General features: G+C 43.0%; 1 long non-coding RNA gene across 1 annotated transcript; it reads right to left on the bottom strand.

Moving 5' to 3' along the window:
* Window positions 1-18311: 18311 nt before the first annotated feature.
* On the bottom strand, window positions 18312-51677 carry LOC116660767. Its single transcript, XR_004316382.1, has 6 exons — window positions 51281-51677; window positions 42330-42527; window positions 41518-41663; window positions 39544-39660; window positions 27658-27735; window positions 18312-20646 (listed from the first exon to the last, which is right to left on the bottom strand). It is a non-coding gene; the product is annotated as an uncharacterized LOC116660767 (long non-coding RNA).
* Window positions 51678-72089: the final 20412 nt, after the last annotated feature.

Below are 72089 nucleotides of genomic sequence, written 5' to 3'. Positions count from 1 at the left end.
CAGATGTGGTAACTCCTAAGGTTACTGTAATTTAAATAGAAACTGAGTTGGTACTTCACTGTAAAACACTGGCTTAAAGAAAATCACATTGTTTCTCCTGTAAAAGTAAAAGTCTTTTGAAGTCAAAACACTTTCAATTATTTTTCCTCATTTATTCTATGTGTCATTCTATCAGGAAATCACATTAGGTTAATTAGACTTTACTGAGTCTTCACAAAATCGTCCTGGTCACTACCTTGGCTATTTGTGAGATTTTTCTATTTGTAAGAATTTTCTATAGGCAGTTAATGATTTGTTTCAATCACCACCAAAGGAAGTCCAATTGTCACTCCTGTTGTTCCCAAGGGAGGTCAGCACTGCTATGACCCAGTGTGAAATGCACTCAAGGTCACAAGTTCGCTTGTACCTACAAGTCTGAGGGTAATTTATGCCTTTTTTATCTGCTCTCATTTTAGCTGTACAGTCACCCAGCCCATGTTCCCCTGGTCTTCAGTAACAGTTGAATCTGCTTCTATAGACTGAAGTTCAAAGAAATGGAAATAATTAACTAAATCACTTTAGACCTATTAATTCTGCTTCGGCAAATTCAGCTTCCCACCCCTAGCTAATGAGTGGATACACTGTGTCATAACAGTGTTTTATTCATAACACATTTAAATACACACATTTTAATTGCCTTTTATTGCACTTACTGGATACATTTACTTTTAGGGATAGTCAAAGTAAGCTTATACCCAAAACAAATCGACAATATAACCATAGTTTAAATAAAAGGAAAAATACCAAGCTATAAAAAAATGCAAAGCTGGGGAAATTTTCTAATAACCATACCCAACTCCCACATGGCATTTCATTGCCAAACATCGCACTTAACTAGAACACTTAAAATTTAGTAGTCGGATTATTGCTTGATTCAGTTTACTTTTTATTCATAATTAGTATCTTAATATTAAGAATAATACAGACAAAAATTATAATGAAAGTATACAAAGCCGTGTTAGTTTTACTTTTATCTTCCAGCCTGTGGTGGCATCACAGACAAAAAAAGAATTAGGGTCCTTGTGTTTAGTGACTCAAATAACTGGACAAACGCACTGCCTTTGGAAACGTCTGAACTGTCTTTTCTGCCTCTTCGCTGTTAAGTCTTTAAACCCACAGGCATCTCAGGGTAAACTTCATAAGCATGCTTCTGGCTTATTGCAACTTAAGTCACTGGAAAGTTCTCTCTAGAATGTTCGTTCATGACAAATGAGCCTTTTGAATCATTTTAAGACATTTTCAGGACCTTGTACTTAGCGACAAAGAGAAGTCATGCTTCTCTGGATGTCACTGGACTGAAGTCCCAGTGAGCAGAGGTCTGACTTCAGAATTCTAAAAGTCAGAATAGATTTTCAACTTGAAAAAGCACATCTTCCTCTGCTATTCTCCAATGCTATCCAGTCTCCTCTCCCTTTCCATGGATTTGATATTTAAGAAATGGAACTCTGACTTCCATTTAAAGGCTGTCCAAGTGTGTCTCTTTGATCATCTCACTTTTTCACCATTTACCTAAGACGACACCTAAGGAGAGTAATATTTTCAGTTCTTTGATTGGACTCTGCTTTATGCTTGTCCATTTCATATTTGCAGCTGTGTTTATAGTAATGGTAATAAACACACACTAGTTACTTGAAATTAAGTATGTTCAACCATTCTCACATCCATGGTAATAAAATTATGATAATAACAAAAATAATCCTTTAGCAAGTCCTTACAGTATGTGTTAAGGGCATTATATATGTTATCTAATTTAACATTCTCCTCGGTCCTTTGAATTAGACATTATTGGTCCTACTTTAAAGATAGAGAAGATAAAATCTGAGAAAATAAAGTTCTGAGAATTAAGATGTGTGAACAGTTTTGCAGTTAGAAGTTTTCAGATTGTGATCCCAGGTCTATCTCAATCCAAAGCTCGTGCCTGTATGTACACACACACACACACACACACACACACACACACTCTCTCTCTCTCTCTCTCTCTCTCTCTCTCTCTCTCACACACACACACACACACACTTCCCCCCACACACTCTTAACCTGCAGGCTTTTAGCTTTGTTCCTTTGGTCTCTTTCTCATAATATACACTTAAGCATTTAAAGATTATTTATTAAACATTTGGTTTTATGCTTTTATTTTCAAATCACTAGAGCATTTAACATTATTCACTTTCTTCTCTTAAGACAACTGTTTTTTAAACTGGAAGCTGCCTGTTTCTTTCCCAGGTCTTTTTCCTGGTGTCTCTGCAGGGCGGGTCCCCACATTCATGCTCCTGGGGGTCTCACGTGGGAAAGGGCCTGAGAAGTACAGAAAGCTGAGCAACTGGTTTAGGAGAGCCTGCAACACCTCCTGGACCTCAATGTTGTCTATCAAAACTGCTGCAGCTCCAAGATCTAAGATTTATGATGATGATAATCGGTTAAATTTAATTTTTTTAAAAAATCAGGTGTATGTGCTGACATGATGCCAAAACTGGTATTTAAGTTTCAATGTGGAATTGAAGCAAACAGGACTTTAACAATCTTACCACTAACGATGCCTTAGGTTAAGAACCCCGGACGCAGACCCAAGTGAGCCCCTCTGAGGATGCGTCCTCAGGAGAGAGAGAGGAGAGAATTCATGGGAGAAAAAAATAAAAAACAAAAAGACACTAACACGTCAACAGTTCATGCTTTTATCCAGGTACCTAAGGCAAGACCTGAACACAGCATCAGCCTGTTCAGCACGGGAAGCAGACTTTGTTCTGTGACAAATTGTCTGCAGGACTCTAACGTCACAGCTGGGATGCTCTAAATCTCCAGTGGGGGCGGGGTATAGCTCAGAGGTAGAGCGCATGCTTGTCTCCTTAGTTCAACCCCCAGTGCCTCCATTAAGGGGAAGACAGTAATAGTAGTCATAGGTTCCCACTAAGCTCACAACATGCCAAAGAGAATAGACACTTCTCCATGAAGCCGTTGGAGCACAGAAGCTAACGCTGCTTCCGAGGGTGATGGGAGGACTGAGTGCTGCTGGTGCACCGCCCTGGGAGCGGAGCATCGTCCGCTCGGCACGTGTCCCCTGACCACCTGCTACATGTCAGGGGACGTGGTCGGCGCTACAGGCGGCCCCCAGCAGCGTGCAAGAATTTGGGAGCTCATGGTTAAACAAGGACAGTATTAAAAATTAAACTATATAAACTGACAATTGAGGACATTTTATTTTTTTTAAAGCTAGTAAGCATTCAAGGCTCCTAATTCCCTGATCATTTGACTCACTTTAGTGATGGGAAGCCCACACTCATCTCTTTCCGACTCCGATCTTGGCGACATCACAGCAGCTGACTTGGGATAAGTCAGGGTGGGAGTACCGACACCGCAGAAATCAGCAAATGCTGTAAATCAGAGTTTCACGTCTTTGTTGTGTTGACCATAGCGACCTAAGGAAGTAACGGACGACGTGAATAACGCCAATTTAACTTACAAGTGTGTTGTAAAATCATAATACCAAAAAAATAAATAAATAAAAAGGTGAACTTTATAAAAAGAACCAAAAAATAATAATAATAAAAAGCAGGCTTTCAAGTTATGGGCCATTTCCCAGTGTGACTTAGGAGGCGAACTCCCAGAGCTGTGGGCCCTGCAGAGCTGGGGTAATGATAGCGTTATTCTATTCACGGTGTTCTGAATTACAAACATCCATCACACGTTCTCAGTAGAACAGAAAAAAAAAAAATCATGTTTTCACATTTATAAATCACTGTTTTTCAGGTGAAGATGCTGAATGGCTTAATAAAATACCAACTTAAAGAGTTTACTGAATAGGAAATTTCAATCTTTTTGTATTTTCTCACGCCAGACAGTAGAATTACACTCACCTGAAGGTCTAATCAACTAATTTCTCTTTTCAAAGAACTGCAGATTCAAAAAAGGAGTAAAATGCTGTCAAAGGTTTTCTTTTTCCCACAAGAGTCATTATGAGCTTATTTTCAACCTCAAGTTCTAAAAATGCATGAAACCAATGAAAACCCTCTGGAACAGCATGGGAAAATGCGTTTCAGAATCTTTGCCAGCAATGACAGAGCACTCAGTGGGGAAGGGGCTGTGGGAGCTTGTCAGGGGATCCGGGTGTGAATTCCCCAACAGGAGGGGTGAACCGGCGGCAATCAGTTCACCCTCGCTGATGTTTCAAAGGCCTCCTGGAAGCCAGTGCAGTCACTCAGATTCCTTCTCAACAATACGCCAGTCCTAATGAAAAAAACAAGCACAATGGCCAGACTGAAGATACAGACGGGCTCAGAACGGGCTTGAAAGGGAAGACAAAGCAGAACAACAGTGTTCACCCGATTAAAATGCTTCTCTAGGATTTGCACAATACAATCCACGTTTTAGAAAGGACTGGAATTCAAGACCCAGGCCACAGGGTAGCCAGCCGTTCACATGGTGTTCACACCCACTGTGCTGTGTGTTGTACACATTGTTTAACAGATTAGTGTCTGTTTGCTCTCCGTCCGATAAGTGGTCTCAGAGTCCAGGTAACTTCTCAGTCAGGAAGTCTCTGGACATGAATAAAGCGGAGTATCTGAGACAGAACTGCTCAGCAGACGTCTCACTCTGGCCTGGGCAGACTAATTGGGTGAACACACCCCAGAGCTTTGGGTGAGGTCTTTCCTGTTTGGACATGCCACTGTTATGTTTTTAACATTCATTATTTCCTTTAAAGTTTTTACTTATATGTATTACACACATTTCATGGTTCTATCCTTGAAATATCCTTTAATTATCCATTACAGGAAACTAATTACACTTGTATGCTTATTAGAAAAATCACAGAACTTTCAAGAAGGTGCAACTTTTCCGATTTATGACTTCATTGAGTTTTGTGGGGGATTTTTAACTTTCTTTCACTTTTAATATTAATATCAATAAAGGGTGAACTCAGGCCTTCAGAGTCTGTTATCAGAGTCAGGTTTGTAGGGTCAACTCTTAAAATATATTGCCTATATTGAAACATCCCAAGTAATGCACAGATCAAGGATTTAAAATTAGTCACCGAAGAGTTTCATTTCTAGCAATAGAAGATTCAATTTCATTTAAGTAACAAAATGTATGGGATCAAATTATAAAGAGCATGACTATTTGCATGAGATGGCAACTCGGGGAGGAAGTCAGAACTGGGGACGAGTAAGGACAGAGATTCAGAGCATTTTCCAAAACCCAGGGAACTTGAGCATCAATTTTCTGACCTCCCAGGGCTCAGGGACAGAAAAGTAAACACAACTTCCTGAACCCCGTCCAAGAGTCCAGTGAAAGGGCAACTGTCTCGGTGAGATGGTGAACCATCATGAAATCCACACCCCCAAAATCTACGGTAAACCATCTTTAAGCTTCATACTCAACAGAGGGGTAATAATGTTCCTCAAGAATGCAAACATGCGGGTCTTCAGCCTGATTCACATTGTCTGGGTTGCCTAGAAACAGTTTAACTGAAGAATGATGTTCCAAGTGTCTCTGGATTGATAATGTAAATCTCTCTAGATGAATCCACCTTCATCCCAGTTTTCAAAGCATTTCTGCAGATCAAGTTCCAAGGAAACTATGTACCTTATTTCCAAAAATGATTAACTATAAAGGTGTGACGGCAGATTTTATGTGCCAACTTGACTGGCCCCCAGGGCCCCAGACAGTCGGTCACACTGTATTCTGGTGTGTCTGTGAGGGCGCTTTTTGGATGAGACTGGCATTTGAACTGGTGGACTGAATAAAGCAGGCTGCCCTCCCCAATGTGGGTTGGGCATTTTGTCCAATGAGCTGAAGACCTGAATAGAACAAAAAGGCTGACCCTCCCACAAGGAAGGGGCAATTCCTCCTCCTGGAGCACTTGATCTGAGACACTGGTCTTCTCCTTCGTCCAGACTAGAGCTGAAGCTGGTCTCCTTAGGGCCCAGCCTGCTTCTCTATCCAATATGCTAGCCCCTTCTTGTCCAACACCTGTTCTTCTCAAGATTGGGGAGCTATCAGAGAAAAGAGGGGAGTTGTAACTGAGCCGGATGCTCTGGGGCCTTCCCGGGACAGAGCCCTCCCAGCCCTCTGCTGCAGCTCCTCTCTGAAGGACCCAGGTAGTAGTACCTCATGTGTATTTCCTGAGTTTTTCAGATGCTACAAACCACCACCGAATGGAAGACATCACCTACTTGATGATCATAAGCACGTGGCCCCCAGACCTTCTGGGCCTAAGGATTAATCACCATCAACCCATCAGAGAATCGTGCACAGCTGACCATAGACCCGGGCTGCCCCTTTCAATTTAGAACTTACACCATCGGCTCTGACTGACCCACACCGTCAGCTCTCTGAGCCTCCAGCTTGCCAAATGAAGATTGTTAAAATCAATCTAACACCAGTGGAGACCAGAGTTGAAATTCCCTGAGCAGACAGACCCATTGAGTCACACTAGTAAAACTTAACTTAGCTTCTTCTGCTAACAAATGCAACTTAACTTGGACCACGTCTTGCTGATAACTGAAAATCATGAGCAAAACTTTAGCTGTTCTTCAAAATTAACATGAGATTCCCACTTCTACCTAATTCCTTATCCCAGGAGACCACTCACGTTACACCAGCCATTGTGAAGGGCAAACAGCCACTGCGTTTCCACCACGTGAGCTGCTTCGTAACAATGGACCTCCAAGCCTCACTGCACGTTCAGTTTGAGTGCTCCCAGTTCATGAATGTTTTTTTGTGCACGATAAACTTTTACTAGTTACAATTTCAGTGATCCACTGGTTTTATTTCTGCTATTTCTAAAATTTGGACAAGATCTTGGAACTTCTCACTCTCCACACTCACATGAGCCAGTTCCTTAAACATCTCTCTCACTCAATACATGGACACACATACACACACACGCTATTGGTTCTGTGTCTAACACAAGAGGGAAGTGTCCCCACATCAGTGCAGGCCACCTGAAACCACAAAGAGAAAACTCAGACCCACAAAACATTCAGACGTCAGCATCATTCGACACAAGTTTTTATCATATTTCAAAACGTGGTTTTGAAAATGAGTAAATAGCAAAAAAAAAAAAATCTGAAAAAATATAACAAAACCATACTTCTAGATAAGAAAATGTATAATTAGAAATAAATATGTGTGTTAAAAAGCAGCCTAAACATGGTGAAGCAAAAATATACTTTGAAACGTAAAACCGAAGGAATTCTCACGACTGCAGCAGAGCGAGCAAAGAAGGAACACGTGAAACCTCAGCCAGGAGTCACGAGAGGTGGAATGAAACGTTCAACGTATGTTCATTCAAATCCCACATGTGAGGATGGAGAAGACACGGAAGAGGCAACACTTTAAAAACCAACAGCTGAGAACACTTGGGAACTGGCAAAGGCCTCCAACGAACGTTTAATGAGCCCAACAAATCTGAACCAGAGGGAATAACAGCTTCATGCAGACACATGGTGGTGGAATCACAGAGCGGCTGTGCCCCCAGAAGCTCTCACATGTGGCCCCAGAGAAAACACCACTCTGGGAGCAGTGACAGATAACTTATACCTGACTTCTCTGAGAGAGGTCGCTCCCGGCCGTGCTGGGGAGGAATGATAATGACCATCCATCAAGAACTCGCAGCCAGAAGAAATGTGTTTACACCATGCAGACAATGTACCCAAAAAAAAAAAAATTCAAACTAGAATGAGAAAAAATAATCCATCAGTTCCACAGAAGGAAGGAAATAAATGAAAAAGAAACAAGGAATGAGAACAAAGTATGGACCAGGGAAACAGGAAGCAGTCGAAATACATTATAGAGATTGAAACACAAGTGAATGAGCTGACTTCAGTGTCTACTTGCACATGCAAGGAGCGTGGAAGCCGTCACTCTGTCCCCAAAACCAGGAGAAAAGCTGAAAAGACAGGAAACCCAACACGTCTTCTTGAATCCGTGAGAAGAGGACGCTGCAGAGCAAACCGCTGCCCCGAGGCAGGAGAGCGGCGGACGGGCGGGGAGCCGGGGCTCACCCGGGAAGCCAGGCCCCGGCAGGGGAGCCCCAAGTGCCGGTGATGAAGTGCTGGGGGCTCGGCGCGGACGAGCCGTGGGGTAAAAGCCCGGGGCACCCAGTCATGGGGGTGGGGGGGACCCCACAGCGCTATCGGCCTCGGGGAGCTCCACCAGGTCCCACAGGAGGCCTCTGGCGGGGAGAGGAGCCAGGAGACCGTCTGAAAAGACACCAGGGCTCGCCTCCGCCCAGCAAGGCCGCCCTCAGGGGGCGCCAGTCAGCCAGAGCCTGACCGGCTGAAGCTGCTGTCCTGCCTAACCGACCTGAGAAAGGGGAAAGCCAGCCCCAGCCCCCTCTGCCATCCTGCCCCAGAGAAGGGCGAGGAGAGAAAAGAGAAACCCTTGTGAAGTTCGCAGTCAGAGGCGCAGACTCACGGACAGGCTGAGGCCCAAACGCGGGACCAGGGAACACTCCCGTCCCCACACCTCGCCACCACGTCCCCAAAGGGCTGCTTCTAACAGCTCCTTTTACCCCGTGTGTTATGTCAGTCTGGAAGAAATCAGAAGGCATGCCACAGTGCAAGCAAGCGAACAAGCAGGAAAAACAATCTGCAAAGAAAGGGGGCCAGCATCAGAAGCAGACTTGGCAGGGAAGCCGGAATCACCAGCCCGGGGATTTAAAGCCACGGTCGCTGCACTACGGGCCCTGATGGGCACCGCGGACAGCAGGCCAGCACAGAGGAGCCAGGCGAGCAGGAAGACCGAAGTCTTGAAAAGCAAACAGAAATGCCAGAGGTTAAAAACACTGCAACAGAAATGAAGAAAGCCTTCGATCAGCTTATTAGCAGATGGGACACCGCTGAAGGAAGACTCTGAGCTATAGCGTACGGCACTAAAACTTCAAGAAACAAAAAGCCAAGAGAACAAAGACTTTTAAAAACGAGAACAGATATCAAGGGCTGTGAGCTAACTACAAAGGCTGTAACGCGTGAACGATGAGGGTCCAGAAGGAGAAGGTGGGGGCTGAAGAAACACTCAGCACGGTCACAACGGAGACCCTCCCCGAATTAGTGTCAACGCCAAACCACAACTCAGGAAGCTCAGAGAACACCAAGCAGGATAAATGAAAACAAACAAACCAAAACCTAACCTCAGCATATCGTGCTCAAACTATAGACAATTAAAGAGAAAGAAGAAATCCTGACAGAAGCCGGAAGAAAACAAACGTCTTACCTTTAAACAACAAAAAAACGAATGACACCCAGCTTCTAAGAAACCATGCAGGTGAGAAGAGAATGGAGTGAAATGTTCAAACTGCTGAGGAAAAAACAAAACAAAACAACTAACTCAGAATGCTGTATTCTGCAAAATAAACCTTCAAACGTTAAAAAGAAATAAAGTCTTTCTAGACAAGGATAAATGAGGGACGCTGTGGCGGCACACCTACCCTGCAAGAAGTGTTAGACGTTCTTCAGAGAGAAGGAAAACAACATGTATATAGTCAGAATAATGTGCCAATACATACAATCAACAGAACCAAGACTGGTGCTTTCAAAAGATTAGTACAATTGATAAGCCAGGCTAGCTGAAAAGAGAGAGAGAGAGAGAGAAAGCATATTACTAATATCAGAAAAGAAAGAGGAGTTACCACTGCAGAGCCTACGGACAATGAAAAGATAAAGAAGTTCAGATCCACATAAAGAAAGGGTAAGCTTTAAAGAAGGAATAAATGAAGGTTAAATACTTTTATTTTTCTTATTCTTAATCGCTCTAACAGATAACACTTTGTTCAAAATAATAACAGCAACAGTGTATCTGGTTACATCTGTGTGTATATATATATATGCTGACATACAGGTGAAGGGAGTAACACGAATGATGCAATGGACAGCAAGGAGGAATTCGGGTTATTTTGTGATTATAAAGTTCTCACACTACCCATGAAGTAATGCGGTGCTATTTGTTTTTCGGTTTTTTGGTTTTTTGTTTTAAATATTTTTTATTGAGTTATAGTCATTTTACAAAGTTGTGTCAAATTCCAGTGTAGAGCACAATTTTTCAGTTATATGTGAACATGCATATATTCGTTGTCACATTTTTTTTTTTGCTGTGAGCCACCACAAGAGCTTGTATATATTTCCCTGTGCTGTACAGTATAAATGTAGTGCTATTTGGAAGCAGACTGGGATTACTTGCAAACACTAGGACAAACACTAAAAAAATGTAAAAGACAAACAAACAAAAAAACAAAGTATAACTGATCTGCTGGAAAAGAAGAGACTAGAGAGTCATATAAAAGGCTCGGCCAGAAGCACAAGTGGCCAAAACAGAGCGGAGCATTTTGGATATTTGTACAAGATACATCTGGTAAAGAACAGTTATCTAAAATATACAAAGAACTTTTTAAATGCAACAATAGAAAAATAAACAACTCATTAAAAAATGGGTCAAAGACATCAGATCCAGTTAGCATTACGTGACGCACCCACAACTTTCTCATATGCCGTTATTGGGCGTGTAGATCAGTCAAACCACTTTGAAAAATACTGCGTTACACAGAAGAGTTAGACACATTCACACTGTTCAACTGCACATCTCATTTCCTACGTGGAGATCCCTAGCAACACATGCATTCAATGGAACATTATGCAGCAGTGAATAAATTTCCTAACAGCCGGAAGCATTTACATGGATGACCTCAAAATCAGCGGTCAACAAAGTGGGTTATACAAGAATACATACACTATGATTTTGTCTATATAATGTTTTATATATACAAAATTAAATAATACATTGGTTAGGACTGAATAGAGATTCATAAAGATGGCAAAAGACCAAAATGGCAAGCAAAGAAGTGATGACTACAATCTTCAAAAACAGATTTATTCTGGGGAAGAGCAAGGGGGATTGAACCAGGCTTCTCGGGTCAAGTAAAGTTCTATTTCTTGGCCCAGGTGGTGGGAATGTGGGTGTGCACTGAATTAAATAACACAATCTTTAACTGTGATATATGTTTTCATATACCCCTGTGCACTGTTACTATATTTCAAATTTTAGAAAAACAGTAAACCACTAAAGTAACTGCAGTTGAAGATATGCTGCAGATCATACAATGCTGAAGACATTTTTACTCTTTAAATATCAGAATGTATTTAAAATGAATACATATAGTTCACATAAGACTGAAGCTTTGTGCTGTACACCAGAAATTGACACGGCATTGTAAACTGACTATACTTCAATAAAATATATATATAAAAAAATTTTGTTAATGTATTTAATAGCCTTTACAAGGAATTTATGAAGCACAGGGAAGCATGGAATTGAGGAAAAATAATTATTCTTTCTTCATCGCTTTTAATCTAAGCGAACCATAAGTCTACTGAACAGACAGCTAGCTGGGGAAAAAAAGAGTGTTTTCACCCTCAGCAAGGATTCCTCACTGTTGGTTAAATGTTAACGCTTTTCTCCTGCCGGGTACAAGAAAAAGAGGTTGAACACTTTAGGAATAATCGAATAGTTTACCCTGTGCTGAAGGGGCTTGTTAAACAGAACTCGTCTGTGGTGAGAAAGCGACAGATTTTCTGGGACAGTGCCGAAGCTGTCAACTCATCCACCATAACTGGCCACGTAATGAACTTCTCACTGTCATCAAATGCTTCTGCCAAAGAAGTTTCTTTCTCTCTTGGAAAGCAAATAAACCTGTGGCAAAATAAGTAAATAGCTACAATAATCACATTATGAATACAACGCTGCTTTTAAATTAGTATTTTAACTGGTCGTGAAATTCATCTTTCTGTCTCATCACCAGCAGATGTGAGGATTTGGGAAGATTCGCTGGTTTTTACACAGTAAACTATCATCAGAGAATAAGCCAGTTGCAATCCTCCTGAGAAGGTGAAATCTGTAACACGACGAGCCGGTCAGGCTCCCCGGGCGGGGACAGCGGAGTGAGCGCTAGTGTGCAGGGCGGCCGGCCGCTCCTTAGCCGCGCATGCATCCGAAGCTAAGTCGTCAGAGTCACAGAATCAAACATAATAATGTTAATGCAGTCCGGCTGCTTGTTTTCAAAATGATCTAATGGAAATTTGGTACAAAACTTAATCGTTCTTAATTTTAGAGGCAAGGAATCGTTCACATTGAAAGTAATGTGGTTATGTGCTTCAGGTGAGTCCACTGAGTTTAGAGCTACACTGTTGTATCTGAGCTCAAAATTTGGCTTCAGATTTTTAACCTACTGCAATCGTAAGTGTTTTGTTCACCCTTTGCAAGATAACCTTGCATTTTAAGATCAACAGTCAAATCTAAAGTTTCCTCTATTTACATGGGGAACTGAAAAGTAAATGGATTTAAAATATGCAAGACTCCTATTTGCATTTTATTATTCATAACCTCAAAGGCATGCTCTTGACTTGCGAATCAGACCCCCCCAACCCCGAAGAACAAGGACATGATGTATACCAGAAGTTGGAATTAGAAAAGATTACAACTGGAGGAGATTTGTCTCAAAAAAGCCAAATTAGTTATACTGTCAGATTTCTAATAATTAAATTTTTTCACCATCTTCTCCTTGCAGAATTTTTATTTGATACTATTTCATTGTATTAAAAACAAATACATTTTTCTATTCAGCAAGCACACTGGCTGCCTACCATGCACCAAAGAGCTGATGCTTTAGACACAGGAGACTGACCTGGAGGAGGAGACACAGAGACTCAAATAACACGGTAAAAACTGGACAGTAAGTGAAACGGTTTTAGGTGCTGCAGACAAGTTTGAAACTAGGTCTGTATGTGAAAGGCACACTTATGGGGGAGTGGCCTGTATCTGGGCCAGGTCCTCTCTGGGTCTGCAAGACCCCAAATTGTCAAAGCATCCTAAGGTACAGAAAGGAAAAAAGGGAACTAATACAAAGCCTCATTGGAGTCTCTCTGAAGAGTCAGAGGAGGATGTGGACTGGAATCAAAGTGCAGAAACAATTTCAACTAGAATTTCTCTAAAAGGAAGCAAAGAAATGGGGCATTAGCTAGAGAAGAAAAGGAAGAGGGTGCTTTTCTTACGATGGGAGAAGTCACATTCTGCTTCTATGCTGATGGTGACAATCAAGCAAAGAAGAGAAAACGTGATGGCGTCCTGACCCCAAGAGGGGATGTGCTGACGTGAAGTGTGGATGATCTGCCTGTGGTTACAAGAGGGGTGCGGGGTGCACAGGCACAGGGGCAGGAAGGTGGGGACGTGTGGGAAGCAGATGAAGTTCTATTCTCATTGATTCTATATTCTCAGTAAAATCGGAGGTAATGTAAACATTATAGAAGAAGCATTCGAGGTTTGGGAAAACAAAAGGTATGACATAATCATCTAACAGAACAGGATAGCAGCCGAGCTTGGAGAATATGTTAAGTTTGCCAGGAGACCCTACAAACCTGCTCAATATTAGTATTTGTAAGATGAAAAAAGTCTATGTATGTATTTTTCTTGTGGCTGTGTCTGGGCTTATAGATCCAGGTACAAAGTCTGTGGACTGGTTGGATTCAACCAGGATTGAAGGTTTTCCAGGTGGACGGAACAAAAGAAGAACAGCGATAAGAATGGATGCAAGGAAAAGATTATGATAATGGACCGTGGAATCCCTTTGTGTGGAAACAGCAGTGGAAACGGGTGGTAAGAGGGACCATGGAAACCTGGATCATGGATGTTACGTTCTCATGGGCTCAAAGAACACGTACTTACGAAGCACTTAGCCACTATTGGCAACACCTCGCTGATGCTCCTGGAGATTAAATAATCAAGGAAGGCATGCCTACCTTCAAGGACTTTAGAATTTCGTAGAGGAAAGAAGTGTTGTAATGTTTTATTCACAGTAAATTTAAATTTACTGTGGTATAAATTTAAATTTATACTACATGAAAGAGTAAAAAAAAAAAAGCTTACCTAATTTAAACATGAGGTGATGTATTTTAAATCCATTGGCTGTTTTAAAGAAAGCAGGTTCTTGCCACACATTGAGAAGCTTCTCTGCTCCTCCTCAGAGCATCACCAAGGTGAGTTGGATATACAGCTTCAGAATCTTGGCTTACGTGTTTTTTGTTTTGTTTTGGTTTGGTTTTGGTTTTTTTGGTACTAGAATCTCTCATACAAACAGATTCATGAACAAGGAATGAAGGCTCAGACTGTGTCCTAAACCGGTTTGAAAATCCAGCACCTCGGACAGTGCCTGGCACACAGCACGGTCTAAGCATGGCACGGTTAGAAGCGCTGGCCTGACATTTCGGAGCTCTCAGGGCCGGGTGGCAGGAAGGGGCCAGCAGTGCGTCTGCGATGCAGTCCCTCCCTTTACGGGAGCAACGCCCCGGGGAAGAAGGAAGGACGTTACCTAGCAGGTCTCCTTGTACGCACGTTTACAGTCCCATTCCTGAGAAACACGCTAAGTGGCTTCTAAGACAGTACGTGCCCGTGGGATGTCTGATCGGTTCTGTTTCTTGGAGGATTAACGAGGGTAAACAAAACGGGAATGACGTATTTACAGGAAATGGCTTTCTGGAAATTGTTCTTTGGTTTATACAAGCACCTACGTACAAAAACGAAGGTGGTTCATGACCAAAACACCCCTTTCCACATGCACAAAACATGTACGTACACTGCTTACATACTTCGTATGTTAAACACGAACCAGGGCGTGTCCTCCTCCTGCCTTGGAGAGCTGACCACCTTCCACTTACCCTGTGTCTCACAACTGCATGTATCCTTGAAACTATCGCTACATGTTGACAGTGAGTAAAATACTTAATTCTTTTGAGCCTAATTTTACAATCTGATCCTTTGCGTTATCTTAATCATTTTTAAAGGCATGAGACTAGATGAAATCACCTGAATTAGGTTATGTACAGCGTGTAAAGCCCTGAGGTTGGCCAAAACGCAGACATTAGAAATGGGAGGAAAATAACACTGAAAATAAACAATGTGAGGGGAAGAAATCTGAGAGGCAAGACATCCTAGAAAGGAATCAATGTTTCAATTAGGAGGGAGTGTCATTTGTGTGGGACGCTACTGACAGTTCCAAGGAGATAAATGCACAAAATGTTGCCAGACGTGGTAACGTGGAAGTTGTTCCCAAAAGAAGCATCAATGAAGCGGAGGACACGGAGGCCAAAGAGGAATCATCTGAGGCGAGGACGGGGGCTGTGGCAGTGGGACTGAGGATTCGGGCAACTCAGGGAACGTGCCGGCGAGAGCCAAGTGCACACACGCACCGGAGCCGCGAGGGGAGGGAGTGCGATGAGGTAGGCAGGTTTTGTTTCTGTTCCCGGCACGGAAGACTCAGTAGCACATCTGAAAGCCGACTGGAATTTCAAGTAAAGAGTGTGATGTTAGTAACAAGAGTGTGGGAAGGGCTAACTCCAGGTGCAGGTCTCTGAGGAGTCAGGTCGGGAAAGGGATCCAGACCAGAAGGCAGAGGCGGGGCACCAGCAAGAACAGCACAGCGGCTGCACCGAACCTCCGCCTGCAGCAGAGAACACGGGCGGGCGGGTTTTACAGGCTTCTGTGGTGTTAGGAACACGAACATGTGTGCATTCATGTGTGACTGAAGCATTGCGCTGTACGCCAGAAACTGACACAACATTGGAAACCGGCTATGCTTCAATTAAAAAAATAATTTAAAATTTAAAAAAAATTTAATATATATATTTTTATTGAAGTATAGTCAGTTTACAGTGTGTCAATTTCTGGTGTACAGCACAATGCTTCAGTCATATATGAACATGCATATATTCATTTTCATATTCTTTTTTGCCATAAGCTACTACAAGATACTGAATATAGTTCCCTGTGCTGTACAGTATACACTTGTTGTTTATCTGTTTTACATATAGTAGTTATTTAAAAATTTTTAATTGAAACAATACATAGTCCTTGTTCTCTGCTGTAACAAAGCAGCCCAGGCTGGGGGCTTGAACAACAGACTCTTACTTCTCACAGCTCCAGGGCCAAGATTTGGCGCCAGCAGATTCCATGCCAGATGGGGGCCCTCTTCCTGGCTGGCAGACGGCCACCTTCTCACCATGTTCTCAAGAGGGCTCTTGTCTCTCCTCCTCTGTTTATAAGGACACTAACCCCATTGTAGGGGCCCCACCCTCATGCACACCTAAACCTAATTATCTTCCACCTCTGTGTACCATCCCATTAGGGGCTAGAGCTTTCACATACAAATGGGGGTCAGGGGAGGCACAAACTTTCAGGCCAGAACAACTCCCCATGCCTGAGTCTAGGGGATTCCAGAAGCCCACCGCCAGCTAAAAGGGAGACAAGGAAATCAGTATTTCAACGGAGCACACTGTCCCCCAAAACTGCCTCCCGCAAAAAGCGACAGCTGGCGCTAAGGAGGACAAAGAGGATGAACACGGGATAAGGAAATAAAAAGGTAAAAGCCACGCCGGGTGCAGGCAGGCAAGACAGCATCAGACACGCTCCCGCTGCCCGAAAGTCAAACAGACACCACCAAGAGGCGCAATCTGTACTTTTAACACGTGACTGCGGTTTGAACCTCCACCTGTCCTGTAGCTAGAATTCCTCATACGGATAAAGCTCCTTGTCTGTTTAGGAAGGAGAGGATAACACGTTTGTTGGTTTAAGAGGAAAAGGTCACCTAGCATAGACGGAAGCATAGACGGAGGAGCCCTTCAATCAGTGTCTTTATTTGCACACAGAGAAAAAGGAACAATCAAATACTCATTTTGTAGGACTTGGAGACAGGCTTCAGGACAGAGAGAACTGGCCTGAAGAGAAGACGCTCGGGGCAGAGAGGCCCAAGGCAGCTGCAAGCTGAGGAAATGAAGCCCAGGGACACATTCTCTGTGATGGACAAGGGAGACCAGCCTTTCCCAGGCGATGCCTCGCTCAACCACGCTTGTTCTAGAAGGAACCTGGCAGGTGGGGCACCAAGAATTCAGAGTTAGTGGGAACCCAGAGCAAAACGTAACCATGGAAACGTGAATGCCCACAGAGCATCTGGAGTGACTGAGGAGAAACAGCTTCCCCACGATATGCGAGAGAGGAGTGCAAGCCATTTTATTTAACTATGAAAGCAACGTGGAGCCTGAGTTCAGAGGCACTGGGAGACACTCAGCTGAGTAACACCTGCTGTGTCTTAAAATCATCCTGTAGCTTGAACTACATCACTGGCCAGTCCGATCCGAGCATTCACCTGCCACGTGCCTCCTGTCCTTTCATGTGAAGTTATGATGATCGAGGCCTCCTGCACGGTTTTGTTACAGAGAAAATGAGTGTCGCTGGCCACGTAGGGAGTTATCAAGTCAGACGGTGATGGAATGAACACAGAATTCATCCACAAACATGCAACCACGCAGAAGCAAGCAAAGCAAACAGTCTCAGCAAAAGCTCAGCTGTGACGCAGGATTGCAGATGGTCGTTCGTGATCACAGAGTAAATGTTTACTTTTAAACATAAACATTAAGATATTTTGTCAAAATGTTACAAACCCAAAATGAAACAGGTGAAAAATAGAGCTCGTCACCCAGCTACGAACCAGCATTAAAGGGTGTTTCCGGTGCTTCTGGCCCCACCAGAATTCAAGTTGGAGATGAAATCAGTGAAGTTTTGTAGATTCTCACAGTTCACCCATAAGCCTCCAGTGAAGAGGCAGACGACTGGGTCATTGTCAGAAGAATGAGATCAAGCATCCAGTGCATCGTAGGTGCCACCCGACCTCCATAGCCTCCTGGTCCTTATCTGCAAAACGGCAACACTGATCTTTCACCAAGAGTTGTCGTCAGGAGTAAACAAGCTGGTGTACGTCAAGGTGTCCAGCATCGCGCAGTAACACAGTAAATCGCGAGGCCCAGTAAACGTGCTTTCCAATGCACTTTCTATGGGAGTCACGTTACTTTGGTTAACCACCTTAGATTCTACTTTGATACACTTGGGAATTCAATCAGTACTCATTCGTATTTCTGATTTAGGAAAAAATGAGTTGTTCAAGAAAAAAAATCACAGGAGTTATTAGGCCCTTTGCTCTGCGATGTCTAGTGATAGAACATTTAGATGTTCGCTCAATCCTGTCTGAGTAACTTCTCAGCAGAGAGTGTATCACCTCATGAAGCAAGCCGGCCTATCGCCAACACTCGAGCCCATCAAAGACATAAGCAAGAGAGGGTACTGGAGTTTCTCACCCTCCTCCCGCTGTCCATGGTCCTCAATTGCTGGGAAAAACCTGGCCGCCCCTCGTTTTCCTCGTAGGTCGCAGAGCTGTCCTTGGGCTCAGGCTGCCTGTCGTTACGAGACCAGAGGAGGCGAAATGAGATGTTAAAGGGCCCTTAACTTTCTCCCTAGAGCGAGTCCAGAGCAGGGGGCTCCTCACACTTTTCACACCAGTGACAAAGGCCGCATGAAACCCTTCCCCAAGTTAGGGTCATGGTCCCTTTACTGCTCTTGGACTTAGACTTTGAATGTTCCCAGTCTGAGCTGTTACCCACTCCAAAATCTGAAACCCTTTCCTCCTTTGGGAGGAAGAAGAAAATGTGCCGCTTTCTCCAGGTCTTTTCTGGGCAGTACTGGGCTCAGCTCTGCAGCCCCCACTGTCCAGCTGCTCCCCTGCCCCCGGTCAGGCCACGCCTCCCTTCCCGCACCTCTGATGACTTACCTGCAGCTTCCTGTACACACAGGGGCCGGGCTGTCAGGAATACACCTGGGCGATGGAGGTCTTGGGAGGAGGCAGGGAAGGGTGGCACCCAGAGACCAGAGACTGCGCCCTCCAGGATGGGACACTGACGTGTCCACCACCTCGAGCATCAGGGCTGCAGACAGGAAAACCCAGTGGGACAGGAGGCTGCAGAAGCTTCCTCCATGCTCTCTGCATTCTTGGGTCAAAATCAAGATCAGAGCCTAAAGGCTATTTATGACCATTTCAAATTTATACCATTTTTATAAGACATAACTCTTTTGTAATGGCACATTAATCACAGACATTAGAGAGAGAGAGAATACCAAAAGCCATCTAATTCTGGCTGCTCATCCCAATTACTCTCCAAGCTTTATTATTGGCAGGGTCTGACCCGTCTTATTTTAAATTATTCCAGCACCTCACCTCATCACTATTTTTTTTTTTTTTGGAAATTGTTTCTCATTTTAATAGCCTCAACTGAAGCAAAATTTCTAATCTGGAGTCTAAAATTTTCTTTTGCTTGGTGTCAGGCCGTAATTCTTGATTACACCGTGTTGTCTTTTTTCACACCAGGGGAGTATAAACGTGAGAGCCAACTTTGGGAGACAACAGCGGGGCGCCACCTGGTGGCAGGAGACCGGGACAGCGTCGTCCCTTTACAAAGCAAACAGCGGTTCTTAAAAAATACGGCGTTGATCTCACTCTGCTCCTCCTCAAAATCCCCCAGGGCTCTCTGCCGTCCCCAGGACAAAGTTCCACTTGCTATGCCTGGGACTCGAGGCATATTGCAAACTGGTTCCTAGTTAATATTTCTAGCCTTGACTGCCATTATTTAATTATAAAGAAAACTTACACAAAGAATGAACCAAACTTGAATTTTCTTAAAACAGTCTTTGTTGACATTCATTACCATTTAAGAATGTGCTTTTTCTTATTATAATGTTAACTCAGTTTTAAACATGTGCAGTGAATGACAAGCAGAAAAGGAAGGAAGAAGACAGGGAGGGAGGGAGGAGAGAGAGAAAGAGAAAGAGGAAGGAAGGAAGGAAGGAAGGAAGGTGGGAAGAAAGGATTCCAAGGACACAGTTAAAAAGTTAAATCAGAGAATTACAAACTGCCAATTTACATCAGGAGAGAAATGCTTAATATGGCTAATAGTGAAACAAATGTAAGTTTTAACCCCAGTAATATGCTACTTATTAACCTATCCATTAAAAATTTTAAAGAACATTATTTTATAGATATATACGATTTCTTAGCCAACACCTTATTAGTAAGTAATTAGCTCATTTACAATTTTCCCCTCTGTGCTTTTTCTGTCCTCTCCCTGGGACACATTCTATCACTGGAAGTTCTGAACGCAGCAACAGGTGCATCCGGTGTTCCAAGCCGCCCTCCAGAATGTCTGTGTGGCCCCCCTCACCCAGGGCTGGCGGGCACAGGGGTGTTATGTGCACTGCACGACGTTTCCTGGCCAGGAAGAGTCTTGGCGGATAGGAGAGCGGGGAGGCTGAAATCTGGGAGCTTTGCTTGCCAAGCCCCAGGCCCTGTCAGAAGTCTGGTCTCTTTTCATCTCTGTTATTTTCATTAGCAGCAACGCTGAGACGTGCCGTCCTCTCTCCAAGGTCTCTGTATCCGCAACGGCTGGTGGAGCTGCGTCATCAGCTGTGCAAACTTAGCTCTCAGTGACATGACCTCTTACTCCCACAACGTAGGGACTCATGTTTGTATCAGGAAATGTATGAAATTATTTTTTGCATTCTAATTCAATTATGTATTTGTCTTATACACAACCAGTTGTCCCAACATCATACATTGAATCACATATCATTATTAGAAAACTGCCTTTTCCCATATATGGCTTCTTGAATATCACTGCTAAGGTATTTCATTATCAATGAAAATCTTATATCATTTTTCTTATTTTAAAAAAGTCTTGTTGTATGTGGAATCTAAAAGAAAAAAGAAAAAAAAAGACACTATGAACTCATCTACAGAAACAGACTTGCAGACATAGTAAACAATCTTCTGGTTACTGGGGAAAGGGGGTGGGAAGGGATAAATTTGAGGGTTTGAGATTTGCAAATGTTAGCCACTATATATAAAAATAGATTTTAAAAAGTTTCTTCTGTACAGGACAGGGAACTATATTCAATTTCTCATAATAACAAACAATGGAAAAGAGTCTGAAAAGAAAAAACATATATGTATGTGTATGTATAACTGAATTGCCTTGCTGTACACCTGAAACTAGCATTGTAAATCATATACACTTCTATAAAAAATAAAATTAAAAAAATAAAAAATTAAATTAAATTTTGGTTATACAATAAAATAAACATATCCTGGGTCAAAAAAAGTCTTAGCCATTTTAACACATTATTTATATTGATACATTTTGGAGTAGTTTAGTTGGAATTTTTATTGCAATTATATTTATATTTACACTTAATTTTAGAAGAAATAAAATTTTTATTACATTCTGTTTGCCTTCTAGGAAAAAAGATTTCCTCTCATTAAATTCTGTTTTTATGACACTCAGTGATATCTCATAGTTTTCTTCGTCTAAGTCCCACACATTTCTTGTTAAGGTTACTTACGGGTCTTTTAAAACATTTTCTGTTTATTACTAGGATCTGTTTTTTATTATATTTTATAAGAGGTTATTGCTGGCATATAGGAAAGTTATTGATTTTTAAATAATTTTCAACTAGGCTTCTCATATTTTTTTTTAAGTTATGTTAATCTTTCAGATGCTCGCTTGGATATTCCAGATACACAAGCGTCGTCCACAGAGTGTAGACGCCTGGCCGCCCGGAGGCAAGCACAGCCCCAGCACTCATCTCCCTGCACCCCCTTCACCTCCAGCTCCTCCTCCCAAAGGTTAAATAACACAGCAGTTTAACTGCAACACCCAGAGAGAACTTGTGCCTGACTGTGCACCTGTCATTTAGACTCACGGTAGGAACAGGTCTGGTTTAGTGTAACTGTTGGTAAAAACCGCTGACAAATCACTGGAGCCACCCCCACCCCCAGCCTGCCCAGAGCCATTTCACTCCTCCTGGCTCTGCTGTAAACAAAGGAGCAAGCTTCCGAACGGTGGGTCGACCAGATGTCCCTGCACTCAGCAGCCATGCTCTGAAAGTGCCTTCAACATCCAGCTGGATGCTTTCCTGAAGTACAAGGCTGTGACAACTGTCACTGCAATCCTGTTAGTAACATCACTTCACGTCCACCAAACAGCCAATCGTGTTGCTCCGGGCAGGACGAGCACACAGCAGACCCTGTGACATGAGAAGTGGGTGGAGGCGGCCCTGTCCAGTTACCTGCTAGACACACTCTCCTCACCCCAAGTGCCTTAGAACTCCCCTGAGAACGGAGTTAGTGGACTGAGAGCCTTGCTGACGGTCTCAGCAAACCTCCAGGACCAGTTCTTCAGTGCATCTACCAGGTGAGTCTGCCTTCCTTGGCGATTTTCATGACCTGTAAACTATGAACTGTGTTGGCTCCACTATATTTATAAGAAAAGAGTACTTTTCAAATAAAAATGTGTGCCTGCTGTAGTAAGAAATTCCCACCGCAGTTACGTAAATCCCCACAAATCGCTGCCTCTACCTCTGTTTTAAAACCAGACCAGGTACTCATGTGTTTCTACGTACCTACTAGATGGGGCTCCCCAAGCACAGAGGTGGGGTCTTTGGATATTCTACACAGTCTTCGACACATGACAGGTGCTTAGGTCCAGGGTTTTTGAAGGGAAAGGCAAGGCAGAAGAATATAAGGAAGCAACTGGCTAAAAACAGGCCAGCTTTACAGATTCAGTAGGAAAAAAATAATTTTGTATCCTCTTTTCTATCTTAACCACATTTACTTGGGATATAATAAATGAAAGGAAAGCATAGTTCATGCGGTAGTATTAGGCAGAGAATGTGTCTAAAGCCTTTGGACCGTCGCTCCCATGGCTCAGCCTGTGGGTTTTCAGCAAGCAGCCTGAGAGGCACATGAGCATCTGAGAGACACCAGTGGCAGATGAGGTCCTGAGACTGTGCTCTAATAGAAAGAGCTTTCCCGTGAGCCTGAAGGTGGTCATCCTTGTTTCTGAGCTTCTGAAAAGGGCCAATCTGGCTCAGATCAGTTACCCACTAAAGCAGTAGGACCTAATGGGAATTTTAGCTCTAGACTCATATCACAGACATCCAAATTCCAGCTGTGCTGTTTACGACAGCCAAGCCATGGAAGCAACCTAAATGCCCAGTGACAGGTGACTGGATAAAGAAGCTATGGTGTATATACACAATGGAATACCATTCAGCCATAAAAAAAGAGTGAAACAAAGCCATTTGCAGCAACATGGATGGGCCTAGAGATGATTATTCTAAGTGAAGTAAGCCAGAGAAAGACAAATATCATATGATATCACTTACATGTAAAAAAAATGATGCAAATGAATTTACTTACAAAAACAGAAACAGACTCACAGGCATATAAAATAAACTTAAGGGTACCAAAGGGAAAGGTGGGGGATAAATCAGAGTTTGGGATTAGCAGATAAACACTATTTTATATATAACAAACAAGGACCTACTGTACAGCACAGGGAACTATATGCAATATCTTGTAATAGCCTACGATGGAAAAGAATCTGAAAAATAATACATGTGTATATATATGTATTTACAACTGAATCGGTTTGCTGTACACCTGAAACATTATAGATCAACTACACTTTAAAAAAAATTCCAGCTGTAGAATTGAGGAAAAGATCAATAAATGACTTTGCTAGATCTGGAAACCGTATCACCTGAACATACACACAAGCTCACTCACAGGTTCATTTCACAGAAATCACCACAAACGTGCTGCACACACAAGCCCAGACATTCGACCGTGCTTCCTTTCCCAGGTGAACCTAACAGATGGCACTGGAAGATGCAGGCTGAGATTGAGGTTAAAAAAGGAAGAGATCTGATTACCAACCACAAGCCAGGTAAATTTTCTGAGGTGACATTTTAAATCCTTTCTTCTTGTTGTATAACCTCCATGGCGTGTTTCTATCGGGACCACTGGTTTTCCAGGCTCCTTGGCATTTATTTTAGTTGTCTGAACACAGCGTTTTCAAAGGACAGAACAGACATTTAAATATACACAGGGAGACAATTTTAATCTGAGTTTCTCTAGAGAATTACATTTGGTCCCTTTTCACAGCGTCCGCGCGCCCGTCTCTAGAACCCACCCGCTAGTTAAACGCCATCAGGTCTGCCACACAGATCACTGTCATTTTACAAAATTTCGGTATCTGTCCATGCAAAGACAGTATTTTCACATTATCTATAAAATGGTCCTGGTAAAGATATTTGGGGTCTTAAATTTCATTAACTTCACTTACTTCTCTGTCTACACTCTTGTGTGAATACATCCCCTCAAGCAAAAAGCAGACGTTGCTTTACAGAAACATTTTGCATAAATACATTATTTTCATCGAACAGTCAATAAATTCACTTCCTTATGGCAACATTCCACCGCAGAATGGTAAAACCCATCAACTTCCTGCCAATATGAACATTTTTCATAACAAGTACGTGAAGAGAAACCATCAAAGATTAAATTTATGTCTCGGGGGCAGTTACATCACTCTTGACGACTCGTGATGTGTGAACAAAGCACAGGAACTTCCAGCATCCAAAAGGAGCGGTTTTACCATGGCCAACACACTTTCCTGGAGAGTAAACCTGTGTATATTTAAGGCATAAGTCTCAAAACACAAGGTAAGCATTTTAAAGAACATTTTGTATCAGGGTCATGTCCCCACTAAGGTGAACTGCCTTTACATTTTCTGTTTTTTCATGTTCAAGTGAGAACAGGGAATCCTAGAAATAGCTCATGAGGTCATTTCCTATAATGGTGGTCTAGGAAATTGGAACTAACTCTCTGTCTAGAAACAAACTGAAATTGCTGGATGAAATATACAAACGTCTTCTTAGAAGCATCAGGCAGCTAAGATGATATGCAATTTAGCCAGATCTGAGGGGTAAATTTGAATCCAGAGAAAAGGGGGGCACCGATGTTCCTTTCATCTGAAGGCTTTGCTACTTGGAAACTCTGAATTTTGGTTGGAAGAGGCATACAAAATATGGGAAACAGAAATCAAAATCTAAGATCTGCTCAAGGTGGAGGGTCTCAGAGGAGACTGAGGCCACAGTGGACCATGCAAGTCAACCAGGTTAGCCACTCAAATTGACATCCCCCAAGAGGCCCAAAAACTCATGAATTTAACCAGATTCCAGATAGACGAGGTGCTGAACATAAACACTGAAAATCTTCCTGAAAGCAGTGGTTCCCCAACTTAAGCATCAGAATCACACAGAGAGTTGTGAAAGCACATAAACGCTGGACCTCAGCCCCATGCTTTCTGATTCAGTAGGTCCAGCATGGAACCCGGGAACTGACATTTCCAACAAACTCTCAAGTGATGCTGAAGTTGCTGGTCCAGGGACCACACCTGGAGAACCACCGTTCTAGATGGACACACCTACATCCTAGGCCTCAAGTTATCTCAACAAAAAAAAACGTTCACAAGGATATCGAGCAGTATATGGTAAGTGATAAATAAGCCCTCGAGGAAATAAATATGAGTGAAAGTCAAAAGCAAGCCACACAACTTCGAATACTGGAATTAACAATAACAGACCATAAAACCGCTAACAATTAACTGATCGGTTAATTCACTTCATCAACATCTGTAGTTTAAAAACGAGAGTCAAGCTTAAAACACCTGGGAAACAGGGGCGGGGCGGAGCTCAGAGGTAGACGGTGTGCTTAGCACGCACAAGGTCCTGGGCTCCAACCCCAGTGCCTCCATTAAAAAATAATAATCAAAAAATAAATAAACCTAATTGCCTCCCCCATCCTAAAAAAAAAAGCAAGAAAACAGTGTTTTTTAAAAACACAGGAAATAGAAAATTGTATAGTAACAGCACAGATTTGAAAAAAAATGCAAATAGATATCCTGGAAATGAAACAGCAATTAAGCAAATGAGACTAATGACAGATTAGATGAAGCTGAAGGGAGAATCAGTGAGCGGGCAGACAGGTCGGAAGGAAGAGTCTGGGTCAGGAGTCAGGAAACTACAGTCCACAGGCAATTGCTGGCCTGTTGCTTATTTTTTAAGTAAAGTTTAATTGGAACACAGCCATGGTCATTTATTTACACGTTGTCTGAACCCTGAACTGGGGTTAGGAGAGAGTGAGACACCGCGGAGGCAAAGCTGAAGGAGGCATCCACGCGCAGGCAAGTGCCGACTCTCCACTTGTTCCGCCCTGAACAGTGTCTTCTTAACCGTAACCCCTTGACCCGCTCCTGGCCTTGGGGACCCCCTCCTGGCCCTGGAAGAAGGCACGAGAGGGCCTCCTGAGGGGTAGATACATGGAGCTATCCATTTTTGCTGTAATGATTACATTTGTGAAGTTTTCTGTGTTTATTTCAGTTTCAATTTTTTTTTTTAAAGAAATGCTCTTCTAAGTCAGGTTAAAGATGAAATAACAGCAAAAGGGAGAAACATTTGTAAGTCGATAACAATGAAAATACTGCCTATCAGGGGAAGCGGGATGAAGTTAAGGAGCCGACACTTCATGCATGTGCTGGTGAAGCAGGCAGGACAAGCGTACGTGATCGGGCACCTGTTCAAGGGCAGCAGATCTGGGGCGTGGGCGTTCTGCTCCCGCGCTTCAGCCTCCAGGAGCCCGCGGCCCCCGGCCCAGCGTGACACGCACGGCAGCATCCCCAGCAGCACTGCTGCGCTGCAGGGCTGTGAGAATGACTGAATCACAGCCACGGGCAGAAGCACGAGCCAGCCTCACACACGTAGCGCTGCCCAGAAGCAGCAAAGGAGAGTAACCCGCACCATCTCATTCCATGTGTAGGAAACTCCAGAACAGGCACAACTTCAGTCAGAGCTGAGAACTTCCTCGAGGTGAGGGGGGAAGGAACAGAAGGAACAGAAAGTGATCTTCTCTTCTTACAATGGCTTATTTCTTAATACGGGTGAAGATTACACAGTATTTGCTTTTTAATTATTTATGAAACTCTGCATTTGTTTTTATGCACTTGTCTGCATATATTTCAAATTTTTTAAAATGTTTAAATAAGAAAAAAAGAAAAGCCATAATATGGGGATTAACTGAATAAAAGAGGATTAAGACAGAGTTCTCCCGTGTAACTGCAGACTTTGGCTATACTTCTGAAGTCACAGGCTACCATGGCGTCACATCGGACAATGTGCTGGTGACTGAGGTCCTTGAAACACCAGCGTTCGTGAACCTGAGGGAAGAGCGGTATAATGGGGATGCGTGTACTGCTCTGACGGGTGGCCTCAACAAACATGGGAAATGACCTACTAACGTGGAAAATACAGCACGCACGCAAACGGCACAGAGCGATATGATGGAAATGCACGTACCACTCGCCCAGCTGCGGTATTTATCAGCATTTTGCACACCAAGTATTCCCCCCACCCCTCAAATTCTTTTTCTGAGTATTTTAAAGGAAAACTCAGATATGTCGTTCATCTGTAAATACATAAGCAATTCATTTTAACAAATAAAAGCAGGTTTTAATATCACCACCGCGGCATCATCGTCATACCAAAAGTTCCAACAATTTTTTAATATCATTGATACAAGTTTAATTGTCCTTTTATCTCAACAATTAATTTTTTAGTTGTTTTCTCTGAAGCAGGATCAAAAATAAGGTCTACACTCTGCATTTCATCTTTAGACTCTTTACTCTGCTCCTTAACAACCCACTCCCACTTTTTTTTTTTTAATGCCATTGCTCTATTGTAGAAAACAGATCATTTGCGCTGAGAAGGGCTCAAGTTCTGGGTTTGGCTGTTGCCTTGTAGTGCTGATAATCTTTTTCGTTATCTGCCTTTTTTTTTTAAATTTTTGTAACTATACAAACTTACCTTCCGATCTTGATACCATAGCATTCAGGTGCAGAAACCATTATCTGCCAGGGTACACATGAACACTCACTTAACACCCTAAAGGAAAGAAAGAACACTTTCAAAAAAAAAGTCATTCAGTTGACAACGGTCAGGTCTAAACCACTGATTTGATGCAATCATAATTGCATTGCTATAGATCTAAATCTAGTTACAGAAAAGACTTCAGAACTAATGGACTTTCCCACTCATTATGTTTAGGATAATGAACTCTTTTCCAATTAACTGTTATTCCTAAACCCTAAATCAGTCTTCCCTGTGCACTCAGGAAATCCCATTTGCAGCACAAATCGAGTAATTCATAGAGCAGCGTTTCCCACTTGTGGACCCCATACTGCGCCTTCATCAGATTCACAGGATATTGATTCTAGATAAATTGAGAAACAGAATTACCACAAGCTTTTAAATAATAAAATAAATAACCCTACTTAAATTAACAATATTAAAAATATTTTATGTCAGTAAGATAGATGACATTACTTGAAATTTTTTCACCAACTTATTTATCTTAGGCCTAGTAACCAATAACCTGGGATTGCAAATCAGGCCCTGTATCCAGTTAATTACTTCATTTATTCTTCATTTCTACCAATTCAGAAATTTTTAATGTATATTAAGACTTAAGAAACACAAGTTGGCTAAAATGAATTTTAATGTTTTGTGTTTCTGCCTTATAGTTTTAGGTATTTGGATCAAACATGAAATACATCCAAATTATTAGGAGATTTCACACTAAATACCAGGTCCTTTGTGCTAAAAGGCGCTGAATTAATTACAACATCATATTCAAAAGCATTTTACCGATCAGGAAGGGGCACAGGGGTAAACATATTTCGAATTCTCATTTTCTGTATTTATTTATGCAAAATGTTTCTTCATGTTCTGTTGCGGTATTTAAACTTGTTTTTAAACTATATCACACGTTGTCATTCATTTTTTTTTAATCTGACAAGCGAAGAAGACATTTGCGGGCTGAAAAAGAACCACATTCTTGACAATCAAGCTGCGTGCACCAATTCAGACAAGAAATCTGTTGTCTTATCATCAACACTAAGATCGTGTTGTCACTAAAGTAATACATTCAGACCATTCAAGGTACTACATGTGATTCTGAGAAACGTCACAAAGCAAAAGTGCCTGAACTCACAGAAACAGATCTTAATCTTTTACTGGTGCTGTGAATCTGTAAAGACATCTCATCTCTCAGCTGAAAAGCTCCCAGGAGCAACCTTCTCCTTGGCAGCTAGCACACTTCAGAGGGGAAGCTGAGTCTTGTCTTCACGTCCAGCCTGCATCTTTGAACTGCAGCCTGCAAAGTCAGACTCTCAGTGGCCACGATGACCCTCAGTCACAATGTCTGCTCTCTACTTGGACATCAAATCCAGAAGGGCACACTGCCAGCTCCTGGCTGGGTAGCTGACATGTAGATGCTCACCATTTTATTTGCCTGTCAAAACCCTACTTGGGACAAACATAGTGACCTCTGCTTGTTATGTATACCAAACACCTTCTCTAATCATAGTGAGAAAGGTCACTGTGTATTTCCCCACATACTAACTGAAAATGGATTCACATCAGGACCTCCCTCACTGATTGAACAAAATATTGATCATATGTACAGATAGTCACTCTTGCACGATGTGTGTCATTGACACCCATCTGACTGTCTGCTCCCAGTGTTCCCTTCACACAGGATCTTCCGGCCAGGTAAGTGTCCTTTCTCTTACACAGAAGGGCCACAGTGCCTTTGCATGAGCTTGTCCCTCGGACCCAGGGGTGGAGGGTGCTGCTCTCTATTTCACAGGGCCACTTCCTCTCATCATCTTGATCTCAGTTAAAAGCCGCTCCCCAGTAACATCTCAAGCTGTAGTACCACACTCCCAGTCACTTACCATCACATCCAGGAAGGGTGCTAAATGTTATTCAATGATCTCATTTGGAAGTTTGAGATTTGTTCATGTTAACCACTATATGTAAGAATAGATTTTAAAAAAGAACAAATTTCTTCTGTGTAGCACAGGGAACTATATTCAATATCTTGTAATAACCTTTAATGAAAAATAATATTAAAACAAATAGATGTGTGTGTGTGTGTGTGTGTGTGTGTGTGTGTGTGTGTGTGTGTGTATACATATATATATGCATGACTGGGACATGATGCTGCACACCAGAAACTGACACACTGTAACTGACTATACTTCAGTTAAAAATTTAATTTAATTTAAAGTAAATAAATAAATGTATGCTATTTAATGCTCTCTAAAGCACGAGCACCAGTCGGAAGGGGTGCAGGCTGCAGGCAGCAGGCAAAGCGAGACTGGAGCATGGCTGCTGAGCGTTTACCCCACCAGCATGAAGCTCTCTGGTCTCTTCAGAGCACTTGTCACTTTCTGAAATTAACCTTGACTTGGCTGTTGCCTGGCTCCTCCCAATAAAGACCAGAGCTTTCTTCACCATGAATCCCCAGTACCTAACAGTCTGTCACGTGTCACCTGCTGTTTAGCAGGTGTTAAATGTGGACCTTGGTCAGCGCCTGACTTTGCTCGGAACAGCACCACTGTGGATGGAGTCTTGACCGTTTCCGTTTCTCACGTGCCACGAGCAGCAGCGTTAGATTATCTCACATAGGAAAACCTCCTTTTGTTACCGTCTAGGAAAAACCCAGTGAGTCTGCCAAGCAGGCGACTCAACTTTGCTTAAAGACGGATGACGCAAAAGCATCAGAGGTTCCCTAAGATTCTTTGACGCACCTGACAGCCCGATGAGCTCTAACTGGTCCACAGACCCTGGTCACTCCTTCTGAGGACCGTCAGTGGACCGTGGACCGCGCATCCATAAACACTTCCACAGAGCACAGTTTGACTTCGAGTCAGTAAGTGTCCACATTTCCACAAGTGCCAAATTAGGGGCTTTCCTTCTAAATTTCGTATCATTTGTCTTATATGAAAGATGAGTAAAACCTAAGAAAGTAGTAAGATTACGTTTACTTAAATGGTATGGAAGAGACCACGAGTGTAATCAGAAGGTTCAAAAAATTTTTAATAATGATTATGAGAGTTTATATTTAAACTACACATAAAAACAGTAGACACAAAATTTACAAAATGCTTATAAAGTACCAAACCCTCTCCTGAGCTTTCTTCGTCTGCAAATAAGGGTAACAGAACCTACTTGAGGCGGCGCTGTGAGGGGTAGGAGGCACGTGAAGCATTCAGCACGCTGCCTGGTAACGCAGCAGGTGCTCAGTAAATGCTGTTACTCCTAATGATTTCAGCAATCCACAAAGACAGACCTGAAGTACAAACCCTAACAGCTCCAGGAGTTTGTGATCTCGTTATCCCAGGAAGGCTGTAGAAGTCGTCACAGTCAAAGACGGGGGAATAAAGTACCAGCCCTCCCCGTCTTCGGTCTCCCCTAAAACGGTACCTTCAGGAGGAGACGTCAATGAACAACTCATCTGGGGAGAGCTGCACTCTTCAGGCCTTTGTCAGAATCACATAAGCACTGGGACATTAAAAATAATGAAAGGGGACTGGGAGCAGTATCTTGCTGGAGTAAGATTTAGTTATTTTTTACAGAACAAAGTAACCTTACTAATATCATCCAAAATCATAGACGCACAGGGCTATAGGATCCAAAGAAACAGTCATGAACCCTGAATCCAAAAAATCCAAGAACCAGCTAGGGCCGTGTGCACACGTGCACACGTGTGCACATGCAGACACATGCATACTTACGTAGTCCCTTATCTACTAGGCTCTTTTAATGTGTTTTGAAACGTTTACTGGAGAAAACAGTGAAACATATGCAAAAGGAAGGACAGTAAAGTAAACATGCGCATCTACTAGCCAGCTTCAGTAATTATCACCTCATGGCCAGTCTAAGCTAATGAGCTTTTAACTTCTTTTACATTTTAAGAGGACTCTATAGGGACTTAAATAGTTGGAGGGAAAAAAAACAATGACCAAAGTATTCCAGAGAAGGAAGCGATGTCCTGCCTAGCCATGGCACATACCGACTTCCCTGGGCTGCAAAATATAAAACAAACAGTTGCAAAAGCCTCTTTCAAATAGACGTGGAATGAACCATAAACAGCACAGAACTGTGTTCCAGCCTCACAAAAGACCAGTAAAATTGCAGGCACTTGAAATGCTCCAGAGAGAGTTTATATGTGCCCCGAATAATTTTTAACTACAGTATGATTTAATGCTGGAATGGGATTCTATGGGAAGCTATTAATTTCCATCTGTGCTGCTCATTAAAAACATCACTGACATCCATTTACCTCTGGGGTATGAGCTGTCACTTAAGTATCTTTCTGTATCATTCACTTATTTCTGTATTAAGTCAAATCACACCACACGGAATCCAAGTAGTTCTACTGAATTCGAAGTGATTTAATCAAATTCCAAATGTAGGAGTGTGTTAATGTTTCTAATTTGTTGTAAGTGTCGTTAATTTGCTAAGGATTCGCATACAATGAGGTGATATGTTTTTACGGAAAAAAACAGCAATCGATAATTTCCTCTGTCTTTGTCAATGTGACCGTCTTCCAGAACATGTAAGTTCATCAGTTCTGATTATTAAAACAGCTCCTGCCCCTGCTGATTTCCCTCGATTCTATACATGAGACGGGCAGACCGTCCACACTTCCCCCCAACTCTCCTTCCAGCTCAGGGAGAATTCATGGAGCTGTAACTGGTTCCCTGGCCCAGGAATCACCTGACTCGTGTCAGCTTCTTCCCGTTTATGTAAGCTTCTCTGATCTTGGACACGCTCAGATTAGCAAACACTACTTTACACAAATTCTCCTTACACACAAATACACATCCTGCCAAATCAATTCTTACGACTTCTAACTGCTGTTCAATTATTTGAAAATGTTTTCTTTCCTTCTCTTCTGACATTTTGTGAATTCAAAGAACATTATTCTCAATTATGGCTCGTAAATGTTAGTGGGGTGGTTGGTGTGTACCCGCAGCATGAATCGCGAAAAAAAAAAAAAAAAAAAAAAAAAAAAAAAAAAAATATATATATATATATATATATATATATGTATATGTATAGTAAGGAACAAATATCACTCTCTGAAACTTTAAAATTCCCCTGAAGTTATCTTTCAAGTGACTGTCATCTTCCTTACCATCCTTTGGTAATTAATCTGTTTTTCCTCAAATGCCAGCATATAAGGAGAAACCTGAGTTTGTATGTTTACACAAATCTGGCCTTGACTCACAGCGAGGCACTGCGGGGCCGGGAGGGCTCAGTGCTGAGCAAATCCAGATGTGGTCCCTGAATAACCGAGGCTGCAGGTCAGTGCAGAAAAGAAACAATCAAATATTCTCATCTTGGTCCTAATCTTTAATCTAATGAGAATCCAATGAGGAGTTTTAACTGTGAGGGGGTGTGTGTGTGTGTGGGTGTGCATACAGAGAAGTGACATGGTCAAATACGCATTGCCAAAAGACTGTGATGGTTTCGAGAGGGAGAAACCTTAAAAATAATTTGTATTAACTTGTACTTTTTTGGTCTTATCACTCGCACTAGAGAAAATACGTTCTCTTTCGTGTGAATATAAATTTTTCATCTCTGTGTGTGCAAAACTGTTTTAGCTGAGCCAGTCTAGAAAACTAGCCAAAGTTTTGGCATTGTTTGTAAGACACAGCGCCATACAGGTACCAGATACCTGACAAAAAGACGAGGAAAACCACCAATCACTACGCACCTGCTGTTTCTCTAGGCAATGTCTTAGATATTTACATAGCCATCAAATTCTAGAACGTTAAGAATGTAGTTTCGTGACTCCATGATACAAAAATACAATTATTTATTACTTTTTTGAAAATTAGTATTTAATTGATTGAAATAACTCTTGCTTCCAAAAGAGTAAGCCCACTTTAAGACAAACAGGACCAAAATGTAGCCTATCTATGCACACTATACTTAAGACAAAAAAAAAATCACTAGTCAATCTTTATGAAGTAAACCAGTTTTGAGTCTCATGAACACATACAATTATCTACTCTGACTTGTAAAATGGCAAAATTGTCTCCATAGAAACTCAGAAACTTGGAAACTTGGAGCTGTAGGCTCCCAGAAAAAAAGACTGCATTTTATTTATCTTATTATTTCAGGGCCTAACAAAGGGTTTAGAACAGTCTTAATTAATGTTTCTGATTTTACTACGTAACGTGTCTTTCAGGGGTCTATTGTGGTTACGACTTCAGATTTAATTGTATTATGCCCAAAATAAAGCTTTTCGTGAATAATTAGTTAAATGTCTACTTAAAATAGATTATTTGAAATAAATCTGTTGACTGTCTAGTCAAATATTTTTAAAATAATAGGCACTTAACATTCTTATTTATCTTGAAACATCATTGCATTTCTTCAAATACAGTGAAATGAAAATAAGTGGGCAGTTTTATTTAAATGGAATGACCTCATTGCAGGGCCACTGACGTCTCAGTTTGCCAGGACTGGGAGTTTCCAGAGACCCGGGTCGTTCAGGGATGAAACTCAGACAGCCCAGACACACAGATTCCATCACCAAACACTGCCGGCGTCACGGGCAAGTGCCGGCTGCCCTCGGTACTTGACTACGGCTGTGACTGTCCCTGTTGTGACTGTCTGTCTGTGTAACTGTGAGCTTCCTGAGCGAGGCTGAAAACTTCGCACCACAATCAGGGCCCCTTCTCTGAGACTGCAGATCGCTCAAGCTTCAGTTTGGTAAGAGGTTTTGGCCCAACTGCCTGAGTTTCCCTGTTGTCTTTTCACTATTCACAGTTGTCTCTGAAACAACAGGAGGACTTGAAACTCTGTATATTTATTCTCATCAAACAGGTTTTAACAGAATGCAGGTGACACACATACCGCCCAGCGGTCCAGACAAATTTTCAGTCTGGTCTGTGTTCCTGGCTGAGGAGTTACTGGCAAGGAGGTTTCTTGTCCTGGAACAAGCAGACAAGATACAACTCCCACATCTTCTCAGACCCCCTGGGGACAATAATTAAGTGCACGTGGCTCTTAGACTCCGCAGTGCTCACAATGAAATGAAAAGGAAGTAACAACAGGAATGCGTTGAAACGAAACAGGAGGAAAAAGATCATGAATGCATCTTCTCATCAATATTGTAAGAAAGAGACACTGGAAATTTCCAGTTTGGTTCAGCACAAGGTGTGAGCTCTGTGTGGGCAGGGGAGCCATGCAATTCGGGGCTCAGAAGGGCTGCCAAGAGTGGGTGTCTTTAACAAAGTTTCTAACAGAGCAAGTTCACGGATTTATAATAAAACAGGGCTCACAACAGACTGAGCCAACATCCAGTAAAAGCTACCTAGACTGGACCCATTAAATCTTTTCTTTCTTTTTTCTTTTAAGCCACATGTGGAGTGAATTCCAGTTTTCTACAGATTCACTGAATGTAATCAAAGCAAATAATAAATTATCTACTGTGCTGTCTAGGAACCACAAACATCCAAGACAGGATCATCCATCTCTTCCTTTTTTAAAATGAAAATTAATCAGAACAAATCCAGTGGTCTGGTGTAGTAACTCCACCCTCAGCTCTGGAACCTCTGATCAGGCGACACACTGACAGCAATGACGGGGACACGAGGTAGACAGTCCCCTGAATGTCACTCTGTATGTATTATTTGAAGAATGAGTGTGGCGTCTGCATTTGGCACATTTAAGTGCCAGACTGGTGGTGTCAGACGTGCCTGCACTTTTCAACAAAGCAGAGGGGTCTTGGGGGTCTAGGGCTATACCGACAGGAGTAGGGAACTTAATTCTAAACGATACGATCAGTGTGTGCAAACCACAGAAGAGGGTGTTCAATCAAGTCACTGGCAACTTAAAAGTTTATTTGTGTTTCTGCAACCCTGTCTCCCACCAGTGTACTTCATGGAAATGTGTTACGTTAAATGAGGAACCAGCGTTAGTCATAACACCACCCACCCCCAGAGCCTTTCACCTACAGAAATGCATTACGTTACTCAAAACAAGGCCTTGTCAGTATGCACGGGTTACACTTTGCCACAATTTAAATTTTTGAAGCTCCTCTTTCACATATCAAAAAAAAAAAAAATTCCATCAGCTCAATATGTGATTAAGTTCCTTGAAAACCTGCCCCAGGACAGGCAGCTATGCAGTGTGTTACATGCACATTACATGGCATGTTCTATGGTCAGGAGCCTGAAACAGTTTTAGGAAGTAGGTTAGTTCAGTGTGGTTAGTTACTCCTTTCCTATTCCTTTACTGAGGCTCTTTGCCCAAATGTTACATGAGGTTTTTTTTGGTTTTTTTTTTAGTATTTTCTATAAGCTTTGAGCGGCTGTTAAACTATGGTGTATGTTACACCCCAGCTTTCCTTTCAGAAAGTGGGACGCCCTTTCTGCCCTCTTTCTTGTACAGGAGAAAAGACTGGCACATTCAGAACTGAAGTCCTATATGCTATGAAAATCCATCTCAAAGAAATTATTCAGAGGCCACAAACCTTTTGTGCAACACATGGCAATATAAAAAAGTGACATTTAACACATCCGAGACACAGAGAAATCCTTCTTCAAAGGGAGCTCGGAAACACTACAGGAAGGAGCCCGGATTTAATTGGCGAGCACTTACGAGCTGCTCTCTGCAATCCTCTTTCCCTCAGATCTGACAAGAAGTCGGAGCATTCGTGAGAAACTCCTCTGAAAAATAAGGTGTCCGGATTAGGCAGCAAAACTATTAAGTGGCTTCCCTTTGTCGTGCCCTGATAGCTCGCGAGGGGCTGAGGGAGTGAGCTGAGAAAGCAGGTGGCCTGAGAAAACACCCCTAAGGTGGATCAGGACTCAGCAGCAGAGCATGCCACAAATAAATAAATAACAAAAAAAAAAAAAAATGGAGGGAAAAGCAGTAGCTGAAGAGAACAAGAGCCTCCCAGAGCGACCGGAGTGGAAACGGCTTTTGCAGCGAGACTGGGCGGACAAGAGGCGTGTGAAGGTGACTTTGTGGTTTATTCCTACCTTTAAAGATGAAAAAGATGCCATGTATAATAGTCAGTGGCAGGGTTCCTAAAAAGGTTTCCTTAGTTCGAAAACATCCTTGATCCCTTTTAAACATAATTGGAGAGCGTTTATAGGAAAACGAATTAAGGCCAGGAGGCAATAAAACCTAGCCAAAGAGTTGCTCAAACAGCTGTCCTGGAAACTAGCCCCAAACAGGTAAGACACACTTTGCAGAAGGGAGTCCAGCACAAACGCAAGATTATTTCAAGGCAGAGTTCAAATCTAGTCCTTAGAAATGAAAACTGAATAACAGAGACCCAATATGTAAGGGCACGGAAACTATTTAAGACGCTAAATCGGGATGACAAAACAGAAAGGAAAAAGGTAGTGATAATGCCTCCCCAGTGAGCAAAACACACATTCCATTAACAAACAGAAACCAGAGCGGTCCATCACGCCACAGCCCGCCGAGTCGGGATTCTAAGAACAGAAGCAGAGAAAGGATGGATCGATCTGGAAACAGTATATAGACTCACAGGTGTTTTGTACACCCTGACAGTCAGCTGGAAGAAGGTATTTTTGAGTAACTTTTTCTGTATAAGGCTCTGCTAGAATTGTTCACATTTAAGTGTGAATGTTTAAGAATTTGCATCCTGGAGAGTCAGTGAGCGTTCCATGGAATTGTTTAAGAATAATAAATAGTGCTAGCTCATAACTATTTCTGGGGACGGAAATACACCACCTGAATAAAATCCAATATATGATGAACTGATTTTGTTCGTGAACTGGAGTCCCCCTGTGGAGAATGAAAGGAGCAGAAACTCAGGAGGGGTGGAGGCGCTGCGCTGTGTGCGCAGAGGGAGGTGTGTGACTTCCCCAAGGCAATCAGTCCTCAACAGGAAATATCTCCGAGCTATGTCCTGGAGGAAGTTCAGTACCGGTCTCAGGTTCCCCTCACGTCTTTTGAGTAGCAGATCTGAAGTCAACTGTCACAAGTTGGATACAGGGTGAGATGTGGAATCATACAAAACTGTGTTGAAATTCCAGACAGATCTATTTGTGGAGTGAATCTAGGATTATATCTTTTCTGAAGAAGCCTCAATTTTCTAAAAGAGATTATAATAAACTTGCAAAACACTGCACTACTGTATTAGTAAGGATTCTCCGGAAGACAGAGCCAATAGGAGATACACATAGCCATCCCTTGGGAACCTCAGGGATTGGTTTCAGCAGCCCCCAGGGATACAGAATGCACGGTGCTGAAGCCCCACAGTCTGCCCTTCATATCCATGGATTCAACCCATCACACACCATGTAGTAGAGTAGTATTTACTACTGAAATGAAGCCACATATAAGTGGACCCATGCAGCTCAAGTCTGTGTTGTTCAAGGGTCAGCTGTGTGCTTACACACACACACACACACACACACACACACACACACACACACACACACAGAGAAATCTATTACTTGGAATTGGCTCACACCATTATGCAGCTGAGAAGTCCTAAGATCCTCAGCTGGCCAGATGGACACCCAAGAGAGCCAGTGGTACTGTCTCAGTCTGAGTTCAAACACCTGAAAACCAGGAGAGGCAATGGTGTAAAGTTCAGTCCAAGTTCAACGGCAAGGGAAAACCCATGCTCCAGCTTAGCGGTCAAGTGAAGTTCCTCTTACTCAGCCTTTTTGTTCAATCTGGGTCTTCAACTGATTAGATGAGGCCCACCCCCATGGGGGAAGACTATCTGCTTTATCCTGTCCTCCAATTCAGACATTCCTTCATCCAGAAACTGTCTCACAGACACACCCAGAATAATACTTGACTGATTATCTGCATACGCTGTGGGCCCATCAAATTGACAAAGAAAATACCACCACAATAATCAATAAAACATATAAAGGACATAACAATGCACTAAAGCACAGCTGGCACTCAGCAGACGGTTAACTGTGCTGTGGAGTTTCCAGCACAGGGGCAGCTGAAGTTCAGGCTCCCCAGCCTCACTGTCCACTATGGCTTCTGGATAGTCAAGATCTCACAGGAGTTTAATTGTGCAGGAGAAGTCAATTAGAACTAGACAGAAGGAAAGGAGAAACAGGATTAAAAAGCTCACAAAGTGAGCATGACCTGGTGAGACTGAACTTTGGGCATTAATGACGCCAGTCAGGAACAACAATGAATTCACCAGTTAAAACAAAAATGAAAGAACCAACGAGCATGTTGGTCACATCTGGGAATATATACCACAGAGCAGACTTCCATGATCTGGAGGAGAGAATTTTCTTCTCCTCTCCCTCGGAAATGTAGCTTTTCCAAAATCAGTCTTACAGCACCGTGAATGAAATGCAAAAGAAATCGAAAAAAATTTTATTCAACGAACGTCATCAACAGTCCCAGAAAATCCTAAAAAAATGTAACAGTGCTGCTTAAATTACAAACAGTTGGGTCCTGCAAATGTTATTCCAGGCTAAATAAAGATATTTCATCTTACAGGCTGAATTAAATTGTGCATTTTTTAGTCTATATTTTGCATATCACATTGAAATTAATTACCTGGGGCAGAATGGTCCCTGCCCACAGGCCACATCACCTGCACACTGTACCCAACAGCTGGGTGTAAGCTGTTACCCAATTTATATACAGAGCTGAGAAAAAGGAAATGGAGGGCTGGAGACAGGTGTCTTCATGAAATAATATTAGCAAACATTTATTACTATATGCTAGGCACATTCCAAATGTTTAAAATATTTTAACCAGTTTCAATCTTTCCAACATCCCTATGAGGTAGGTCCTGTTAGATCCATTATAGGTGAGAACAGTGAGACCCAGGTCAAAGTGACTTTTCTAAAGTTACACCACCTGGAGCGAGCACGGCTGTAACCTGAACCCACGCAGGACGCCTCCTGGCTCTGGCCTCCTACCGACTGTGAGGCACCGTGCTTCAGTCCTAGCGGAAGGCAGATTTCCAGGCACCATCTAGGAAAACAACAGGACAGGCAATGTCTTCTCACTTGTATAAATGAGTGATAGATACATAAACCAATCTGAGACCTGCTGATCATCAAATAATGATCCACGTGATTTCCACCGAGTGATTTCCTAGTTATAACGCAACAAAATAACACAAACCCGGTGGCTTAAAATAACAAAATTTTATTCTCTCACAATCTGGAGGCCAGATGCCCAAAATAAAAAGCCACTCTTCCTCTGAAGGCCCTAAGGCAGAATGCTTCCTGACTCTTCCAGTTTACAGAGACCCCAGGTGTCCCCTGAGTTGGGACAATGTGACCCATTCGTTGCCTCCGTCTCCGCAGGTCTCCTTGCCTGTGTGTGTCTGTGTGCCCTTTTCTGTCTCTTACAAGGACCCTCATTAAATTTAGGATCCACTGCAAGCCAGTATAACCTCATTTTTATCCCAATCTTAATTATACCTGCAAAGACCCTACTTCCAAACAAGATCCAAATCAGATCACATTCTGAGTTCCAGTCTGCAGGCATGTGGCGGGGTGGGAGCGGGGGGTACTATTCAGTCCACTACACTGAGGTAAACAGATCCAGCCCAAACCTGACAGGTGCATCGATATTTTAAAGCCTGATTATTCTCCCAGAAATTCACGGAAGTACTTGTTGGCCATCCCGGACGAGAGACTCCAAACTAGGGGCCCTGGGTAGGTCCAGCCCCTGTTGTTGGGAGGAAGGCAGGGAAGATTCCGGCAGGAGCTGAAGGAGGAATCCGGGGTAGTGACAGGGACTGGGGGGGAACGCAAGTAAGGTGAATACGAGGGGCGAGACTGAAAATGAGGGCAGGCTTGAACTTACACACGTTATACATTGATAATGTCTCAGCAGAGCTGGGGGGACGAAGGCAGGATGGAGGGACAGAGAGTGGAGGGGAAGTAGAGTGGAGCAGGGGAAGGGACGGGTGTCAGCAGGTGTGGGAGTGGGGACTGGACTCGAGATCAGGCTCCTATGGCCCAAGATGTGGCTTTGAGACCCCACAACCTTAGAAAGGGCTTAAAGGGAGTGTCCGGGGGTACGGAAGACCTCTCGAGACAAGCCCGCCCCGCCCCCCCCCAAGACCTCAGAAGGCCGCAGCGCCCAGCCCTGTTCAAGGACAGCTCTCCTTCCTTCGGCCTTAAGAACAGAGGATGAGATTACATGCATATTATTATATTTATATATATGTATGTACATACATACCCACACATACATGCATGTATATTTGTTCTGTATTTCTGCAAAGCATATAATTTTATTTTATACAAGTAGATTCAATTTATTTAAATGTTGTTCTCTATTCACACTTACTTTTTTTTTTTTTTACATTCAACAGTTCGGTTTAGGATCCATTCATGTTGCTAGAGGTTTATCCAGTTGGCTGTTTCTTTTTTTTTTTTTTAACTTTTCTTTTAAGTGAACTACAGCCAGTTACAGTGTGTCCATTTCTGGTGTGCAGCACAGTGTCCCCGTCACGTAACTGCTGCAGAGTGCTTACTCCGTGCTAGGAGTCCACCAGATTTAACCCAGCCATCCTGCCCCTGATGGACATTCCCGCTGCCTTCAGCTCTGTCACCACAAATGCGCTCTGAGGAACACCTTCTTGCAGGCTCTTTGATGATCCTGTAAAATAATTTCCCAGGGAGTGTGTCCCGGAGGGACGCTCTGCGTCTTGGAGGACACAGAGCATCGCTTTGATTAGGTCGTGCTAGACGACTCGCCAGGACGGGCGGAGCTTCCTCCACTCCCAGGAGCACGGGATAAAAACCCTCCGTCGGCACGTCCCTCCCATCACCTGGGCTGTCTAATAAAATGTCGCTGATATTTCATACTCACATGTACACATAAACTGCATTTCTCAAATTACTAACGAGTTTTTAAGGTTCCTCTCCTGAAAATGGCTTGTTCATATCGTCTGCCCATTTTTCCACCGAGGTTCCTATTTGCTGTTTGGTGAAGCTTGGAAGCCAGACAAAGCAACTCTGGGGCAAAGAAATGAAAAGAGGGACAGGATACAGAGAGCACATGAGTAAGGACGTCAGCGCTTACGTGGCTTTCAAAGTCCTCAGGGTAAAAAAGCTTCACAGATTAACAGGTCACCTCTCTCCACAGAGAGAATGGCCTTAAATAACTTCAAATCAGATCTTCTCTAGAGAGGCGTAGAGATCATGGACAGACTCATTGAGATAAAAGAAAGCATAAACAAAGTTGTTGTCTTTCCCAACCTAGGTGGGACGCAGTGAGTCTGAGAAAAGGCTGTGAGGTGCATTAGCCTGGAACTGACTCCCCAGCAAAGTTCCGGCATCAATTCCAAGGGACAGCCTCGGCTGGAAGAAACGCTGAGCAACAAAGCGTAACAGACAGGCTTCATTACTGCGGGGACGGACTGGACGCTGCGATGACGCCCCTGCTTTCTCGCCTGGATTCGTCTCGGCAAGCGTGGTCACAGAACGAACCTCTCTCACTTGTCCACTGTCACCGTTCAAATGCTCATGGATTGAGGTTACTTTGGCTGCAACCTCTAGTTCTTTCTAAAGCTCCTTTTCCAAGCTGCCAGTTACACAGGTCATTAAGAGAGGTTACTCAGACCAGTGGACACTGCGTCGTGTCCACTGACTCAAAGTGGGGAGACGGATGGGAGGAAATACCTGTAAAACAGCTAGCAGGGAAGGGCGGCGCTGGTCCTCACACCCACGGCTGTGACAACGGGACACTGGGGCCCAGGGGCTTTCCAGCCCATGGGCAACACATAAATGATTCACCTTCGTGAAGTCGCCTTAGTGACTTCTTGGCGAGGAGCACAGCACACGTGGGCCGAGTCATTCTTCTTCAGCGGAACAGACAGACTGCAGAAGAAGTTGGAAAGGACATCTGAGGTGGAGGCAGCCCTTCGTCAGCTTAAAGTTTAATTTTATGAACCTATTTGATGAGTTTTAATTTCCTCCTTTCAGAGTCTTCTCTAGAGAAACTGCTTAATTCACGTTGGCTTTCGATTCCTATATTAGGCTTCCTGTTCACACTAATAAATACACATTCTACCATTTTCCATTTACATGGAAAATACGTCCTGCTTTCTTACTTCTGAGCTTGAACGTCAGTATCCTGAAATTTTAGTTACAAGCTGATTTCTGTTTTAAAGCCCATGAAATGAGAGATCAAAATCTATTGTCTTTTAAAGAAAAACAATGTGACCAGCAATTAAAACACACCATCCTAACAACTCGATTTTTCTTATATTCGCACCACACTTCTTGGAATGTGTATGAAAATCAGATTACTAAGCAGGGAAAAGAAACACTGCCCTGAACTCGTAGGCTACGTCCAGCTTTCCGCCTGAGGATACAGACCCGCCATCACTGCTGCCTTTGGCCAGTAGTGAAACTACATGTTGTGTACGTCCAAGTCCCCAGTTCTCTGAACAACAGCTCTGTCCAGCGAGCAGTTTACAGGCTTCACATACGTCACCTCACGTTAACGTGGCTGATCCGGAGAGTCAGAGAGCGCCAGGCCCCAACTCAGCCTCACTTTCAATTCTCTCCCCTGCAGAACGAGGTTGGATAGAGGATGACACCCACCCAGACGTCCACAGGGAAGCTTAGCAGGGACGACCCACCTGAAGCCCTCTGCACCGTGTCCGGAACACACCCAGCGCTCAATCACTGTCCGGGTGGTCCTCGGGCGAGCTCAGAACGCCCCAGGAAGCCCCTGGCTCCAGCAGGACATACAATCAGTTGCTTCTCCATCTTCTGTCTTCACGCCCGCAATAAGCCATTCTTCCCTCTGGGCCCATGCAACTGTCATGGACAATCAGTAAAACCCCATTCTCAGTTTGTTTTACCCTCTCTCGCTTCACTGTATCCACAATTCTTGTGACATCTACCTTTCTGCCGACTCCAAGCACATCTGCCCCCGGGTGACCGGGTGTGGATAAACACCCACACCCCACGAGTGTGCTGACCGGCCCGACGTTACGTTTACACGCGCAGATCAGCCTCAATGGAGTCCTCAGAAGGGCCCGGCGGTCCTCTCGCATTTCCCAAGGCACCTCGCGCTCCACGCAACCAGACGACGACTTCACACTGTCCTCCATGAGAACCCTCAGCACGTCCTCGACGTCCTCACCCGTCTTCACGTCTTTGCTCAGACGTCTCCTCCTGGTGCTGACCCCTGACGTGGTTTGGAGCTGTGAGCACCCCCAAGCCCCAGCATCCATCCTCCTGCCGTGTGCAGTGTTTCCCCCTGTACTTTGCTCGTCTAACTTGCCGAACCATGTACTTATCTGACAGGCATAACGTTTGTTTTCCTAATAGAATGTGAGCTCCGCAAGGAGAGAAATTTTGCAAAGAAAACCCAAACTGTTTACAGCTCTAGCTTGGATCACTGCTGGGCTCACGACAGCCACTTAGCACAGACTTGTCCAATGAATCCGTCAATTTAGAAAGGACATTTTCTTGTAAAACGGGCAGAAAACTGGGAAATCAAGCACCACTGCTTCTTCAGGAATGAGGAAACACTGGGCTGAAGGTCAACACGGGGTAGGATGCGTGATAATGGATTTTTCCCACTTGGGAGATGGGTTTGGGTGATAATAACCAGAGAGACGCCAGCGTGTGGGAGATTTTGGAATCAGTCAACGTCTTAGGTGCACATGCCCTAGAAATGCGCTGCCACGCGACCAGGCAGACTGCCACTGCTGCCTTCCTCCTGAGAGGGGAGCGGGGAGAGAGAGGGAAAGATCCTCCCCCAAGAGGTGGACTGCCCAGAGCTGGGGTGGAGGCAGGGTGCACACACACAGGAAGTCTGAGCCGGAATCTCCCAAATACGCCCTCGGCTTCCATGAGAATCCCCGTGGTCCTCCAGTGATGCTGCCGTGTCACGGGAAAGGGGAAGAGTCTTGGAACAGAAGCCCCAGGAGGCCTTGGATTCAGCTCTGACCTTTCCGAACTGTGTGATGAACATTAATTACTTGGGGCTTCAGGGGGTTTTTTTGCTTTTTTGCTTATAAAATAAAAGGGTTTATGAAGTTAGGCACATTGGGTTCTCAATTTCTTTCAACGCTTCCTACGTTCTTATTTTAGAAATAGAGTTTTCAATCTCAGGCCTCTGTTTTTTGCCCCAAGACTCTTAAACGAGATAAATTATGTGACCAGCAGAGAAACTAAAACTGCTCTGAATGGTTTCCTATAAACTTTAAAATCCTACCTGTAAACCCTGAATGTGCCCATTTTACAAAAATTAACACTTACTTCAACAAGTGCTCTCTGGGACCCCTCAGCTATCTCATCCATGAACTGATGTTTCACACCTACTCTTACGGAAACAATGAGGTGGGGGGAGGGGTGTAACAGCTTCTTCTAATGAGAAGAGTATCGTAGAAGTGCATAAATTAGAAACAAAAAATGTAACTGTATCACCTGGGGGTTTTAGTACAAGAACTCAAAGACAGAACCCAGTCTGTCTAGTTGATACAGAAGAGAAGCTGACCACGTGAAACCACGTGGCTCGTGGCACCAGTCAGCCAGGCTCCCATGCCCCAGGGCAGGGTCAGTGGCCAGCTCCTCACCAGCCTGCCCTGCCAAACCCTGGTCCGTCTCTGCTGCCCAGTGTCTGTGACAAAGACCCAACCACGCAAACCTCCACCCGGCATCCCCAGCAGATAAAGACGTCACCATCACATTTGTCAGGAGATCAGTTCTCCCCAGCATGGCCCCTCTCATTCCCCAGCTCCAGATCTACCTTGTCTTCTGATTGGCAGGACCCACACCACACATCTACCCTAGTTAATGAGATCACATTACACTGCACACCAGAAATCAACACATTGTAACTAACTATACTTCAGGTTAAAAAAAAAGGAATCACATAGACAAAAGGACAAAAAACTGAGTCATTTCTAAGGTCTTCTCCAGATCTAAAACACCACGCATCACTAAATGAGCCTCTGACAGACACTGACCACACAGTCAAATACTGGGACCCCAGACTTTTCTCACTGCTCTGAGTCTTTAGGGTAAAACAGCTTTATGTCTTTCCGTCATAATCATCTTTACAAATGGAAAGATTATATCGCTCTGAAATTAGCTTCTAAATGTGCATGGAATACAGGAGCACATTCTTATTAAAAACAAAACACATAATACTACTGGCACCTCCACTCATCACCCTCACCTTGGTCTCTTCTGCGGCACATCTATGGAAACAACCTTTACCCACTTGGTGGGTATCCTTCTGGACAGTTTCCCCCCCAACAAAGAAAGTATAAACAGAGAGCAGAGAGCCCTACATGGGAAACATGCAGACGCAGGAGCCGCCGATCCAGGCTGTGGGGAGAGGAGGTGAGCCAGCCCAAAGAGGGAGAGAGGATGAAGCAGGCAAAGAGGGAAGCGAAGAAACATGGAGGAGAGGTGCCGTGTGTCTTCTGAGTGATGGAGAGAGGAGTCTTGGTTACTGACTTTCCAATCCTGTCTCCAGGAAACATGGAATAGCTTCCTCTTCCCTCCTGGAGCAGCTGAGCACTTTCAAAGACGGTTAGGAACATCAAGTTGAGGTGGGCTTTCACACTGGACAGAATTTTGACAAATTCTGGCAAATTAAGAAACTAAGTTCTAAACAGGATCCTGCAGCCGTTTCTGCTTTTATGTTATTTATTTATTTTAATTTTTACATTTTTCATTATTTTTTATGGATGTAAAGCTCCTGTGCGGTATTATATGTTATGGGTGTACAAGATAGTGATTCACAATTTTTAAAGGTTACACTCCATTTATAGTTGTTATTGAATTATTACATAGAATGTGGCTGTATTCCCTGTGTGGGGCAATGCATCCTTGTAGCTGGTTTTACACCTGGTAGTTTGTACTCTAAATCCCCTCGCCCTGCTGCCCCCTCCCCCCACCAGTGGTAACTGCTGGCTTGTTCTCTGTACCTGTGAGCCTTCTTCTTTCTTGTTGTATTCACTAGTTTGTTGTATTTTTTTAGATTCCACATATAAGTGATAACATACAGTACTTCTCTTTCTCTGTCTGACTTACTTCACTTAACATAGTACCCTCCAAGTCTATCTAATATGCAAATGGAAAAATTTCATTCTTTTCTTATGGCTGAGTAGTATTCCAGTGTGTGTGTGTGTGTGTGTGTGTGTGTGTGTGTTGCACATCTTCTGTATCCATTCCTCTGTTGATGGACACGTAGGTTGCTTCCATATCTCATACGCTATATGACCCATATGATTATCACAATAGATGCAGAGAAAGCTTTTGATTAAATTTAACATCCACTTAAGATTAAAACTCTCCAGAAAGTGGGCACAGAGGGAACATACCACAACATAATGAAGGCCACACGTGACAAACTCACAGCTAACATCATACTTAATGGTGAAAAGCTGGAAGCATTTCCTCTAAGATCGGGAACAAGACAAGGATGCCCAATCTCACCACTTTTATTCAACAGAGTGTTGGAAGCGCTAGCCACAGCAATCAGAAAAGGAAAAGAAATAAAAGGAATCTAAACTGGAAGAGAAGTAAGTGTCACTGTGTGCAGATGACATGATACTGTACAAAGAAAACCCTAGAGGCCATCAGAAAACCACTAGAGCTCATCAATGAATTTGGTGAAGTTGCAGGATGCCAAAATTAATATACAGAAGTCAGTTGCATTTCTATACACCAACAACAAAATATCAGAAAAAGAAATTAAGGAAACAATCCCATTTACCATCACACAAAAAAGAATAAAATAGCTAAGAATAAACCTGTCGAAGGAAGTAAAAGGCCTGTACTCCGCTATAAGACGGTGATGGAAGAAATTGAAGACAAAACAGAAGGAAAGATACACTGTGTTCTTGGGCTGGAAGAATCAGTATTGTTAACATGACCATGGTGCGCAAGGCAATCTGCAGATTCCATGCAGTCCCCATCAAAGTACGAATGGCATTTTTTACAGGACTAGAACATTTCTGCTACTTTAAAGCCACACTGATCTCTAAAGAGACCAGGGAGACCAGAGTTAGCTGATAAGCATCAGTGTCTCATCACCATAGGTACTCACTCGGTCCTACCTACTTAGTTCCACTTTATATTTCGCCCCAAGTGAAATTTCCTTTCCTTATCAGCTCATTTCCTATTTCTTATTATGTCTCTTTCCTGCGCCTCTCCCAGTTTCCATCCTCCCTGTAAATCATCGAGCTGAAATTGCCCACCCAGTAAAATGAACACACTCTGCCTCTCCCCAAACTTCTCCCACTGCATCTCCTTTCTTCCAATTGGAGTCCTTTCTGAAATGTCATTTGCACACGGCTTGCTGGCGGGGGAGGGTGCAGGGTGATCCGTGCTGAATGTAAGGGCTCCGACCTTCCAGACTGCTAGTCATAATTTCTAATATCTTCCTTATCCGTATCTGCCACGTGATCATTTTCTGCATCACTTCTGGAAGTACAATTTTTACTGACGATGTACCCGCTCAGGTCATTTTTTCCCAAGCAGAGTCTCTCATACCTACATCATTATATTTATCACCCTCTATTACACCAAATTGCTCATCAACTTGGAAGAATTACCGTGTTTAATGGACATAATACATATTCTCTAATCTAAGTCCTTAACTAACACAACAAATAAGACAACATGATCACCAACCCCTCACTGCATTTCAGTTACTTCCTTACTTTTAAGTTACTTAGAACAGACTTTATTTCATCTTCCTGCCATTCACATCTGCTTTAACCTAACACCTCTTTGATCTAAACTGTATTTCTACAATATTTTGACAGACATCCTCTGAGATAAAAACTTAGGCCCACTAAGGTGAAATCTTATTACCTTTTGCTCCCCGTCCCTTACCTTCTAAGGAGATCACTTTCATACAAAAAAAAAAAAAAGGCAGTTTAACTTGACAGAACTTGTCAGCTTAGACGAGTTATTACTATGTGACATATTTCCAAGTGTTTTGAAAGCTGCTTTTACCCTCATCCAGCCTCCTTTTTCCTCAGGGTCTCTACGTTTGCCTTTTTTCAGTCTTTAGGAATTACCCTCATTGCTGGTAAGTTCTCAGGAGTCACGGGCTGTGCTCTTCAGTGATTACAACCAATTCTTTGCGCACCAAGCCCACGTGGGGCGGAGCCTGCCTGACCTGTTCCTGCAACCTTCATGCAGCCACACCGACTTAACAATGGCCACCGGTGTCACGTGTCACCTACAGAAGCCGGCAGAATGTAGATGACCTTCCAAGGGAAGCCAAGACTTTTCCAAGGAATATTTTTAAGTCTTTTCTAAGTCAGCGGGCAAGAACTCTTCTTTTCCATCGTCCTTTAAAAGCATCTCACTTAGCTTAGTTTTGTGATTAAATACTTTTGCATATTCCCATATTCCACACGTAAGCTGCACCCACTTTGTTTTGTGTTCTCATCCAGCTGTTCAAGGGGTTCCATTAAACCTCTGAAAGCAGAAGATGTCAAATTTCTCTCATAAATAGTGGCAAATAAGAAATCGAGATATTTAGAGCGTGCACACCACCCGCTTTTCCAGATGTTACTTTTGCTTACTTCGAATAAATCTCTGTGTACACGGGCAAATGTTACGCGCTGCAAACTAGAAACGGTCACCTTGAAAGTCAGCTGTACATTTTTTTAAAATGATAGAACTAAAAATTTCTTAATTATCCTAGTTAGCTGATGTCTCTGCCCCCAAATAATCACAGATTCAAATTATTGCACACGTACAAGTAGACTGCCTCTTAAAAACAGATTCAGAAGGAAGAGGAAGACCAACACTCTCTTGCCAAATTAGTCTACTGAATCACTCTTTGTGAACTTAAGAAGCCCTTCCTAGTGTACAAATGCTGTAAAAGCCCTTTTCAAACGTCTCAAAAATGGACCCTCTAAAATGTGTTTGTTTTTTGAAAGAAAATACAATGTGCAGAATAGCGACAAAAGGGAATACATTGTTGAAGAATGATACCAAAGATGGCTCTTTTCAATTTCCATATGTTACAGTGACAAATAGCCCACAACAAAGCAAAGACAAACAATCTGTCTTGTGACTATTCCCCTGCCCACTGACTTGGAGGAACACAGACTGGGTCGGGAATGAAAAATACATATCGATTTAATTTATGTCCTTACATATTTTAAGATGAAGTATAGTGAAAGGGGTAGAGTGCTGACAGTACTTTTAATGGCAGGCAACTTCGCCTTACTGTTTATTTCGCTCTAAGACTTTCTGTGAAGATTTTCTACTTAATCTGCTACCTCGCTCTTAGTGGTTGGATTAGCAACGCTGATAACACAATACTTACGTGGGCGATGGATTAGCTCTGAGAAGCAGGTAAAGAGGAGATCTCTGCTACAGTGCTGCAGAAACTTGGATATAAAGTGTCTATAAATAAGTGTTTTCAAAATACTTTAAACTTCATCTTTCTAATATTTTATTCTGGAAGTTCTAAACAGTTATGAGTGAAATGTTCCAGAATTCGGAACCAATGTAACTATATACTAGATCCTCATTAAGCATATGTGAAACAATGCTTCTAGGTAGAAGTTTGGTATTTTTCTCTCTCTCTGTAGTTTCAAACACTCCCTCAAGTGAGTTGTTCTAAAGTCTAGACTAGGGGGTAAGCACTAGAAAAACTAATTAGAATCAAAACCAACTCTGAGTTACTATTCCATCCAGTTGCTCTTTTCATCATTAGCCTTTGATCCTTACATTTAAGTGTCTCTAAACATAAGGAAGAAATAAGAGACATAGTCATCGCTCCAAAACCCTCCAAATTCATGTAATTTACATTATTTGGAGAGGTGACAAACAGAGGAACTGACATCAGAAATAATTAAAAGTGACTGACTCGAAGGAGCACACGGTAGGAATGGGGAGGGAGGTGCAGACACACTTCTCATTTTGCGTCATTCTGTTCTGTTTAGCTCCATCATCACATTCATTTCTTTTCTGAACTCAAATAACATCAAGAAACATGACTAGACCCTGAAGGAATATATATGTACACGTGTATATATGTGAATATATATGTATAAGCTGTACCCCAGAAACTAACACCGTAAATTGACTCTACTTAAATAAAAATAAAAATAAAATAAATAAATTGAGGTCCAATAGAGTCTGAAGAGGAAAACCAGGGAAGAGAAGAACGTGAGTGATTCAAATGAAAGATGAAAGAAGTGGGGAGAGACGGGCGGGCGGGCAGGAGTCGGTGTGACTCACGTGTAAATATACTCTTGGCTGAATTACAAAAATCAAGGTCAAAGGATCCAAAAAAGCATTTTAAATGTTTGTTTCCCTCTAGGATCCTTTTTCTGCCGTTTGCTTTTGTGTTCAGTTCTGCACAGGGTCCTCAAAGAAGCTGCCTCTGGGCTCTAAATTGCCCTGTTTATCGAGGAGCTAGGTTAAAACACAGAGTAGCGAAAAATTGGGGGCACACAGATGCCGAGAAATCAGCAGTGAAGGAAGCAGTATCACCCGCTAGAGCTCATCTTGTCCTCCCTGCTCGCTCACCACGTGACTGCACGTGTGGCCCATCACCGCCGCCTTTGTCACACACTGAGGTTCCCAGGGTCTGAGTCTGCGCAGAATTCCCCAGGCTGACTCACCGTATCTGAGAGCCGGAGGCTCAAGCTCAGCTCTGGCACCTGCAGACCGAGCAGAGGGAATCCACCCAGAGCAGCTGCAGGTTCTCTGCGCCCTGCTGGAGGTGAGCCCGGCCACTCCCCGGTGGACGCCGTCATAAGAGGGTCTGGGGAGCCCTGCTGACATGCGGACCCTCCACCCCAGGGCACACTGGCTTCTCCATCAGGGTCCACGTCCCCTAGTTCTGATCAGCGGCTTCTCACAACCAACTCACTGCTTCACTCGTCCATCCAGTTCTCCAGTTTACTCTTCCGAGGTCCAGGCCCAGGTGATCTTTCCTTGCAGGTGTTCAGAAACCACCTCCACTCACCGACCCACAAGGGAAAACACCAAGCTCCCCAGGACTGCTTCTGTGACACGCCTCGCTATTCTCTCCTCCCTGAAAATCCAGAAAATCTAGACACCACATTACGCCTGCACTGCTGACCCATTTTACATCCGTCAGCACTTCTGAAAAATATTCACCACAGACACCCACAAACAGAGCTTCTAAATATTTCCTGGAGAATCACTAATTACGATTCCTGCCAGAACAAGCTAGCTTCTTTTTCTTTTCCCCCAAAGGCTTGCAGGCATATGTTTATGTAAATATCCAAAGAAAGGTAAAATGATTGCTGCCATCGAGTTTACCTCCCAGAAAAAAAATGTGGGTTTTGCAACGTATTTCACTTTAGGGCAAAGTTAATATAAAATAGCACAGAAAAGAACTGCAGGGAAAATACTGTCAAACTTACTTAGTTTTGTTGGGTACTAATTTGCTGCATCAGGGGACAGCGTGAGCAGAGGAACCTGGACGGCTGAGATGTGGAACTGGGGCGGGGGCTGCGGCCGAGGGCTGGGGCCGGGGTCTCGCTAAAGGGCGTGCGCACAGCCGATGCGTCAGCCGGGGCTGGGGAAGGGGGGGGCCCGTGGGCAGTGTGCGGGTGGCTTAGGAGTTGGTACCTCAGCTCAGGAGTCAGGAGGGACAGAGTGCGGCTGAGGGGGTCACTGGTGAGAAAGAGGCCGTCAGTGGAAAGAAGGGAAGTGGTTGTCGCTTTTCAGACACAGCGTGGCCTTGGAAAGGGTCGTTTATCCAACTTTGGCCACATCCTGTTAGGATATTTTTTTTAGATTTTTAGGAACATCATAATCTGACCACCACCAGTGCTGGAAGGGAACTCAGGGTCTTACGTCCTCGGGAGATAAGAAGTGAAGAGATATGTGGAACATTGCGTTCAGAACCCCCTTACCTGAAGCTCCGAACCTGTTCTGGAGACAGAAGCCGCTTTTCTGTGTCATGGTGACCCCCACGGCTCGAATCTCTCCAACAAGAGTAACACGTCCCCTTCCCCCGGAGACGTGTGATTTTAGAGACAGGTTTTCTCAGCGCTATGCACCTGATGTTACTGGCAGAAGCGATTTTTATAAGTTCATTACTGTAAGTTCATTTATTTCAGATTCATCTCCTAAAGAAAGAAATGATTTCTAAACCATAATTGTGAGGAAAGAGCTACTCAAGTAAAAATCATCTCATTCTTAGAATAGCAGGATTCAGGATTTTCCTCGTTAAACATCATAATCTTCCCACACAAAGAGGATTCTACTTTCTTCTCTGCAAGCCTCACCATTTAGTAAACTGTCTACTATTTTTACTTAACAGAATTCATTTATAAAGTGATTTTATGCAAAGTTGCGATCTCTGTGGATTTTCCCTTAATGTTTAATAACATGAGACGTATTACAATCATTGCTCCGGTCTTGCTAATTGTATAAAATATTCGTCTTCATGGTTACAACGGAAGAACCAAGGTTTTTCCAACGAGAAGTGCCTTTGTTTCTAACCTCTAATTCATGACCTTCCCTAAACAAATGCAGGAAAAAGAAAACGTTTCCTGCATTTTGACAAGGAAACTCGCTGCATTTTAAATTCATGAAGATGTACTCAGTGTAACTGGGGCTCTGTCGTTGTGCAAATTCTCTTGTATACCAAGATGAAAAAGAGCTGGTCGCCCTGTCTCTCTTTCAGTGTTTTTCTGAGATTCCTAAAACAAAATCTGATTCTCAAAGTTAGCAAAAAATCAGTATTTTGTAATTATTAGATTTGTGTAAAGCAAATTGCGTAGGGAACGCTGGGACTACACGTCCATCTGTTAACGTCAAGGCGCAACCCCGGGCCCTGGGGGTGCAGGAGCAAGTCCTGAAGGAGGTGTTACACCACCTGACAGGAGACTGAGAGCGAGTCAGTCAGTGAGACTTTGACACACATCTTTTCTCAGAACTCACAGGATCACTGGTCTCTGTGGTGTCACTGAGTTGTCCCTGTGGGATTAACTAATTGACGTTCATAACAATAGGATACTCACTTCACAAGGGAAAACAAGAATGGGTTCTTGCTTTCCCAAAACTAGAAAGTCTGTTATGGATGGAAACAGAATTATCTACCATTACAGACGCACCCAGGGAAGGAAGAGTGATCTGTGTGTGCTAAGTGTTCACTTCCAGATTTCTCACTGATCATCACTTATTAAACGATATTAATTTTAAGAGCATTTTAAAACACTCAGGTGCTGCTAAGATGTATGGCAGAGAGGAAAGCAACTGATTTTTTTTTTTTACATTTTACTAACATTTCTTAAACCGTAGATTTTGACTCTCTTTGCCCCCAGCCCCACCTTTTGTGTTACATTGTCATATACTGTAAATCCCACAAGATATTATTGCTGTTTTTAGCAATCACTGTTCATCAATATTTCCTGCATGTTTGTCATTTGTTTTTCTCCATCTTTTCTGCATTTACTAATTTTTCATCAGGAATCATTGTCTTTAAGCTTCTTAACATTTACTTTAATTCAGGCCAGTTGATTAAAAAATTTTCTGTTTTTCCAAAAATGTCTCTATTCAGCCTTCTTTTCTTGAAGAAGGCTTGCTCCAGGTGCAGGATTCAAGGGTGGTAATGCCACACTCCCAAGCAGTTTTAAAGACATCACCCCACTGTTATCTGGTTTGTATCATTTTTATTGCAAAGTCCACTGTCAGCCTTTTTTTCACTATTGCTCCTTTGAGGACACTGTGTCCACCGTCTCCCAGCCCTGGTCCTCGCCGCCTCTGAGTCTTCCCCCTGCCTTTGCTTCCCGGCACGCTCACCCTGAGGTGTCCGTGGGGCTCTCTTCCAGCTTATCTTGACTGCTGTTCACACAGCCTCCTGAACCTGCGGGGCGACGTCTTTTATCAAACTCGGAACATTCTCAGCTACTGTTCCCCCAACTTATTGCATCCGTCACATCCTTTCTCCCCTCCGACTCCTGTGATGTCTGCTGAGCATGGAGAGTGTATCCCCTCCGTCTCTTTTGCATTTCCTCTGTTTTCAAGTCTGTTTTCCCTCTGAAATTCAGTTTGGATTTTTTTCTATTTGACCTCTCTTCCAAGTCACTAATTTTCTCATCTGCTGCATGAAAAGTCATTACAAGTAGTTGCTTGCTTCACTCACTGTATTTTCATCTTTAAAATGTCTACTTGTTACTTTTTACAGACTACAATTTTCTGGTGAAATTATCCATCTTCTCATCTGTTTTCTGTATTTTTCTCTATTTTTTGAATACATTTGCCACATGTATGTTAAAGGATATTTTTTGCTCATTCCAGTATCTGGTTCCCCTGTATGGTATTTCTGTTGTTTGCTTTTCATTTGAGATTTTCATCATATGGTTCAATCTCTTGATACAGCTAAAATATTTCTGTTAAATATCAGGTATTGCATATAAACATACAGAAGCTTCTGGTACTATTATATTACTGACACTATTAAAGTTTCCTTAGAGTTAACAATTATTTTTTCCTCCCTTTAAGGTCATTTTGTCATGATCTGGTACAGAGTTTGATCATTTAACATTTTTTCACAACTATTACTGAAATTTGTATTTGAGAGACAACCGAACCAAACCCATTATTGTTGAGAAAAGAAAATACAGGTGTGAGGCAGGAAAAAAATTCGTCTCAATTTTCAAGCACGTTGCTCAAAAACATATATTTAATAAGATATGATGGTGGTTCTCTGGACTTGATAAAGAGCCACATTTACTCCAGTATCATTCAGTCGCCGTGTGGACAGCATCAGTGAAGAGACAGAGAAAGTTGCAATACTTTCTCGTTTTTATGCTGAGAGAGAACCTTGTAAGAGGTGGGACAAAATGACAGAAAAGGAACATATTGAGAGTTGGCTTTAACTGTGTCAGCTTTGAAACACATCTCTGAACTTTTGGTTTCTTCATCCATAAAATAGGTAATATCCTCCCCGTAGGATTTTTTTGAGGGTCAAATATAATTTTTGTGTCTGGCACACAGTGGGAAATAAATTCATGGCTGTATTCTGCCATTGTGTTTTTGCTAGTTTGTTTGACTAGCTAGTTTGCTCAGAGAATCCTAAAAACAGGCTTTTATATAGCTTTTCTGCAAACAAAGAGAGAAAGCAAACCTCCATATGTAGTAGTGAGTCCCTGTGAAATCGCGACCCCGTTTGCATCCTTTCTATGGAAGAAAAAGTGAGACATCAAAAGTAAGACGAAGAAACTCCAGAGCAACGTCTTATTACTTGAGGACCACTGAAGGTCTACTACACAGGCATGCATCTCGCAAGCAATTCTAGAACACGGAACAGCTCCTTACCTCGCCCCTTAAGTTTTTCTTTCAAGAATTTCGTGAGTTGACCTCTTCACTCCCTTCTTTGCTTCCAGAACTTTCCTGAAATCCAAGACTGGCTAATTCCAGGCTTACCACAGAATACTTTAAATCCTTCTGTTAGGTCATTTTCCCTAAGCGTCGCACATGGTCTGATTTTTTTCTAAATATTTTTATTGCTAGTAACTACAATGTACTGTAACATAGTACCAAAAATACCAGTGAACTCTAAGAAAACATAAAAGCCGTTAAGAATAGCCATCTGTCCCTGATCTGCCTTGAAGTATACTTAGGAAGTTAAAGCTTGATAATAACTTAACTTTCTTCACCAGCTGGGACGTCCTGATAAACTCATCACCCTGGTGGGTCATGGGGGTAAACAGTTCAAGGGGCATGAAGGTGAATCAGAAGACACTCTCGTTTCAATACAGGGAAATCAAATCACATCAATTCTCATTAACAGCTGAGGAAATTCGGCATACGTTATTTTAATGCTCCCACCATTACTGCCATTTTCTAAGAAGAAGCCCCATTATGGCAAAGAGGGACATTCATCTTGGACCCTGGAGGTCATCCAGACACACAGGAAGAGCAGTGGGGTAGTTCTTAGTCACTCTGATAATTACAACCAAGACCATAAAAATTAGGGGCTGAAAAATCTCTTATCAATACCATGGCGATGGCTGGATTTACACGCTTGACAAATAGTGAGAGAAAATTAATTAGGTCCTAACTGACCTGTCTTCTCTGTGGTTCCTATTAGAGCAGAAACAACCATTTATTCAGTAACGACCCTGTCCTCGCCCTGCAGCTGCTCTTACAGGTCAGCCACACACCTGCAGGAGCTGCCCCGGCCGCTCTCAAACATGAATGAATATACAAACATCATCACTGAATTGAATGCAGTCAGTCCCCTTCTGGCCTGGAGTTTGCAACACTGAGACGTTAATATACAAGTGGGATGAGGTACCAATTTTATATGATGAACGCGAACACAAATTAAAGCAGACTTCCTGCTGCCCAGGCATTTCCAGGAGTTATTTATAAGGAGGTAAATAATGATCTGTTCTCCTGTATTATGTTTCCTTGTTAATAGAATGATTCACCTGTTACTACTAGACGTGTTCTGAGGGGCAACACTTCACGAGAACAAAATCTAGCATCAGTGTCTTCTCATGGACGTTCTAGAGATTAAGACATCAGCCCCCACCCACGTCCTGCCATCACTGAAGCACGTGCCAGGCGTGGTCTCTGATATGTTCGTCAGTAATGTATTTTCTCGGAATGCACCAGTGATTTTAGCTACGGAAATAATTTCTAGCAAGTTTTCAACATACAGTTTTTTGGATCGCCCTACCATGTTTACAGCCATCTACTTCATTAAGTAATATGTGATGTGAGACGCCCAGACAATTCACCCAGAAAATGCAGGAAGCTGTTTTGTAGAGTACAGGTCAAATGTCCTGGTAACAACTCCTTATTTTTAAAATATTCATATTAGTAGCATAAAATATTACAGAAAATCTATATATGATGGCGTTTTCTAAAAGGACTCTGTCGTGCTGGATTATCCAAACTTCCCAGGATACAAAATTTTAGTGCTCAAACTTATTTTCCTAAAAGGCTTATAGAAGTGGCCCCCCAAAATGTTCTTAGATGATTAACCACATATTGAGTTGAAAAATATGTTTACCATATGAATGAATGAATACCTAACAGGCAATTTCATTAATTCTAATATATTAAAATAACTAATAAAATTGCAAAACTACTCCTGGTAAGCTTGTGGAAATGTATCAAGGTGTCATAAAACTATTTTCAGACCTATTTAAAGGTACTTTTATGGCCGCCGCAACCCATTTTCTAGTACCGGGATCTGCATCAGTGTCCTCGGACTACAGATGTATTCACGTTCCTCTCTTGCTGAATAAAAACACAGGTACCCTAAGAGCAAGAAATTGGTCCGTTTTATGGTCAGAATCCCAGTACCGAGATTCCAGAACAGAACTCAGCACATTAGAGCTCGATCAATGAATGCACGAATCGGCCAACCCGGGCCGGAAGATCAAAGCCGTGTCCTTCTTCCCGATAGTCTTTGAACACTGGGAAGCTTAGGAACAGTACAAAAAACCGGTACTTCATATGCAGATAGTTTTTTTTCTTTCAAAATAAATGCATAATACTCCCCTTCAAAAAACATGATGCCATTTCTTGAGAGTAAGACAGTTTCTGAAAATGAATTGAGTTTTCTATGCTGGAGGGAAATAGGATGTTACTCTCAACGACAAAACATCTGGTCAACTCAGTAAGGAAACGATCAGCTCATTCAAAATACATTTTTTTTTTAAATACTGACCAAAGCAGGTTACGTCAACTTTCAAATTTCAGCTCTGTTGTTATTTGCAAACTGGCCTTCCACAAAAGACCCATTCCAAATCACCAATTAAAATAGTGTTAATTTTCTTCATTATTCTCAGTCTTCTGACCAAAAGTCTGAACAGACAAAAGGTGAGAAAGCTGCAGATAAGTAAAACAGGGCAATTCTTTGTCAGAGTCAAATTGAGATTTAGTAACAGTAAATTTCCTTGCCTCCTGCAACCAATAAACTAACAGCAAACTGGGTTCAACCTGATGACTCAGAAAGATGGTGAAGTGTCATTGCCACCAGTAAGTCAATTAGTTTGCTTTTCATTACACTGACTGTGTTAGCAAATTAACACAGCTAAAAAATCCTTTTATGAAACTAGATAGAATAAAAACAAAATGAAAAATACAGTGACACTAACTACTAAAACTTAAATAGCAACATAAAAATGATACTTGGGAAAATGTAATATAAATCTTTAGGCTACAATTACACGGATTAGAGAAGACTGGAATATTATTTAAATAAATGATCATAAGGACACTTTAATATCAAGTGTGCAAAATTGAAATAAAGTGAAAAAGTTTAAAATGATCTGAAAAAGGTCTTTAGTTAATCCGGAAAATACAATCACCGAACTTGTCTCTTTTCTCGTCGAGCTATTTTAAGTAAGTTGAGAAAATGAAAGCATGAGGAGCTGAAATGTCCTGAAAATACAAATATTCAGTGAGTGCTTCATTTGTTAGAGAAAAGAAAACTTGTCCCCTCATTTCTGTCGACAACACATGTAAGACTGACAGCGTGGGCGACACACTCTCAACGGTTTCAGCAAAACTGGTGCCGAACTCGCACCACGTCATACGTTTCGGGGAAGACCTGCGGGCGGGGTTTAACTTCACCTGGGCAACTGCCTTTGGAGGTAGGACGCTCCTGGTCTTACGTAACTGGCCGTCTTAACATGGGGAGACCTTGTAGGGGAGCCAGGAAGGAGGGAAGAAGATCCAACTTGTTAGTGGGAGAGCTGGGACTGGACGGGATGGACTCTGACTCCAGAATCCCCACCAGCAACCGTGACCCGCGCTGCGTGCGCAGCAGTGAGCGGCCACCTGTGACCGGGTGAGATCCCCGCTTGTCAGGACATTTCTGTGTAGTGAACGTTTCTCCCAAAGCAGCTACGAGGGAGGGAGGGGAACCAACAGGCTGACACCAAAACGTTCTCCTGAACTGACATGCTACAGAGAAGGCTGTCTTGAAATTCCTTTAACTTTCCTTTTGTCCTAGTACTTCTATGCAAACAAAGCCTGCAGATCATAAAAAGTTTTAAAAATAGACCGTTGTCACACACGAAAAAAAACACCCTAGAATTGACTTCGGTCATTTCTGTGACTCTTCAGCACACATCCAGTATCAGCTGGGCGTCCAGCGTCGGCATGGCCACTGTAAATCCTGACGCTCTTTGATGTTTTCATCCCTTCAACACAACTATTACGTTAACACTGATACTGTTCATTTTGGCACCGTGTCAGCATTAACACCACTGCCAAACAGGATTTGCGTTGCTGTGAAATCTGAGCAGTATTTCTTTAATACCTTTCAAATGTAAAAAAGTGAAACTGTATTATCTATGAAATGCCATATGCAAACTGTATTGCTTCTTTGTTAGATTTTTTTTTTTTAAGGAAATGTAATTCTGTGGAATTGAGGGAAACTGAGACCTAGGAAACGCATGAGAAAGAGTAAGCCTAGAGAGGAAGACAGTGAGGAGGCTGGTGGCTTGTGAAAAGCAAGTGAGGCTCCCAGGCTGTGTCACTCAGAGAGAAGCAATTCACGTGTAGCTGGTGGGACAAGGCTGAGCCCATCAGCTGTACACGGTGAGTCAGTAACTTCTAAAGCCTGGTAAGGGCAGACGGAATAAACAGAAAATAGGATGGAGCAGATGAGACTGTTACATATTAATAGGAAGGAGGCAGAGGCCAAGTTATGGCCATACCACCTCCAGGCGGACAGCTGCCACCCAGATCAGGCACACGTGGGTCCTTCGCAGCTCCCGGGCTCTGCACTAGACCCACAAATAAATGCACAGCTGATCGGCCGTCTAACTGCCAGCCAAGCCATGCCGGGCATCCAGGCATCCGGCCTCCGCTTCTCCCCGATGGGCAGGTGTAGGCGGGAGCCCAGGGCACCTCCCCTCGCTGGGCCTCCCAGCTCAAACCCCTACACCGTCAGCGAGCAAGGCTGCTGGGGCAGAGGGGGAGATGGACGATCCCGCATTTGTGTGGCTCTTGTCGAATGACACTGCTTTCAGTCTCTTGAGAACAGCGCAGGCTGAATTTTAAAACTGACCAGTTTACTTTGGGGGAACAGAACCTCTTTTCATTTGAAGCAAGACTCTGGTTTCTTTTCTCATTCTGAGACTTCTCTGATTCATCACAGCTCGTGAGTCCTGTCCCTGTCATTCACACTTGGCGCACACGTGGGTTGAGCGACCTTACACGGCAGTGTTCGGAGCATGGTTGAAGCATTAAAAACTTAACTATATAACGGTTAGCATTTTATAGAGCAAAATTCATGGAAAGTCTTTGGCTGACTCTAAAGACTGCAGGCAAATTCTTCAATGTGGTTTACCCACCTAGGGTAGTGGTACACATCTTAAATCTTCCCATGAAGAAATCATTTTTTAAAACCAAAAAAAAAAAAAAAAAAAACCACCCAAAAACAAACAAACAAAACAAAACCACCACCCACTCCAAGCCAAGACCCAGCCTCCCACTAGCCGGCATCCTCCTCCGAGTGTGTTACTCATCCACTTGCTTTCTCCCTGCTTTTATTTTCTCAACCTTTTATATAATTTCCTTTCTTTGCCACAAAAGTACTAAAGTAGTGAAAAAGTTGAAGAAATGCTCAGGTTAAAAAAAATGATGTGATTCAAGCAATTTTATATTATCTTTCCATTCCGAGATCTTGTGATAGCTCGCCCAGTGCTGTATTTTGAGGCTAACACATCATCAGAGAAACTTTCAACATGATCCAATTTTTTTAAGTAAAATTATAGATGGCTTGCTACATATCAATGACAAATTGACACATGAAGATACAACATTCCTAATCTCATTGTGCAAATGCTGATCTGGCTTGGAGCTAGTACTAGAAACTGGAGAAAGAAAATATTAAATATCACAGACTACTTTAAACATTTCGATTTTACAGTAAAAAAAAAAGGAAATGAGAGAGAAAAAGGACACTAACAGGACACAAAGAAAGACAGTATTAGAGGTCAAAAGTATCGTCATTTTTTTAGAGGTTTTTTTTCCCTGCAAGTTTTGAAACTTCCTAACTTGCATTTTCATCTTAATAAAAGTTTGAAAAATTTCCCCAAAATGACAAGAATGTGTGTAGAGGCTGTTTAATAAGGGACAGTCATTTAGAGGTAAACTCAGTTGACCTGACACTGTTCTTCAAAACCTGGACCCAGGAATCAAGCAGAAAACAGTTTGTTCAGTGTATTCCTGTTACAGCATCCAACCAGATGTCCATCAACTGGCATCAATATTAATTCTATAGAGAAATCTTTGTCCCTCTCACGCATGACCCTATTGCCAAATCTCACATTTAACTGCTTGCTGTCTTAAGAATATTTGACTCTGAACCATTCAGAAGTTATCTCAATTAAAATGTAAACTTTCCTGGTAGTCATTTGCTGTAGCTAAGCCATTACAGCTACCAAAGTCCTGTGAACTTTACTTCTTATTTATCTTATTGTGAAGTTTACTTATTGTGAACTTCATCAGATAATTTCTAACCTTGAAGTTCACTTGGGCAACATCTGTACAAGGAAACAAGAGATGAGTCTTGAAAGACAGGAAGGGGAGAAAGGATAAACGCTGGGAACACTTCCATGAATATTCTCGGCATGGAAAAGCCACGTCGGAAACAAGTCAAATTTCTAAACACAAAAATGGCCTGTAATACAGACTCATAGACATGGAATACAAACTTGTGGTTGCCAGGGTGGCGGGGGTGGGAAGGGATAGACGGGATTTCAAAATGCAGAATAGATAAACAAGATTATACTGTATGGCACAGGGAAATACATACAAGATCTTGAGGTAGCTCACAGTGAAAAAAAAATGTGACAATGAATATATGTATGTTCATGTGTAACTGAAAAATTGTGCTCTACACTGGAATTTGACACAACATTGTAAAATGACTATAACTCAATTTAAAAAGTTTTAAAAAAATTTTTTAAAAGGCCTGTAATATAGTTTCTTGTATATCTGGTCCCTGAACATAAGCAGTGTCCTCTCCTCTCTGTGACAGCAGGACGGGATTGACGCAGTGAAAGCCCCTTCGAGCCCCCTCCTGCGTGCAACAGCCACTCCGATGCAAGTGTACCTCTGATTCCAGCCCCCATTCCTGGTCTGCAAATGTCAGACCACATTCCAACTGCAAAGGCAAACGTCTCAAGTGAAAGCAGTATGACACCCTCAGAGAACCAGAAAAGAGCAGAATCTTTTTTCCAAATTTAGAAAACAAATCTACATCTTTGTGATTTTTAGTTCACAGAAGCCAGTACCCTTCCATCTACAAGGTCGCAGTTACTGATCAGTGAACAAGTGAACACCTTAAAGAGCCCACCTCAATCTAACAAAGAGCTGCTGGTGAAGAAGCAAGAGAAGATTCCTCAAAAGACTAAACATAGACTCACTCTATGACCCAAGAATCCCACGCCTGGGCATGTATCTGGAGGGAACTCTAATTTAAAAAGACACCTGCACCCCAGTGTTCACAGCAGCACTGTTTACAACAGCCAAGACATGGAAGCAACCCAAGTGTCCATCGACAGATGACTGGATAAAGAAGCTGTGGTATATTTATATGATGGAATACTACTCAGTCATAAAAGAGAATAAAATAATACCATTTGCAGAAACATGGATGGACCTGGAGATCGTCATTCTAAGCCAGAAAGAGAAAGAAAAATACCATATATCACTTACATGTGGAATCTAAAAAAAGAAAAAAGAAGACACCAATGAACTCATCTACAAAACAGAAACAGACTCACAGACATAGTAAACAATCTTATGGTTACTGGGAGGGAAGGGAGTGGCGAGGGATAAATTGGGAGTTCGAGATTTGCAAATATTAACTAGTATGTATAAGATAGATAACAAGTTTCTTCTGTACAGCACAGGAAACTATATTCAATATCTTGTAGTAACAAAAAAGAATATGAAAATGAATAGATCTATGTGTATGTATGACTGAAACATGATATTGTACACCAGAAATTGACACAACATTGTAAACTGACTATACTTCAATTTTAAAAAATAATAATCTATCAATTCTGGTTCATTAATTATGACAAATATACTATACTAATTGAGAGATTAATAAGAGAAGCAGTGTGTAGTATATAATGTGGGAACCCTGTGCTATCTTCATAATTTGTCTGTGAATCTAAAGATATTCTAAGTTAAAAGGTTATTAAACATTTTTTAAAAACAGTAGGCACAGAGAAAAACTGAACGTAGGCCAAGAGAAGCTACATTAATACACCCCTTGGAGAACTGGTCCAGCCTGCACGGGAAGAGGAGACGAGAGACCTAACACACACTGAAGGCGGGAGACCTTTCCACAGGCGAACAGCAGGTGAAAAGAGATTCTGGCAGAGCAGTTTCCCTGAGAAACCCCAGGAAGGAAGAATAGTTGGGTAAAGAAGAAGAAAACGGCTCAAGAGCGAAGCTGGAACGATTTGAAATAGCCAGTAATACAATTCTCTCGTCGATGTCTCCTCAAGCAACTTGTATCTGGACTTAGGTCATGTCTCAGGGGTGTTTCCAGTTGCTGGAAACGTTTTTCAGCTGTTTACAGTTTACATTTTTGAGTTGACCTCACCCTTCACCCCACGTTTACTCCAATCACCAGATGGAAGGGTTGAAATTGTCCTTGTCCCTCAGTTCCAGCTTTCAGGATGCAAATTCTTTCCTCTTTACACGCTCTCATTTATTTACTATTCCTCTAAAATTGCCTGATGCAATCAGATCTCCGCAGCCTGCTTTAAAATGTATTTTTCAGACATAAATGGATTCCTTTTGGAGCCTCCCTTGCAAAAATAGTTATTCTGATTTTTGAATAAATTTTACCGTCATTTTTAGCATCATTCACCAATTTGAAACTCCTTAATTACACTCAATATTTAGAACCAAATACAGCACTGCGGCTGAGAACTTGTAAAACAGATGCGTGATTTCCCTTGATTCAGAACAAAGTTCACTGAGAAATTACTTGATTTTTACAAGTCTCTATGCTTCCATATCTCTAAGCTGAGATACCAGGGACACAGTGCAACCAGAAGACACAGGACAATTCTGTTCTGCCATACCGGTGCTCGGTCACGGCAGAGATAGAGTGGGGGGCTCGCTGGATGTACAGGGACGCGCAACCCGGTCTTGGCTCACAGGCGGGGTGTATCACCTGCGCTGCGTCCCCCTCCCCGCACCACGGCAGTTGCGCAGGGGGGCACCCCGCAGTGCCGTGCTCGATCCTGGCTGGTCCCCTTCACCACTGGGTCTGCCCTAGGTGGCAGCCATGCCCTTCTCCTGCCATGGCTGCACCATCCATGGCAACACAGCAAACACAGTCATCTACAGCACCTACTGCTCCCGTTTACATAAATCCCTGCAGTGGCACAGAAGGAAAAGAGGTGTGATGGAAGTTAAACAGGCTCTGTCAGTTTCTAACCGCGTTCCCCTAAGTTCACTTTTCTCTACAAGCCTATTTCTAGAACCTCTGTCACTGCTTCCCAAACTTTCACGTGCACGGACATTATCTGGGAATCATGACGAGCACATATTCTATTTCAGTGGCAAAGGACGGGACCAAGTTCTGCATTTCCAGCAAGACCCCCGACACTGCCAGCGTTGCTGGCTTGAGGACCACGTTCCAAGTAACAAGGCAATGAAGACATGTGTGCAACTTGAGTTCCTTCTCACAACGTGGAGACCAGAGGGTGAAGCCCCAGTGTCATGGCGAGTCACTCTGCGAGGTGGGTCCGAGAAGGACTGAGATAATTTTAGATCAACGTGTCCACCTTTTAGGGTTAGGTAAACACAAAATACCACCACCATAACCAACAAAACATATAAAGGACATAACAATACACTGAAACATGGCCGGCGCTCAGCAGATGGTTAACTGCGCTGTGTAGTCTGATGCTGGGGTTTGTAACAGCAGAAGGGAGGGGCCGACACTCTAAGGGTTGCCTGCATAAAGGAAAGGGGGGACGGGGGGCAGGTAAGACAGAAGAAAGGGGCAACTGAAACGTGACACAGTAACGCTCAGATCCACAGAGAGCCAGCAGAAGCCTGCATTTCGAGTGTCTCCTTCGCTGAGAGACAACTTTACGTGGGGGCAGCATGCAGATAACTCTGCACGTTCCTGTGACAGCTGTTTCAAAGACGGTGGTATTCCCACAATGCAGTAGACCCACATTCTTCAGGGTTCGCCCAGAAGCAAGTCAGGAAGGATTACTAATTATAATTCCTTTCAAGTAGGAACATTTTATAAATAGTTTATAGAAAAACTCTTCTTCAACAGATTTTAGTTTAAAATTCTGATTTCTAAACTCTTGGCCGGCCAGTGAATGCTAATTGGAAGGAAAAGAGAGAGAGAGAGATGATGTCTTCTTTATCCAGGCCTGGACATTTAGGTTCCTTCCATGTCCTGGCCATTGTAAACAGTGGTGCTGTGAACACTGGGGTGCAGGAATCTTCTGAAATTCGAGTTTCCTCTGGGTACGCACCCAGGAGTGGGATTGCTGGATCATGTGCAAAGTCTGTTTTTAGTTTTTTAAGGAACCTCCACACTGGTCTCCATAGTGGCTGCACCAAATTACATTCCCGCCAACAGCGTGGAGGGTTCTTTCTCCTCCACACCAAGGGGCTTCTCCATCGTCTTGTTAAGACAGGTGGTAGTTTGCATTAGGCTGAAGGTAAAGATGGACCGAAGTGGCTGGACTGAGAGCTTTCTAAGAGCTAAAATTGATAAGAGTTTGAGGATGAGTTAGAAAGAGAGGCCACAGTACACAACAGCATTATATCCCAGGTTGTCATCCACTATGCAAATAACACGTGAATGTTTAGTGCATGCTGGGCATGGATCCAGGTGTTGGGGTACAACAGAAAGTTCTTCAGAGGCCGCCCTGCCACCCTGAAGTGTACGACACTGTGACTTCCTGGACAAAACAGCACCAACGCAGTTATCTGCAGGACAACTCGGGGCACTAGAGGAAGCAACCGACTTTGCCCCAATTGCAGGATGTGAGTGGCAAACACAAGCCTGTAAATTGCAGCCTCAGAAGCTGGATGGGTCTAAGGTGGCCATTTTTACCTTAACGGCATCTAAGTAAAACAAAAGGACTAGCACAGAGACAAATGGCAGTGACATTCCGTCTCAAAGTCTGGGACCAATGGGGAAGGCGAGGGACTCTGAAAATTATGCACACTCAGCCAGTTAATCCATGTGGGTGTGTAGGTCAGTGTTTCCAAAAAAAGGAGCCAAAAAACTCATATATTTATATGTAATCTCTTAATTTAATAGTTTGATGTCAGCAACCACTTAAATAATAGTGTACATTTTAAAGACAAGCTATGGTCCAACCCTGTTCAAGCCAAACAGATATGCACCAGCCAACTTCAGGCATGTGGGCAGTCCCATTATCAAGGTCTGCCTGGAGACCTGGCAGGAAGGCAGATTCCTCCAGTGTTAGATGAGAAGGAAACATCATATACAAATCGTGAAGGACAGTAGGAAAATGGTAGCACCTCTTATCCAGTGGAGTATGTCCACACTGGGAGTGTTCAGGGCGTTCCCAAGACTCAGCCCCCATTGGTGACTGATGAACCACATGTCTGGAGATACGAGACGATGCGAATTAACTTAATCATGATGACTGTATTCGGAAAACCTCTGAACGTGGTTTTCGTGTCTCTGAGGTACAAGAGTACTTTGTATATTGTGGCAGCATCTTTCCTGACTCTTCCACGGTGTTTTGTCTTTATTTTTGTAGGCATTTCAAGGAGAGACTAGAGGAGGTTGTATCCAGTTTTGCTGACCAAACACCAGCTTAAAAGTAAGCAAAGGATTGGAACAGACATTCCACCCAAAAAGACATGCTAATGGCTAATAAGCGTATGAAAGGGCGCTCAACGTCGCTAGTCACTTGGGAAACGCAACATGGAACCACGAACTAGCACATCCCAGCCACGGGAATGGCAACGGCATAAAGGGCAGACGAGAATAAATGCTTCCCAGAATCCGGAGACACTGGAACCCTCACGTATTTCTAGGATAAATGTAAAATGGCATGGCCGCTCTTAGGATTGAAATGTGTCCCCTCAAAATCCACATATTAAAGTCCTCAACCCCAGGACCTCAGAGTGTAACTGTATTTGTAGATAGGCCTGTAAGAAGACGGTCACGGTAAAATGAGGTTGTCAGGATGGGTCCTCACCCAGCAGGACTGGCGTCCTTGTAAGAAGAGGAGATCTGGACACACGGAGAGACACCAGAGGCCAGCTCATCAGAGAAGGGGCCATGCTGACATGCAGGAGGAGGTCTGCACGCCAAGGAGCGAGATCCGGGAGAGAATCAGGTCCCCCAGACCTGATCTTGAACCGCCAGCCCCCACAACTGAGGGAAAACGTGTTTCTATTGCTGACACTACCCAGTCCAAGGTGCGTTGTTACGGGACCCCAGCAAACTCTTACAGCCACTTTGGAAAACAGTTTGGAAGCTATTCAAACGATAAACATAAATGACCATGTGACCCAGGAATTCTCTTCCGAGGTATCTGCCCAAGACAACGGAGAACGTGTACCCACTGAAAGACGTGCACACACAAGTCTTACCAGCATTATTCCTTCATCACCAAAAACTGGAAACAACCTAAATGTTCATCAACGGATGAGCAGACAGAATAACACGGTGTGTTCTTACAACTATGGAACACCACCTGGCAGTGGGAAGGAAGGAAGAGCTGACACAGGCTAAGATACGGACGAAACTCAGAAAAGCGTCACACTCAGAACGAGATGCCAGACACAGAGACCATACCCTGGATGGCTCAGCTTTTATGAAGCGTCCAGAAAAGGCAAATCTATAGAGACAGAAAGCAGCTGGCTGGTTGCCTGGTTTAAAAGAGAAAGGCAATGACAACTTAATAGTAAACGGGCATTGGAGGTCTTACAGGGATGATGGAAATAATCCAAACCTGATTAACACTGACGGCTGAACACCTTGGCCAGCTTACTAAAAATACTGGATTCCACACCTGTAATGAGTGTTGTCTTTCCTTTGTCACCAAACTGTGAAGTACTTTCAACTCAATACAGTTCTTTTTAAAGTTATGAAATTATGCCTCAATAAAGTTATTTTTTAAAGTGCCTTGATAAAGGGTTTTTTTTTTTCCAGTAGTGTTTCCAGAGTGAAAAGAGAGGCAGACAGTTTGCAGGGAAACTGCAAAATAAAGGCCACTCTTGGGAGAATTCAAAATGAGGAGAGAAATAAAAATGAGTCAGTAGCTTAGTGGGGAATGAATTAAGAGAAAAACATACTTGACTTCTTTAAGATTTTTAAAATAGCATTGAAAATAAAGTCCCCAAATAAGCCAAAGACACAGTCTGTGACACCAAGCCTCCTTCCTCTGTGTGATTCCTGAAGAATGAAAGTGTCAGAGACAGATTCTTTAAAAAAAAAAAAATAGATTCTTGAGTGGTATTTGGCCAGCAGACCTGGACACACCTCTCCTACTTTCTTTGCAATACCTACAACGATGAAGAAAAAACACGAAAATCACTGTGTTAAAAGCTGGCATTTGCAGTCCATCTATTGCCAAATGTGGGAGAGATTCTGAAAGACAAACACATCATTACATGACCCGGAGTCAGTCTCCTCTCTCTAATGTCTTACATCCAGGACCCCGAGGCAGCATTCCTAATTTTCTTCCACCCTCTGTTTTGAAATAGCAGGCTTTTAGCTGGTCGTGGTGACTCCAAAAAAGTCCACATCTCCCAAAGTCCTTTGCAGCTAGATGTGGCCTTGAGGCTAATTTCTATCCAGTGGAACATAAGAGGGTGTGCCTTCAGCAGTTCCTAAGATCCTCCCTTAAATGAGTCCCGGTGCACGCCTTCCCTTTCTTCTTCCCTTTCTCCGACCTCCTCTTTGAAACGCAGACGCTACCATCTTGGACCAGGAGGAAAAGAATGACATCCTAGGACCTGCAGAACACGGCATCCTGGTGGAGCAGCCCTTCTCCACACACCTCTGGACCTTTACGCAAGAGGAGGAGTTTCCCTTCTTGGTTAGATTAAAACATAACCCACGTTTTTATGTTCTGTAACCGAGCTCATTCTGCTGGGGACACAGAGAGCCCACCACGTCTTGCCACTTAAAAGTAAATCGCAGCCTTCCTCCAAGTAACTCCGTCTCTTTAGGCTAAATGCCTGGTCGTCCATGGCCCCTCCCCCACGCCCACTTCATTTTCTCCAAGGTGTCCTCTTATTCCCCAAAAGCAAGCAAGCATCTTCACAGCCCTGGACAAAAGCACCTCTGTTCCACGTGCTGTCTCCTGGGGCTTTGCTGCCACTTGTCAGGGTGTCTCATCACACTGCTGTCTGGACATCAACTTCCACGTGACTGGGGCCACACCGGTGGCCTCCCCCCCATCCCCAGCTGCCCACCCACCACTGCCTCTGGCTGAGGGTGGACACTGCCATTACACCTCTGTGTTCTCCAGGTCCTGACCCCAGGCCTCTGCCAGTCCACCAGGACTCTGACCACTCCTGCCCCCGGGAGCCCTCCTGGATGTCCCGCGCTCTCTCCCCAGGCTGTGGGAAATCGGCTACGACCATTTATCCGGGGACTTGCTCCACGCTCTGATACCGCTCTTACGCTGGACGTGGAATGAGTAAGCAGAGGACCACCCCAGGTTTCATTGGACTCTCCCACAACCCATCAGGGGTTTCTACCGACCAAAACTTAGCCAGGTGTCTCCAAATCATACCGTCTGCCCACCCCCAGCTCTCAGCACGATCCTCTGACCTCTGTCCCCCTCTGTCCTTCCCGCTTTCATCCTCTCTGTGGGCAGGACTTCCTGCTGGTCACTTTCTCTCGCCCAGAATGTAAAGCAAAGCTCTTTAGCCTGACTCCAGCACGATGACTCTTCACATGGCAAGGGAGAGAAACTGTGCTGGAGATACGACTTCTCTCTTTGCAAAGTCTGGCTCTCAAGACTGCGATCTCCCTAAATCAGCACAGAGATTTTGCGCTGAAGGGTGTCCTCTCACAGTCTCTCTGTTCTGGGTGGTCTCTGTCCTCTCCTTCCTGGTGGGCAATAAGCCTTCTTGGAGGTCTAATAATTTCACACGGCTAGACTCACTGACAACCGCATCGCAGGCCGACAGACCCACGTCTACAAGGAAGTAAAGGAAGGAGAAAAAGTTCTTGGAAAATTCCAAATCTTGCAGGCACCACAGCCAGCTCCACTCAGGAGCTACCTGGATGGAGTGCAGATCTCGGGCACATCTTTAATTCATTTGCTCTTTTACTTGGGATTTGTAATCATGGGTGCTTTATCACAGGCTCTAAGCTTGGTACTAAATAAAGAAAAAAGTCTTCTGACAGCTGCACAAGGATCTTAATTAGGAACCTCTTGAAGTTTACTTTAAAATGCATAATTGATGTAGAAACTTGTGAAGCAAATGGCACCGCCTTAACATCCTCACAATATTTTCAAAGTTGCTGATTGTCACACTTGTTTCATATCATTTAGAAGATGTCATTTTCAAGCTCCTTTTTATCTTAATCCAGGACCACGTTTCAGTTTAATAATTCATTTGCAGCTGTTTGCAATGTACTGCCTGCTGAGTTTACTGAAGACTGATGAGCAATTTTACCGTTTCTAAGTTTTCTGTATATATTTTCCTAAGAGTCATCTCCTACTGATTCTAATTTTTTTTTAATTGAAGTGCAGTCAGTTACAACGTGTCAATTTCTGTTGTGCAGCCTAATATCCCAGTCATACATATATATACATATATTCATTTTCATATTTTTTCTTTAGTTATTAAAAGATATTGGACACAGTTCCCTGTGTTACACAGAATAAATTTGTTTTTTATATATTTTTATATATAGTAGTTAATATCTGCAAATCTTGAACTCCCAAATCTATCCATTCCTGCCTCCTTTCCCCTGGTAACCAAAAGACTGTTTTTACTATGTCTGTGAGCCTGTTTCTGTCTTGTAGTTGAGTTCATAGTGTCCTCTTTTTTCTTTCTTTAGATTCCACATATGAGTGATATCATTTGGTATTTTTCTTTCTCTTTCTGACTTCCCTCACTTAGAATGATAATCTCCAGGTCCATCCATGTTGCTGCAAATGGCATTATTTTATTCTTTTTTATGGCTGAGTAGTATTCCATTATATATACTGGACAGCATTGAAGAAGTGTGGCATAAAAATCACACTTTGCGAAGCACAGGTGAACCACACATTTTAAATGGAAGATCATTTATAAAAACAGTCTTCTGAAAATCCAGGTGAACCCCACCACAGTTCAACCTTGGCGTTTAACTGCCCTAAACTTACGGGGTTTTTGCACTGTGACTACTCAGAAAACTGAGAATTTCCATCAGAAGGTGTCAATAATAGCTGTTTTCCGAGACTTCTGGTTGGTACAATGCTG

The sequence above is a fragment of the Camelus ferus genome, chromosome 31 (assembly GCF_009834535.1).
Source record: "Camelus ferus isolate YT-003-E chromosome 31, BCGSAC_Cfer_1.0, whole genome shotgun sequence".
Classification (NCBI taxonomy): Eukaryota; Metazoa; Chordata; class Mammalia; order Artiodactyla; family Camelidae; genus Camelus; species Camelus ferus.
Note: the sequence above shows the minus strand (reverse complement) of the source record. Positions and strands in the feature narration are given on the sequence as shown.